Source organism: Trachemys scripta, chromosome 2 (assembly GCF_013100865.1).
Source record: "Trachemys scripta elegans isolate TJP31775 chromosome 2, CAS_Tse_1.0, whole genome shotgun sequence".
In the NCBI taxonomy this organism is placed as follows: Eukaryota; Metazoa; Chordata; order Testudines; family Emydidae; genus Trachemys; species Trachemys scripta.
Genome location: NC_048299.1, coordinates 18,923,528 through 18,995,616, shown reverse-complemented (window position 1 = coordinate 18,995,616; position 72,089 = coordinate 18,923,528). Strand labels below are relative to the sequence as shown.

The following is a 72,089-nucleotide window of genomic DNA, read 5'->3' as shown; positions in this document are numbered from 1 at the left end:
AAAAATTAAAGAAAATTTAGAGACAGGTTAAAGAACTGGACGGATGAAACTTGGAATAAAGCCTGTATGCAGATTAAATCTTCCATGAATACCAAACTGCTATAATCAACATATTTAACATTAAAGAAATTAGAGTAATACAAAATGAAGACTTACCACAACTAACTCTGTAATATTCATACTACCCAACTCAAGCCATATCTAGGACTGTTCTAAACTTGTAAATTATTGGATACATGTTTTTAAACGTATCTCCAGTATAATTCACATTAACATCACTTCCTAAAATCACTCTCTACTTCAAATTAGGAAGGATGTCATATTTAATTTATATAAAGATAGATTTCCGCAGATAGCATTATTGATGGTAAAGAGAAGAATCATAGCATGCACTGGAAATCAGGAACATTCCTGAAAAACATTACACTATTTCAAAAAGCATGCTATAAATTTCAACAATCATCAGATTAAATCATTTAATACAATATATTTAGTGATGGCAAATAGAATGTATTAGAGAGGAGACATCTAAACCTCTGGGAAGAGGAGATGGGGACTGAGATTCTGTTACATTTAAATTACATTTAATTTTCACAACAGATACAATGGCATTCATACTGCTTCTTTTTCTTTTGTCTTCTCAGCTTTTTTTAAAAGAAGTTGTTCAGTGAGTCTAAGGATTACGTTTGAAGTATTTAGAAACCTTTACAGCTTCAAATTCATATTTTAGGTAGGTCAACTCAGACCTTCCCTGTTTCAAGGTAGATAAACTGAGTTCCATGCAGTTTACTGCATTTTGGATAAGGTCCTGAAAGATTCATAGATTCTAGGACTGGAAGGGACTCGAGAGGTCATCAAGTCCAGTCCCCTGCCCGCATGGCAGGACCAAATACTGTCTAGACCATCCCTGATAGACATTTATCTAACCTACTCTTAAATATCTCCAGAGATGGAGATTCAACAACCTCCCTAGGCAATTTATTCCAGCGTTTAACCACCCTGACAGTTAGGAACTTTTTCGTAATGTCCAACCTAGACCTCCCTTGCTGCAGTTTAAGCCCATTGCTTCTTGTTCTATCCTTAGAGGCTAAGGTGAACAAGTTCTCTCCCTCCTCCTTATGACACCCTTTTAGATACCTGAAAACTGCTATCATGTCCCCTCTCAGTCTTCTCTTTTCCAAACTAAACAAACCCAATTCTTTCAGCCTTCCTTCGTAGGTCATGTTCTCAAGACCTTTAATCATTCTTGTTGCTCTTCTCTGGACCCTCTCCAATTTCTCCACATCTTTCTTGAAATGCGGTGCCCAGAACTGGACACAATACTCCAGCTGAGGCCTAACCAGAGCAGAGTAGAGCAGAAGAATGAGTTCTCGTGGCTTGCTCACAACACACCTGTTAATACATCCCAGAATCATGTTTGCTTTTTTTGCAACAGCATCACACTGTTGACTCATATTTAGCTTGTGGTCCATTATAACCCCTAGATCCCTTTCTGCCGTACTCCTTCCTAGACAGTCTCTTCCCATTCTGTATGTGTGAAACTGATTTTTCCTTCCTAAGCGGAGCACTTTGCATTTGTCTTTGTTAAACTTCATCCTGTTTAACTCAGACCATTTCTCCAATTTGTCCAGATCATTTTGAATTATGACCCTGTCCTCCAAAGCAGTTGCAATCCCTCCCAGTTTGGTATCATCCGCAAACTTAATAAGTGTACTTTCTATGCCAATATCTAAGTCGTTAATGAAGATATTGAACAGAGCCGGTCCCAAAACAGACCCCTGCGGAACCCCACTTGTTATGCCTTTCCAGCAGGATTGGGAACCATTAATAACAACTCTCTGAGTACGGTTATCCAGCCAGTTATGCACCCACCTTATAGTAGTCCCATCTAAATTGTATTTGCCTAGTTTATCAATAAGAATATCATGCAAGACCGTATCAAATGCCTTACTAAAGTCTAGGTATACCACATCCACAGCTTCTCCCTTATCCACAAGACTCGTTATCCTATCAAAGAAAGCTATCAGATTGGTTTGACACGATTTGTTCTTTACAAATCCATGCTGGCTATTCCCTATCAGCTTACCACCTTCCAAGTGTTTGCAGATGATTTCCTTAATTACTTGTTCCATTATCTTCCCTGGCACAGAAGTTAAATTAACTGGTCTGTAGTTTCCTGGGTTGTTTTTATTTCCCTTTTTATAGATGGGCACTATATTTGCCCTCTTCCAGCCTTCTGGAATCTCTCCCGTCTCCCATGATTTTCCAAAGATAATAGCTAGAGGCTCAGATACCTCCTCTATTAGCTCCTTGAGTATTCTAGGATGCATTTCATCAGGCCCTGTCTGAGTGATTGTTAATCTCACCAAGGAAAGCTGAGATCCTATCTGTTTTCTAAGAACAGGGTGTTTGCCCTCAAGATCTTGGATATAATTTCCACTGCCAGTTCTTTTGTGCAGTAGGCTGGCGACTGCAATACACACTAGATGGGACTACATTCAGGCTGAGACTGACCTTCAGGGCTCTAAGGAAATCTCCTAGGATGCCTCAGGACTCAGAGGCCTTCCAAGACCCATCCAAGCACCATCAGACTGAGCAGAGATCACATTGATCTGGTCCTGGCTGGCAGGTGATCCAGAGCCCAAGAAAATTATCTGAAATGGTTCCTTAAGCTATCAGGCCTTTTGTGCCCCCTGCTGGAGGGATCAGTGACCTGACTCACCCCTTCTCAGGCCAAGCTACCAAAGAGAGTTAGTCCTCCACAGCCTAAAAGGGCCAGGAGGAAAAGCTGACCAATCCGGAGCCAGCAGGTCAGTTAAGAAGGCTTGCCTGCTCCTCACTGCTGCAGAGCTGGTGAGACTGGGTTAGAGGAGGAGCAGCGTTTCATGGCTAGTTTAGAACCCCAGGGACTTGCTTTCAAGTGGTGTAGCTAAGTGCTTGCCTTTGAGGTTTTGTTCATTTCCTAGAACAGCTTTTGAGTTTTTTATTTAACTGTTTAGAGACTGACAGAAGGTTATGGCATGGACTGCCCTGCTCCAAGCAGGTAGCCACAACTTAGAGACTGGCAGGGGGTGCTATATGTAAGAGGGCTGTTGGCCCCTTACTGGTTGTCTCTCCCAATACCAGGAGAAGGGGGAAGATCCAAAGAGGAGTCACAATTCTGAGACTGAAAGGTCCTAGGTCCAATGGGGAGAAGGCAATACTCCAAATCAGCTGGATTGACAGGGATGGCAGGCCAATCAGGGAGTCGAGCCCAAGAGCCTATCCTCTGTGTGACCTGGAGCAGAGTAGACCAGAGTCCAGGGGAGTGCAGCAGGCCAGAGCTAATCTGGGGAGAGAGCAGCAGGCTAGAATCAGAGGGGCCAGAAAAGCAGCCCAAAGGCAGAGCTGAGCTGGGGGCAGAGCAGGAGCCGGGAGCAGGAACAGTGGAGATCAGCCATGCTGGCAATAAGCAAGGGCTGAACTGCAGTGGGTAGCTGTGAGGCTAGATCCGGGATAGCAGAAGGCTGGCCAAGCCATAAGTAATACTGGAGCTGAGAGTGGAGAGCGAGGAGGGAGCCCTGGGAAGAACGAGGAGGGGACCCTGAGCACAGAGAGACCTTGCCAGACAAGAGGGCCTTGGAAGCCAGATGCGGGGGTGAGGCGGAGGGGAGAGGGAGAGAGTGACCCCAATGGGAGGCCTCATAGTGGGGAAAAGGGTCCTGCCACCTAGAGCCTGAGGGTGTGTAGCCAACCCCAGAGCAGGTGTCTCACCTGCACTATCACCGCATCGCAGCCAGGTCCTGGGAAGAAGGCCTGGGATGTGTAAGGGATAAAATAAATGTTCTTGAGTCCCAGAGACCATTGTTTATGGCCTTCCCCAGGCCCATAGTGCAGGGTTCCTGGATCCTTTAACTTCTTCAATTTTCTCTTATTTGTTTACAGTTGCTGTTTAATAAATTGTATTTGTTTTAAACTAAATGTAGCGATCACTGGGTCAGGGAAGTGGCTGGTGAGGAGAGAGTATCCCAGAGTAGGGACCCCTAGCCCCTGTCTGAGTGATTGTTAATCTCACCAAGGATTCTGGGCCCAGCCTCATTGGGATTACAAGGACACTGCTGCACAGGGGAGTGGAAGAGGAGTCCTTGATGTTAGGCAGTCATCTGGGTAAAGGGCGTTGGGTTGGGGACCCAGATCCTTTTGTCATCCGATTCCACTGGGATACTACAGAAGCCAGGAAAGTTCTTTACAATAACAGGACCATTCCCATGCTTACATGTAATACGATGTTTGGCCCCGTAGGGTGGGATGCTACAGAGCACCTGGAACTGTGACAACTTGGTACCAGAGTAGGATAGATTCGGTAAAGGGGAATCATGGAGGAAACTGTATGGCTGGGGCTGTGAGGCTGTAAAATTGTGGTGTAGATGTTTGGGCTTCAACTGGACCCCAGAATATCTACATTGCAATTTTACAGCCCACAGTCCTGCAAGCCTGAGTCAGCTGACACAGGCCAGACACAGATATTTAACTGCTCTGTAGACATACCCAAAGCTTCCTTCTCAGAAAGATACTGAACACATCTCTAGTGTATAAGGTCCCTTTAATGTATTACCAGGTATGCCTGAGGTTAACTTAAAGAAGGTTTGTTACACACAATACCTCCTACTAGCTAAACAATCTAACACAGTTTAATATTCCACTACAACGGGCATCAACTATAGCCCTTTCTAAGCTGGGATGATCCTAAGGCAAACCTCATTACATTTCAGAAAGTAGCCCTTGCTGCTTAGTGGGAGAAGAGTATCTGGGCTGCACAACTAGCTCCTTTTATGTCTAAGGAAGCTCAGGCAGCTTACAAGGCCTTAGATGATGAAGCCACCAAGGAGTATGATAACCTGAAAGCCACCATCCTTGAGTGACTAGCACTGAACTTTTTCACCTGGGGCATGACCCTGGGCTGTTTCTCAGTGACTTAAGAACTGGGCTACCCTCTGGTTGCCGCCGGTGTTCCTCTCTTCAGCCAAAATTGTAGAGTCTATGTTGTTCAAACACTAGCGAGAGGTTTTGCCAGCTGCCATGGAGTATGATTTCACTAAGTGTGGTTTGTGGAGTGCTGGGGCCTCTCAGGCAGAACAGATGAGAACTTCTGCTGAGTATTTGTAGCTTCAGTAGCCCTAGGGGGCTGAACAGTGTTAGGGCTAATAGACTCAGGGTGCTCCCAAACATAGTCTGGGAGACCCTATTGGATCCTAGAGAGCTATTGGAAAATGGCCTGGTACATGTGACCTCTGTCCACCGGGACACTCATACCTCCCTCATGGCCTGAGTATATTTGAACACAGGGGACAAAGCTGGAATGCTTTGGCAGTGCAAACCCCACATTGCCATCAGAAGTAATAATTGGGGTGGCCTGGCAACACTTCTCCTGCTATTACCTTACCGCTCAGAGAGCCAGACATCACATCACATTGCCTGTCTGCCATCTTCCTGGTTGTGGATTCCAACCTCTGTAATGACCTCTCATGACCCAAGAATAGTCAAAGAGCTATGACTAGCTGGGAAGACTTGGTGGCAAACAGTCCTGGCAGCTGACAAGCTGGCTGGCTGCTCAACAGGACCGCTTTGCGATAACCCTCTTCCCGACATTGACACAGTGCTGTTAGCCAGGTCCTTTGATTTGGTCCAGGAATAACAAGGAGATTACATGCTTACACAGGTGTACACCTGGTTTTCAATGGTTAATGGAGTCATTGCCAGGAGGCTCAGGCCTCCCAATTTCCCCACTTTGAGTTCCAAAATGACTTACTCTATCAGGTGGAGACCACCATCCAGATGGGAGAGGTATGCCACCAGCTCCAGGTGCCCCAAAACATTTGGACACAAATGCTAGGGCTGCCACGCTCAGTCCCCCTTTCTGGGCAAAGCTAAAACCCTAAAGAGGATGCTGGCCCAGATTTTTTTGGCTAGAAGTCCACAAAGAAGTGATGAACTTTTGAGTGTCCTGCCCTGAATGGCAGCAGGTACCACCTAAAGGACACCTTCAGTCTCCCTTGGTCCCCTTACCACTTGTAAATACACCATTTGAACAGGTAGGGATGGACATAGTGGGACCACTGGAAAAAAGAGCATGGGGGCACCAGTATATCCTGGTTGTAGTTGATTACACAACCCTCTGCCTGAGGCAGTTCCCTTCCACTCAATAACTGCTGAAGCCATTGTTGGGGAGTTAGTCCTATTTTTCACCCAGGTGGACTTACCTACCAAAGTCCTCATGAATCAGAAGTCCAACTTCACCTCCTACCTACCACAGGAAGCATGGTAGCTCCTTAAAGTTTGACTGCTCCAAACTGGAAGCCGCTGATCCCAATTTCCTTTTTGCCTTATGAGAGATGTCTCAGGCCTCAATATGCTTCTTGGTCTTTGAGCTTTTATATGGCAGACAGCCTCAAGCAATCCTGGATCTCCATGTTACAGCATGTCCTGCAGCTGTGATAGCATCTTAAACTTGTGGGACAATTTGTAAAGGATAATCTCCTGTGGACCCAGCAAACCCAAGCCCAGAAGAGGGCCTTTCAGCAGGGGCCTATGTGCTACTGCTCCTCTCCAAGCTTCTGGTGAAATGGTAGGAGCTGGTATGAGGCTGTCTGATTTGGAGAAGCTGATTAAGAAATTCACTGTTTGGACAAAAAGAAGAAACACAAGATCTACCATGTATATAAGTTAAAACCTTGGTGGGCTCAGGAAGACTTTTTCAGAGATTCTAGGGACCTCCCTGAGAATCGGGGGCCTCAGATACAGGAAGTAGTGGGCTCTGAAAATGTGCTGATAGCTAAAAGTCTCACCCTTACGTAGTTGAGCCAGGAACTTGTTTACCCACTATGATACTGTGTTCTCAGCCCAGCCAAACTGAACACATCTCATGGTACACCGAATCCAGACCAATCCAGAGGTAAAACCAGAACATGCTATTTACTGCATTTATTGCATATATAGTGACTTTACGGCATCATAGAGCAGGAGATAGGGGCCATGTTAGACTCGGTGTCACTGAGGAGACCAGAAGACCTTAGTGTAGTCCAGTGGTGCTGACTCCCAAGTCTGATGGTACTACAGGTTTTTTTGCATGGACTTCAGGATGCTTTATGCAGTGTAACAATTTGTTGCCGAGCCAATGTCATGTGTCATTGAATTCCTTGGGAAGGCTATATAATATGACACTTGATTTAACAAAAGGGTCCTGACAAATATCTCTTGCTCCAGACTCCAAAGAAACAATGGCATTTGCCTCACTTCTAGGGCTTTTTCAGTTTATAGCCATGCCCTTCAAGTTGCTTGGGGCCTTGGCTACTTTCCAGAGGCTTGTGGATCAAGTCCTGCGCCACCACAGCCAGTTTTGGCAGCCTATCTGGATGATGTAGTTATTTTTAGCACAAATTGGCCATCATCCCTCAGTTCACATGGCCTCTGTGATGCAGTCATTAAAAAGCTGTACTTCAGGCAAATCCAAAAAAATGTAAGTTTGGGATACAGAAACCAGTACCTGAGGCATCCTGTAGGGTCTGGCCAGATTCAACCCCTGCAAGATCAGACAGAGGCCCTGAGGAGGACCCCAGTTCCCACGATCAAGAAATGGGTATGGGCTTTCCTGGGACTTGCTGGCTATATTGTAGGCTTGTGTCCCACTTTGTAACCTGTGAGGCACCCTTGAGGAACTAATGAACAGAAGCAGGAAATGGGAGTTTCGCAAGAGATTTTAGAGAGGAAGCATACGAGCCAGATACACCTACTAAACATTCTCTAAACTTAGGCCAATGAACACCCAAAAGGGGAGAAAATACACACAAAAAACAAACAAAAATCCTGCAAGAGTAAAATTAATGCAGGCAGAAGTCCAGCAGCAGAATGGGGACTATCCAGTTTATTGCACTGAATGCATCATGTATTCTTTACTAGGCTTGTGGGCAGGTGGCATATGTGTGCATTCAGTGCAAGCAACTCATTGCCCGTAGAGACTAAGCATGGACTCTTGAGACCAGAGTGGCTGAACTGAAGGAGCTAAAGGAGATAAAGAGGTACATAGACAATACTTTCCGGGACATAGCACAGAGGTCCAATCCCCAGTCTGACAGCTTCTGTCCTGGTGAGGAGGATAAAAGTCTCATGGAAAGAGAATATCAAGCTGGAGTGTAGGGAAATGGTCCTATAGTTGGGACCCTCTTTCCAGATGATGCCCTCTGGCCTAGGGAACTCCAAGTATTGGGAAGAGATAGGTAATATTAATAGGCAATTATATTATTAGAAATATAGGTAGGAGAGTTTGTGATGACTGGGAGAACTGCATGGTGAATTGCCTACCAGGTGCAAAGGTTGTGGACCCCTCGAGACATTTATGCAGTGCTGGAGAGGAGCAGGTGGTCATGGTACGTGTAGGTACCAATGACATAGGGAAAAGTGGGAGAGAGGACCCAGAGGCTAAATTTAGGCTGCCAGGAAAGAGGAACTCAAATATGAAATTGCAGAACTTTTAATTGTGGTATGTAACCTATTGATTAAATCAACCTCTGTACCAGATGACTAGCAGAAAGTTAATGTAACACTATTGTTTTAAAAGGGCTACAGAGGCGATTCTGGCAACTACAGGCTAGTAAGTCTAGTCAGTACCAGACCAATTACACCTCTACCTCGATATAACGCTGTCCTCGGGAGCCAAAAAATCTTACTGCGTCATAAGTGAAACCACGTTATATCGAACTTGCTTTGATCTGCCGCAGTGCGCAGCCCCCCCCCCCCGGAGCACTGCTTTACTGCGTTATATCAGAATTCGTGTTATATCGGGTTGTGTTATATCGAGGTAGAGGTGTAGTTGAAACTATAGTAAAGAACAGAATTGTCACACACATATATACACATATATGATATGTTGGGGAAGAGTCAACATGGCTTTTGTAAAGGGAAATCATGCCTCACCAATCTATTAGAATTCTTGGGAGTGGTCAATAAACAAGGGTTTTCCAGTGGTTATAGTGTACTTGGACTTTCAGAAAGCCTTTGACAAGGTCCCTCACCAAAGCCTCTTAAGCAAAGTAAGGAGTCATGGGATAAGAAGGAAGGTCCTCTCATGGATAAGTAGCTGGTTAAAATGTAGAAAACAAAGGGTAGAAATGAATGGTCAGTTTTCACAGAGGAGAGAGGTAAATAGTGGGGTCCTTCAGGGATATGTACTGCTGTTGAACATATTCACAAATGATCCAGAAAAAGGGATAAACAGTGAGGTGGGGAAATTTGTAGATGATATTCAATTACTGACGATAGTTAAGTCCAAAGCAAACTACAAGAAGTTACAAAGGGATCTCACAAAACTGGGTGACTCCTCCATGGATATAAATGTCTAATCTATCAATATCTGCAAGAGTTGATTGGGTGTAAAATGATGATACGAACACTTTAAAGCCTCTTAAGAGTAATGATGTTACAAATCTAGCTGTGAATCAGTGTTGCTGGGTGAAATGACCAAAGGGCAGTTTTGTCATCTATAATTTATAATGCCTTTTGGATTAATACTTTGTCTTGTAAATTGTAGATATATGTTACTATCTTCTAAATTGAGAAACACAGAAAACTGAACTCATTAGGTTACATGGATGTTTGCGAGACTCTGATTATTGTATGGGGAATACAAAACTATGCAGGAAACAACTGGAAAGGATGGTGCATAATCCTCTTTGCCTAGGCAAAATATATAGTTCAAGGTCTGAATTTTAAGCTGAAAACAAGACTCTGCTTTGTGCATGGTCCTGTTTCCAGTGTTAAAATGAAAATGAGAAAAGCTTTCAAAGAGAAAATTGTCACATTATTAGACTATATCTTCATGATGGGGGAAATAACTTGCATGTGGTCAGCATGGTCATTACAAGGTAAGAATTTGATCCTGCATCCTAATTTATGCATGAATACAAAAGGAACACAAGCATAAGCAAAACAATTTTTTTCAATTAAAGCAAATGCTTGTAGAAATTTGTGGTACTTGCCCCAGTTTAGTTAAAATTCACTAATTTTATTCAGTTTCTTAGACTCACTGATGATACTGCTGCTCTTTCACCTGCCTGAACTGTCATCCTATGCATCATGATTGGTTGAGTAGATATTAGTCTCTCTGGGACATACATATTTGTGTATATGTTGTGTAATGTACAATGGACCATTGCAATGCTATGTAATTTTCCCCAAACAAAAACTTCCTAAATTTAGATGTAAGGTTACTCAAGTGCAAATCTACCAACACAATCATTAAAAACCGAGACAGATCACTAGTTAAACCAACCTTCATTCACTTTCCTTAACACCTCAACATCATTCTACCCAAATGAACTCTCAGACTCCTCACCTCCACAACAAAGTCCTTGCCTGACATATAGCAATGCACTCACCCAGGTACTCAAAATTGTGTTCAAACACAGAACCTTAACTCTGACCACAGCAAGATTAAGGTATTTTTCTGAATGGTTACTGCAAAAATAAATTTAAAAAAGAGGCCAGAGTTAGTGGTGCAGATTCGCAGGACTGGCAAGGCTGTGTCTGGCACAAACTCAAGATGGTAGGGACAAAGGAGGCCATCTTTGTGGCCCCCAAAATCTGGGGCTTGGGGGAACCAGTGTGGTCCCTGCTACAAGACAGAACAGCTCGAAGGTTCCTCTAACTTACACCAACTATCCATATCCTCAAGAGGTCCCCTTTTCACTAGCTACATCCAGGGGCAGCTCTATGTTTTTTGCCACCCCAAGCACGGCAGGCAGGCGGCTTTTGGCAGTGCACCTGCGGGCAGTCCGCTGGTCACCGGCGGACCTCCCGCAGGCATGCCACTGAAAGCCGCCTGCCTGCCGCCCAGCGACCAGCAGGCCGCCCCCCGTGGCTTCCCGCCCCAGGCACACGCTTGGTGCGCTGGTGCCTGGAGCCGCCCCTAGCTACATCCCCTTGTGCCAGAAGGTGGTTTGGTGGAGTACGAGCTGCTACCATGGTACTGTACTACTTGAGGATTCTCCTAGGGAGATGGGAATCTTCCAAGGGACATTTAAGCAGGTGTTATGGGTGCTTTGCAGCACGGGAGTAATGCAAAGCAGCCAGAGGGCACTGGAAGATTGAACCCAAGGTGTAGCATTTGTGTGTAATTTAGAGTGCAAATGTTCAGCTCCTGCTCACTGTTAGTCCTGGACAGTGATACGTGTAAATATTTTTCTTGCAGCTCTAAGCAACATTGCCAATGTCACATTAGAAGTTGTGTAGGCCTGCAGTTTGTCCACTCGCCTGTGACAGACTTGGGTGACTGAAAATCTTTTGAGTAGCAAATCATTTCAGAAAGCATCAATTTATTAAACCTCATTTCCTCAACACGTCTGTGAATTTGTGAGAGTTGCCAATTATCAAAGAGCAGTCAAGAGAAAATGGGATCTCGTAATGGTGTGGTACAGGGCTCAGCCCAATGTGCGGGAGAGATGTTAAAGAGACACAGTAAAGCTACTGTGAGAAACACTGGGGATCAAACTAGTACACCACTGTTTGTTCACTCTCTCTTTACTTTTTCTTTCTCGATTTTTATTTGTTCCAGACTGATCACTATTCTCCCCTATTACCCTTCCCTTATTACTAGGCTTTAATGCTACCTACTGTCTCCTAAGAATCAAATCTGGAAACTCTCACTTGTTAGGAAGGAGAATCTCAGACTTCATCTTACATGAGATGCCCTAAGAAAAACTGAGGAAGGAGTCCTTGCTTGTTCCACTGAGGCACTCTTGCTAACGTTGCAAGGAATTGCAAGTGTCCCCCATTTCCACTGATGGGCCCCATAGATCATGGCTTCTCCCTTGGAACCACATCATTTTATAAATAAAGTCCTTTTGACTGGCATAGCTGGATGATCAAAATACTGGTCCAGACAAGTAAAATTTAGTTTTTTTCTCCCTGCTCGGCATGCTGCCAGCTTATACATAAAAATCCTGGGTGTATTGTAACTAGGAATGGCTGATTTGGAGTTCCCTATTCTGTTGTATCTGTAACCCCAAATTTCCCTACAACATTACATAAATTCTGTGATGGTCTTTAGTTAAACAGAGATACAAAATATGCTCACAACAACCTACTCCATTAATCAGGCAGAAGGAAGCATTTATAGGAACTGAAGCTTCTGTGTTGCAAATAGAATGTGTTGCAATTATCAAACCTAGTTGGGACAAAGATGTAATGGAATGTTAAACTGTGTTATAGTATTCAGCCAGAGGTGGCACTGTTTGTAAAATACCTTATTTAAGCTAACCTGAACCATACCTGGCAAAGCATTAAAGGATCTTATGATGAACACATGTGGTGTGTATAAACCTGTTTTGTAGCCAGTCCATATCTGGTAAAGAAGTACATAACATGATGTCAGAAGTAAACTAATAACAGAAACAGCAGGAAAATAGTTACGAAGAGTGGAAACAGAAGGAAAAACAGAACAAAGGTTGCAGGATCTCAACATGCCACTTTTCAATGCCCCAGAGAACTTCAGCTTTGACAAACTTTCACAATGCACAGACTAGAAGCAGTATTTTGCAAGATTTTGAATTGCAAACAAACTCCATAAAGAAACTAGTGATATACAGGTATCTTCTTTAATTTATGCTATAGGAAAGCAAGCAGAGCATATATTTAAATACTTCGATTTTACTGAAGAGAATCACAAAGATGACTATGAAAGGGTTCTGGCTATGTCTGATGCATATTTTATATCTTAGAGAAATGTGGTTTATGAAAGAACAAGTTTTTATCAGAGAATTCAAGAACCTGTGGAAAATGTTGAATGTTTTATAAGAGCTCTGAATACATTGGCTGAAAACTGATTTGGGGAATGCAAATATCAGAGACAGACAGGCTGTTTATTGGGTTGACAGATAAAAACCTTTCACAGCAGCTCCAATGAAAAAGAGATTTAACCCTAGCCACAGCTATTGAAATAGCAAAGTAGTCTGAGCTGGTGAGACAGCAAAACCAAGAGCAACTTGCCAAACTTGAAAGATACTAGCTTAAAAGCTGTTAACAGATGAAGCATAAGTGCCAAAAATCATCATAAAACCCCTGAGGCAAGGAGAGAGAACTACCAGACTAAAATGGACAGATTCCAGCCCACATACACAAGATGTGGAAAAAATCGTATCCTAAGAGATGTTGCATGTCCAACCAGAGGTGCATGGTGTAATGCACAAAATATGGACATTTTGCAGCTGTTTGCCACACCAAAGCAGTCAGGAAGTTGACTTTTATTATGGACAATCAAAAGCCATTGTCTCTAAGATCTATCACTTGTGATGACACAGAACCTGCTTGGAGAGTGAAACTGAATATTCATGGTAAGACTGTTGACTTTAAAATTGACTCAGGTACTGACATCACAGTCATCTCAGAAGGGACTTACAATCACCTTCAATCCAGTAGCGTAGCTAGCGGGGTGAAGGGGAAGCAGCCGCTTCCCCTCAGCACATTTTCTAAAAGGGGCGCCTTAGTTAGTAACGGCTTGTGCTTGCTGCAGGCTGCCTGTGGCTGCCTCCGTCCATCTCTCTTCCCAAGTCCAGGCTGGTGCAGGGAGATGAAGGGGTCACAGGGAACCCGCAGCCCTGAGGGGAGTGATCAGCTGCTGCCTGAAGTGCACTTGGGCAGGCCACTTCACCACCATGGGAACCCGCAGCCCTGAGGGGAGTGATCAGCTGATTCCTGAAGCGCACCCGGGCAGGCCACTTCACCACCATGGGCGGCCTCTACTGGCCCCGGGCTGCGCTGGCCGGGGGACGCCATTAGCCTCCCCATCCCCCGCCCTGGCTGTCGGGAAGTGGCACCGGCGGCCCCACGCTCTGAGCAGGATCTACGTGCTGGCCTTGCACCAAATCCATGTTAACCCCGCCGTGCCGCTGCCGGTAGCATGAGGGGGCGGGACGTGACATGGTGAGGGGCGTCTGGTCCGGCCCGGCCCGCGGCTCTCCCGGCAGCTCCCGCCCCGCTGGGCGCTAGGGGTTGCTGTGCCATGGCTGCGGGTCAGAGCGATTCCCTGGTGGCTCCTCCTCCTGCCCGGTGGCTTTCCAGGCTCCTGTCCGAGTAAACAGCGATGGCTGCCGAGGAAGGAGGCGGAGAGCCCGACAAACAACATGGGGAATCACCTGCAGCTCCTACCCAGTAGTGGCCGCTGCCACCGCCCCGGCCTGGCTCCCTGCGCGGGGGGAGAGCGAGGGATGGGCTGGGCGAGGGGGTGGAGAAGAGGAGCTCGGCTAGAGGGGGGTGCGAGGGGCAAGGGGCTGCTGCGGGGATGTCAGCCTAGGCGGGAGCCTCTGGCTCTTTGCTGCCTGGCCTGAGCCGGAGGAAGAGCCATGGGGGGGCATGGCCAGAGGAGGAGCCAAATGGGGGTGCCTTTTTAATGTTTGCTCCCCCTGCTCTTAGAACCTGGCTATACCACTGCTTCAATCCCTCCCAGAGCTGAAGTCACCTGACACAGCTCTGACTAGCCCTGGAGGTATTCTGAGCAGTATGGACCAGTTCACCACAGAAACAACTTACAATGACAAAAGCTATGTATGTGCATGTGATCAAAGATCAACAACCTTCTCAGGTGCAGTGTGGCAGCCATGATGGTCCTAGTGAGGAAGGTAGAAGAACTTGGAGGAGGATTTTATGGTATTTTGAAAGGAGATCCAATACAAATCAACTTAAGAGACAATGCTGAACCATATAGTGTACAAACACTCCTACCAGAGAGGCCTTGGAAGGTAGTAGCTGCAGATTTATGTGAATTCAGAGGACATCATTACCTGGTCATAGTGGACTGTTTTCCAGGTATGTAGAAATAATGTACTTGAAAGACGTAACATGTCACAGTGTTATCAAGAAACTCAAGTGCATTTTTGCTCACTTTGGTATTCCAGAACAACTAGTGATGTAAAGAGGAAATTTTGTTAATCCAGTAACATTCCTAAACTACTCCTGGAATACCAATTGTTAATGTTATTGCTGAAAGCAGCTAAAAGTAAGGGTTTCTGAAGCCTTAGCACAACTAACAGACCAGGATGGGATGGGATGGGGGAAGTCACTGACCACAAGGAGTAAATGTGACCCTCTGCCTTCCTGACTTGAGCTTTTTTCTGAAGGATGCGGTTTTGCAAGATGGAAAGTTAACTATTGCTATATGAAATAGCTGGTTAAAAGGTGGGAAATTACCCGCCTGATAGGGTGGAGAACTCCACACACAGCTTCTGCTCTGCAAGGTTTTTTTTTATGAACAAGCTATGTAATACTAACAAAATGAGTATAAAAAGAGGAAGAAATCTGGACACTTGAACACCTCTCATGTTCCCCTGCAGACAGAAAACCAACCACTGGACATCTACAGTTATCCAATTGAGACCTTCTCAAGACACTGGGTAAATGTGAATCTGGGGGTGATATGGGGTGCTCTACTAACCTGTTGCAGAAGTGTGTAAGTGCTGGAGAATAAATAAAGTAGAAGCTTTGAGTGAAAGCACTTTTGCAAGCAGACAAACATCAACTATCTATCGTCTGGACTGCCGTGTCCCCATTGATTTATTTCCTGCCATTGCCTCCCAAAGAATAAAATTACCAAGATCTTTGGGTTCAGCAAAACCCTGGGTAACAGTGATGGACAATGGACCACAGTTCACTGCAGCAGAATTTAAGTCATTACTAGCAGCCCACATTGCCCACAAGTGAATGGAGAGGGTGACATAGCTGCACAGACAGCCAAGAAAATCCTACAGCAGGAAGATCCATTCCTTGCTCTTTTAAGTTATAGATCAACACCAATAGCAGCTATGGGATGTAGTCCATCACACCTTCTGATGGGAAGATAACAGATTGTTTTCCAAAGTTGGAACAATAGTTCTACCTCCAAGGTGGCCAGACGTGAAGAGAGTAGCCAAATCAGATAAAAGAGCCTCCAAATGCTTTTACAATAGACAACACTCAGAGAAATACTGGGTCTAGAAACTGGTGATCATGTTCATATCAAATTGGATGGAGAAAAAGAATGGACAACTCCAGCTGTCATAGAGAAAAATAATTCACCACCCAGATCATATGTGATCAAGACCAGTAGTGGAGAGTTCAGCAGAAACCATCAACATTTACAGTTTGTTCTCAGAAAGAACAATTGACAGAGCAAACACTACAGATGGTGGATACAGAACACAGAAGACTCAAAGGTTCCAAACCGACCACACCAAATGGTTGCAACTAATAGACAGCCAGATGACCAAGCTGTTATGCATTTGGATTGTGTAATTAGAAACTCTGCATGATTCAGAAACACTTAACAGACTAGTATATTCTGAACTGCAAAGACAGTGTGATAGTGTAAATCAGTGGCTCTCAATCTTTCCTGACTACTGTACCCCTTTTGGGAATCTGATTTGTGTTGCGTAACCCCCCCCCCCAGTTTCATTTAACTTAAAAACTACTTGCTTACAAAATCAGACATAAAAATACAAAAGTGTCACAGCACACTATTACGGAAATATTGCTTACTTTCTCATTTTTACCATATAATTATAAAATAAATCAATTGGAATATAAATATTTCACTTACATTTCACTGTATAGCATATAGAGCAGTATAAACAAGTCGTATGAAATTTTAGTTTGTACTGACTTTGCTAGTGCTTTTTATGTAGTGTGTTGTAAAACTAGGCAAATATCTAGAAGAGTTGAGTACCCCCTGGAAGACCTCTGCGTAGCCCCAGGGGTATGAGAACCTCTGGTTGAGAACCACTAGTGTAAATATAAATGATAGGAACGTAGAACAATTGGGAAGATGGTATCAGAGGGGTAGCCGTGTTCATCTGGATCTGTAAAAAGCATCAGAGAGTCCTGTGGCACCTTTAAGACTAACAGATGTATTGGAGCATAAGCTTTCTTGGGTGAATACCCACTTCGGTCAGACGCGTTGGTGAGATGTAATACAAAGTTAAACTGTATTATATAGTTCAGCCACTAGGTGGCACTGTGTGTAAAATACTTTAAACCAGGGGTCTCAAACACCGCATGTGGCCTGCGAGGTTATTTTCTGCAGCCCGCGCGCTCCTCATGGCCCCCGCACCCTCCCCCAGTGTTTACCTAGAGCAGCTCCGGCCCGATGCGCACCGGGGGCAGGGCAGGCTCCCTGCCTGCCTGCCCTGCCCCCGCGTCGGGAAGCGGCCGGAACGTGGGGAAGGGGGGGCACATTGGTGTGTGTGTTGATGTTGTTTCAGGCACTGCCCCTAGCAGCTCCCATTGGCCGCGGTTCCCCATTCCCGGCCAATGGGAAATGCTGGGGGCGGTGCCTGAAGCAACAGCAATACACACATCCCGGAGCGGCGCGGGGGCGGGGCAGGGCAGACAGGCAGGCAGGGAGCCTGCCCTGCCCTGCCCCCGGTGCGCGCCGGGCCAGAGCCCGCCCCCCCCAATTCCCTCCTGCAGCCGAACCCCCTGCTGCACCCTGAACCCCGACCCCCTGCCACACCCCCCCTGCACCCCAAGCCACTGCCCTGAGCCCCCTGCCACACCCTGCACCCCTCCTACACCCCAACCCTCTGCCCTGAGCCCCCTGCTGCACCCCTCCTGCACCCCAATCCCCTGCCCTGACCCCCTGCTGCACCCCTCCTGCACCCCACACCTCAACCCACTGCCCTGAGCCCGCTCCTGCACCCTTTACCCCTGCCCTGACCCCCTGCTGCACCCCTCACCCCTCCTGCATCCCACACCCCAACTCCCTGCCCTGAGCCCCTGCCACACCCCATACCCCTTCTGCACCCTCTGGGGCAGGGAGGGGACGGACTTGGGGTGGGGATTTCGGGGAAGGGGTTGGAATGGGGGCAGGAAACAGGTGGGAAGAGGCAGGGCAGGGGCGGGGCCTCATGGAAGGGGTGGAGTGTGGGTGGGGCCGAGGGGAGGTGTCAGTAATGCGGCCCTCGGGCCAATGTACTAGTCCTCATGTGGCCCTCGTGGTCATTTGAGTTTGAGACCCCTGCTTTAAGCTAACCTGAGCCATGTCTGGCAGAGCATTAAAAGATCTTATGAGGAACACATGTAGTGTGTATATGCAAGCTCTGTACCTAGTTCATATCTGGTACTGAAGTACATGAAGAACTGGATGGCTGTGGCAAAGATTAAATGATTGATAGACCCAACAGCTCTGATGACTTTCATCCTCTGTGGATCCATCTTGCAGGTTATAGTCTGCAGCATATTCAGGTCCTCAGTATACAGAATGAGGTGAAACTCCAACCAGTGAAGAATATATTTTCCAGTAAAAAGAACAGGAGTACTTGTGGCACCTTAGAGACTAACAAATTTATTAGATCATAAGCTTTCATGGGCTACAGCCCACCTCTTCGGATGCATATAGAATGGAACATATATTGAGGAGATATATATACACACATACAGAGAGCATGAACAGGTAGGAGTTGTCTTACCAACTCGGAGAGGCCAATTAAGTAAGAGAAAAAAAACTTTTGAAATGATAATCAAGATAGCCCAGTACAGACAGTTTGATAAGAAGTGTGAGAATACTTACAAGGGGAGATAGATTCAATGTTTGTAATGGCTCAGCCATTCCCAGTCCTTATTCAATCCTGAGTTGATTGTGTCTAGTTTGCATATCAATTCCAGCTCAGCAGTCTCTCGTTGGAGTCTGTTTTTGAAGTTTTTCTGTTGTAATATAGCCACCCGCAGGTCTGTCACTGAATGACCAGACAGGTTAAAGTGGGAGAACACTAGACACAATCAACTCTGGATTGAATAAGGACTGGGAATGGCTGAGCCATTACAAACATTGAATCTATCTCCCCTTGTAAGTATTCTCACACTTCTTATCAAATTGTCTGTACTGGGCTATCTTGATTATCACTTCAAAAGTTTTTTTTCTCTTACTTAATTGCCTCTCAGAGTTGGTAAGACAACTCCTACCTGTTCATGCTCTCTGTATGTGTGTATATATATCTCCTCAATATATGTTCCATTCTATATGCATCCGAAGAAGTGGGCTGTAGCCCACGAAAGCTTATGCTTTAATAAATTTGTTAGTCTCTAAGGTGCCACAAGTACTCCTGTTCTTTTTGCGGATACAGTCTAACATGGCTGCTACTCTGAAACCTGTCATATTTTCCAGTACTACTCTCCTGAAAGCTACCAGATCTGTAGGGATCTGACAGTGAGTTTTTATTATAACATTTGCACTTAGGGGCCACCAAATGAAATTAATGGGCAGCAGGTTTAGAACAAATAAAAGGAAGTTCTTCACACAGCGCACAGTCAACCTGTGGAACTCCTTGCCTGAGGAGGTTGTGAAGGCTAGGACTATAACAGGGTTTAAAAGAGAACTAGATAAATTCATGGCGGTTAAGTCCATTAATGGCTGTTAGCCAGGATGGGTAAGGAATGATGTCCCTAGCTTCTGTTTGTCAGAGGGTGGAGATGGATGGCAGGAGAGAGATCACTTGATCATTACCTGTTAGTGCACTGCCTCTGGGGCACTTGGCATTGGCCACTGTTGGTAGACAGGATACTGGGCTGGATGGACCTTTGGTCTGACCCAGTATGGCCATTCTTATGTTCTTATGTTCATTAGTTAACAGTAGTTAGGGATGAATTTTTACATGTAAATAGCAATGAGGGAATAACTCAGGGCTCACCTATTTTTCAGAGCCTGCTCTTTTTAACATGTTTGTTGTTCTCACGTTATCTTGTAGGTCTTTCCCTTGGAATTTGATACCAATCCTTGAAAGGGGGCTAAGCAAGGGGGTTCGGTTTTCAGCAAATAGAAAACTGGCAACCCTACATGTGAAGGGGCAATGTGGCCAGCATCACATCCAATTGCTTTTGACTGCCCTAACCTGATGGATCAGATACCTTTTTGCAGCAGGGTACATGGGTGCCAACTTCTCCTGGCGCAGTGGGTGCTTGCGCCCCCCTGACTCCACCCCTGCCCCGCCCCCATTCCAACCCCTTCCCCAAATCCCCACCCCGCCTTCTCCCCCGCCCTCCTACCGCTTGTTACGCCGCAAAACAGCTGTTTGTCAGTGGCAAGGGCTGGGAGAAGCGGGGAAGGCATGCTCAAGGGAGGAGGCGGAGGTGAGCTAGGGAAGGGGGGTGGGGCCACAGGGAGCTGCTGGTGGGTACAGAGCACCCACCAATTTTTCCCCATGGGTGCTCCAGCCCCGGAGCACCCACGGAGTCGGTGCCTATGGCAGGGTAAATTGGAGGTGGCATTTCAGTGAGACTCAAAGTCACAACCTTCAGGTTTGTAATCAAGCGTCTTAACCACTGAGCCACGTCCTTTACATTACATAAAAACAACGGGGAGGCTTTGTGTCACCTTAGAGACTAACACATTTATTTGGACATAAGCTTTAGTGGGCTAGAACCCACTTCATCAGCTACAACCGTGGCAATCAGGGACTAGACCCTGAGCCACGCCTCCCCACTGCTCCCTTCCCTCGCCCCCATAACTGTCGCCGCTCGCGCCTGCGCCCAGCTTTTATAGTTTAGCTCCGCCTTTCCCCACCCCTCTGTTCCGAATGGGCGCAGCCTCCTCACCTAGCCCCGCCCCCGGGGGCCGTTTGGGCCCCGCTCCGCTTTTGGGTCAGTGCTGACCCCGCCCCCTGTCCTGCCCCCTCATCTCGGGGTAGTGTTAGCCACGCCTTCCTCTTAGCCCCGCCCCCTGCGCTCGTACTAGCTCCGCCTTCCTCCCTGGCCTCGGCGCTTGGGGACATTCAGGTCCCGCCTCTCGTTGTCTCGCGCCCTCGGGGCTGTTCTGACCACGCCCCCTGAGCCCCGGCTAGCCTCGCCCTTCTCCCTCCCCCGGCCGGGGGCTGGGCTAATGGTGGCGCAGCGGACGCTTCTGCCGCGCTGTGACGCAGCCAGAGAGGCTGGGCCTTCCCCTCCTCCGCCGCCGGACGGTGACAGCCCCCGGAGATAGCGAGCGCCGCTGGGGTTGTCGGTGGCGCCTGTCGCCTCGCTCGCCGCCAGGGACCCGGGGAGCAGTTGGCGTTGCGGCTGGCCATGGTCTCCCGCCCGCCGCTGGAGGGGCAGGAGCAGAAGCGGCGGCCGCAGCCGCCATTGCGAGCCGGGGCTGCGGGAGTATGAAGGATGGAAGCGGACGAGGTGACAATTCGTGAGCAGAACTTCCACAGCCAAGTGCGGGAGTACACGGTGCGTACGGGGGTGACCCGCCCCGGAACCCCCACCCCCCCCGCTGCCCGCCCTGTAACCCCCCTTCATCCTGCCCCTCATGCCGCCCGCCCTGTCACACCGTCCCCCCATCCGGCCCTGGAAACTCGCCTCGTTCCGACCCCCATCCTGTCCCCCCCAATGCCCCTCATGCCACTTCCCCTCATCCCGCTTGCCCCGAACCCCTCCCATCCCACCTGCCCTGGAACCCTCTTATTCTGACCCCCATATTGTCTCCTCTAGAACCCTCCTTCATACCACCCCCACATCCTTCCCCCCCCGGAATCCCTCTTCATACCACCCCCACATCCCCCCCAACCTCCTTCATACCGACCCCTTTCCTGCCCTCCTCTTTGATCCCATCCACGCCTCATCCTGCCTGCCCTGGAACCCTCCCCCCATCCTGCTGTCAAACCCCCTGCCTGCCCCAAATCACCCCCATACCTACCCCTATCCTGTCCCAGAACCTCCCCCTCATACCAACCCCCCGATCCTGACCACTCCAGAACCCCCTTTTATATTGTTCCTTTGCATCCCACCCCTGCTCCTCTGCCCACAGTGGAAACCCCCTGTGCTCCCCATCCTATCTGCCCTGGAGCACCCCTCATACCATTCCTCTCTATCCTGCCTGCTCTGGAATCCCCATCCTTATCCTGCCTATCCAGCCCTCTCTGTGACACTTCCTCAACCCCATCCTGCCTGCCCGTGAACTCCCTAACACTGCCCCACACCATCCTGCCTGCCTTGTAACCTACCACCATCCTACCTCCCCATTAATCTACTCATAGTGCCCCTCATTGTTCCACTCTATAACCTCCTCATAGTGCCCTCACTATCCTGCCTGCCCTATATATCCCATCTTCACACTGCCGTCTCTGTATCCTCCTATTTTACCACACTACATCCCCTCATACTATTCCTCCCTCCCTTCATACTGCCCCGTATCACACTTTGTCACCTCATACTGCCCTCCATTTATAATACTACCTATTTATTTACCCATAGTGCCACTCCAACTTACCCTATGAGCCACCCTGTATTTCCTCTGATACTGCTTCATGACTCTTATCCATTATAGCCAGGTGCAGGTGTATATGGTGTGCCTGGGGAGGCTTATCTGTGCCCCCATAACACCCTCTCTGCTGTTGCATCTCTTAACCTTAACTCTTAACTCCACAGATAATGCTTCTGTACTCCACCCGCACCCTCATGCTGCTGCATCATGCCTCCTACCAGTCAAGTATAGGAATACACAGTATTTACATGTGTCCTGTCACCCGTCTACCATGCTGTCCTACAACTGCCCTCATTTCTCTCCTCAGCCAAGTGTAGGAGTACACAGTGTGTACAGAGAGCATACATTCCTTTCGTACCTCCTTAAAATTCCCCTTCATGCCATCCCCAGTACTGTCCCATGCTCCTCTCTCTCCCCCATAGTCAAACACAGAAATACACTGAGCATATGGGTGGTATCAACTGCCCCAAGCACCTCTGGAAACAACCAGATGCCACAATACACATAGATAGAGAGTTCTGGTAGGGATCTCACTCTGTACTGTCTCATTCTCCCCCAGCCACATGTGGGAGTATATGGTGCATACATAAGTACTGTGAAGTGGGGGCAGACTGTTACAGTCAAAGGTACATGCAATGAACTGACCCATACCACTCTTATAAAGTTTGCAAACATATATGCAAAGGTATATACATTACTAGATTATATTTGAAAATTGATCCCTTGAATAAGAATATGATTTCATAATCTAGTAACTTGTGATGGCATATTTGTCAATTTTATTAGACAGCGATATTAAGTTTGGGTGGGCTGTGTAAATCAGGTGGGATGACGGTGAATGGATTATTTGGCAGTGGATCCCTTAAGTACTCATTTCCATAGTTTCTAAAAAGGTGTAAACTTTTTGTTAAAGTTTAATATATTGTGGGTGGTGTTTGGACTCTACTGAAGCTGGTTCAAGTTACATATTTTCTCCTGTTTTTCTTAAGTGAGCGCTAAAAGTTTAACCAAGTTTGGTGCAAAAGGTCTATTGGAGGGGGTCCCTACTGCAACAGATCCTGAGGCCCACAAAACACGGCTCCTCTATTCGACATATTAACGAATCTGTAGGAGATGTATGTGATAGTGAGACTTCCATCAGTGTGGGGTATAGAAATAGCAAATAGTGGCGGGGAAATGAGGATACAGGGGAGGAGGATTTTTTCAGTATAGAGGAAGGCTTGAAGTTTCCTGGGCACCCACCTTCCTTGCCCTCTCTTCCTTGCTCCATTCATGACCCCTCTATGTTTCCTTTAATCTGCACTCCTAGGGTATGTCTACACTGCCCTCTTCTTTTGGCGGCATATAGTGTACCTCTACCCATGTAGTACCCCTATCACGGGTATAAATAGCAGCGTAGCCAAAGAGGCATGACTTAGGCAAGTAAAGACATGCGTGAAGAGTATTGGTCAGTATGTGAGTACATATCCTATGGTGACTCTACTCGTCCAAGCTGTGCTGCCCTATCTAGGCTGCTGTTTTTAGCAATGTACTGTCTTGCTGCCAGTGCCTTTCCCCACTAGAGGGAAAGACTCCAGAAGTGGGGAAAGGCTCTGGTTGGGGAGAAGCAGCAGGAAAAAGCTTGGGGAGCTCTCTGCTGCTGGAGCCTTTGCCTGCCACGGGGAGGTTCCCAGCTTCCTCACCCCTGCCAGAGCCTTTCCTCCCCTCACTGAAAGGCTCTCAGCAGAACCTTTCCCGGTGCCTCCCTGTTGCTGGAGTCTTTCATTGACATATGTAGCCACACACTGCACTGTGGAAGCAGCTTGCTTTTTGCTGCAGCATATAGCTACATGTACACTACATGCCACTGACACTGGTGTGTAGTGTAGACGTAGTCCTTGGGCTCCTGTGTACCTCCTTATCCACCAGTGCCCTGTGTTTTGCTCCCACATGTGTTGCTTCCTCTTGTGCCTTGTCAAGGTGCCCCCGTTCTGAGACTGGAACCATGACTCCATGTTACCTTTCCCTGTACAGCCCAGTGTGACAGTATACAGTGCCTGTAGATGCCCAAAGCCTGCCAAAAACTAAGCAAAGATTAACTCACCTGTAGGCGTAAATGTCCCTGAAGCAGTAGCTTAGATCTTGTACTAGGTCTTACTTTGGTGTAACTTACGTTTCTCAGGGGCAGGAGCGTGCACAGAAATAAAAAACTGGCCACTTTTGGAGGGGCACTTTCTGTGCCGCTCGAGGAGCTGGCTCTCCCTCCTTCGGCCTCGGGGTCGGAGGAGCTGGCTCTCTTCCCCTCCCCGTGTCCTGGTGGAGCTCGCTCTCCCGCCCAGCCTGGAGGAGCTGGATCTCCTGCCTTGGCCTGGTGTCAGCGGAGCTCACTTTCCCCACCCTGGAAGCATTCTGTGCCCCGCTGACTGGTGGCCCCCATACCCTGCTTGTCCCCCGTTGTGCACACCCCTGCTTAGGGGGGTGGTTTATTCATACCCCTGAGCGACATAAATTTTGCTGACATAAGCCACAGTGTAGACATAGCCTAAGTTTATTTGATGATCTTGCTAGGGGTACCTATATTTAGATAACTGAGGCAAAGTATTCTCAGTGAAGGACTTTCTATTCTTGAGCCATTCTTGAGGTGTTAATTGCCCACTTCATTTTATGTGGTTTCTTGCAGTGTTTGTTAACTCCATATGCTTGACAGTCTGTTCCACCTTGTATTTAGCTGTTTACCTTTTCCATACCTCAAGAAGAGCTGTGTAAAGCTCAAAAGCTTGTCTCCTCCACCAATTGAAGTTGGTCAAATAAAAAAGCATTACCTCATCCACCTTGTCTTTCATATTCTTGAGCCAGTTTATTGATCTTTAGTATTATGCAAGAACATCTGTTTTCTCAGGGTTTTGATAGAAGGGATAATGTAGAGGTAGTTCATGTGTATTTTGTTAAATTCATGTACAGTGTGGCCAGAGCGTCTCATAAATGCATTTTAGAAGTATAGAAATAAAAGTAGTCCCTATCTATAGCTAAGTGAGAGTGTATCCCCCATGCAGCTTACCTGCAGCCTCCTATACCTCTTAACAGTTACGAAGTATATGGTGAGTATCATTTTAGCCCAATTTCTTTTTATCTCCCCAATGCTTCCTGAAGCAAAATGAAGTACACAGTAACACTCTTGTGCACCCTCCTGTTACCCTGAGTCTTGTCCCCTGCTAATCAAGGCAATACACACAACATCCACATCAGGAACTGTACTGTAACCTAAATACCACCACTTTCCAGAATTTTAACAGTGAGTTGTGCATAGTTATCTCCACAACTGAGATAATATGCTCCACCTTCTGATGTGTGCATATAATATCAATTTAAACCAGGATAGGAGGCAGTGATATAACTAAGGGAAGAGTTTGGCGTTAGTTACATAGTGTTATAATGGAGTGAATTTCTGATGGATTATGGGACAGTATACAAGTGAGTGAACTTTACCAAATCTGCTAGTATTTTAGCAGTTTTAAAGATTGTGTGATATAAATAAAAATAGTCTTTGTTTTGTGTCAGGAAAGCGTAGTTCTTGTTTCTCCCAATAGCATGCTTTAGGAAGGGAAACAACAAACTTCCTGTAGATGAAAGAAATGAAATAATTTCTGATGCTCTTTTTTAAAAACAGCTGCATGAAATTCCTAGATTACAGTTCTGTGGTTTGATAAAACTCCTAAATAAATCCTTAATCTAATAATTTCTCTATTATAATGGGCCTGTTCTAAATGTTTCATTTTTGAAAACAGGTAAGATAAAACTGACATATGATCAAAATTTTCTTTAGTAAAGGAGTTCTCTCTTCCCCTGGATTGGTGTACTCACTGCATGGAAGAAGGCAAGCACATGTGGTATGGGTTTTAACCATGCCACAAATTTATTAGTCAAATTACCTCCAAGGTACCCCTCTGGGGACAGTCCACTGCAGTCACTCGCACCTCATTGATCATTTGCCAATTTTTGTGGGCTCCCACCATCGGGGGAGCCAATCATCACACTAGGAGAGTCTAAGGGCACTTCCATTTGTCTGCTAGCATCCCTCCTCCTTCCAGGGCTTGAGGCGACAGGGGACTTCGACCCCCAGAGAGCACTGTCATCAAGCACATTGGTGGGGCAGTCCCACAGGTAGTGCTCCTGCCTGAGTTTGTTTGCTGCAGGGCTTAGATATGATACTCCCATCTCATAAAGAGATGCCCTTGGGATGCCCACTATGTTACCTTTTTGGATCTGGAGCCTAAATCAATGGTGTTCCTGCATGGGGCACCTGCCACGAGGCATCAGCATCAGTTGGGCTGCTTCCATCCCACCCTGCATGGGCTACTAGAAGTTTGGCCAGCGCAATACCGAGATCATCTAGGAACATATTGCACTTATATCAGAGAGATGCACTCCTTCCTTTACATAAAGCTCAGTCATATTCTGAGCTTCGTGACCATGTCTGATAATAGAGCTACCTCGGGACTGCAGCCATGTTTCTACTTTCTATGGTCCTTCCTGTAGGCCATCTTTTTGTGGGTGTACTGCAGTCGGCCAAACCTTGCGGGCCAACATCTCCAACAGTACTATCCCCACACTGGGAAATGTGTTCACCAGCAGTCCAATATCCTGCTTAACCTTCAAAATCAGTTTGAGGTTGGAGCACATTCCCAGGTTGTTCTTCCCTAGGCGGATAATGATGATGTCAGGCGTATCCTCCCAGGGTGCCAGCCCATGCAAGAAGGGCATGAGCTGATCCCAGGATATGCCCTGTCTGCCATGCCAGTACAGAATCACATCCCTTCCAATGTCCACCTGTGAGCCTCTCTCCAAATTACGTGCTCTCTTGTAAGCCCAGTGCACAATGCTGTGCTCTCAAATCCCTATTCTCGACTGTGTGTGCTGCAATATATTCTTTATGATCGACATGGGGGAGGAAGCAGACATGATTAAAACCTGTGGTACTTACAGCCCACTGCCTGCATTACCTTCCCCTCAGACACCTGCCGTAGGAATTACAGACCCTGGATTGCCAGTGTCCTATAGCCTGGACCTCTGACTCACCCATGCCCAACTGGGTAGCCACTGTTGAGGCCCCTGTACAGAGAGTGTGGGAGACATGCTCTCCTGGTGGCAAGCTTAAGAGTCAGAGCTGTTTCTGAAAGACTCCCACAAACTGGAATTGGTTAGGAAGGAATGGTCACTGTGTAGAAACAGGGGACCCCCCCTCGCTGGGTTGGCATCAAGCCACATATGTGTGCAGTTCCTGTACAGATGCAGGTTCATCTTACTGGAACGTTGCAGAGCAACAGCCTCACTGAACCGCCTTTGATCTGTTTTTGACCTGTGGACTTTGAGCTATAGAGAATCACCTTCCCACTGCACATCATGTAGTTTGGGAGCCCGCCCTGAAGAGTCTCTGGCCGAAGGCTGGGCCCAGCTCACTGACCTGAAAGGCCCCAAAGAAAGCCAACAGAAAGGCTTCCTTGAAGAGTACAACTTCACACCTGACCACCCGTGAATGGCAGATGCGAGGAAGAACCTAAACTGATTGCTTTAGTACCTGCAAAGTCACTGGTTTCCTGACATTGCTCCGTGTCCCAGCAGCCTGTGCCCAATCTTCCAGCATCCTATAGGCCACGAATCCCCTACAGGGGTCCAGATGACTTACAGACCCGCAGTCAAAGGACATCACAGCTAACTGGTTAGCTGTTGTCGGTGGTGCCAGCCATTGCCTATGTAGTGAGATCATGAACTGCCAGGTTTTGGAGATATGGGCCCTGGGGAGACTCTCAGCCTGCTGAATGCTTGGAATGCCTCAAACACCATCATATAGGCCAAACAGATGCATGGTGCAATGATCCCTTGGCTGTGGGTATTGTTTCTAGCAACCAAGATTTCATAGGGCTGCCAGCATCTGGTTTGGTACCTCTGTGACGTCTGATGTTAGTACTCTGAATCTGTCAACTGGCTGTTGAGAGAGAGCATCAGTTATGCCTTTGGTAAGCCCAGGTACGTGCTTTGTCAGTGAAAGGACTGTTGCATTGGCGAAAATGGAGAACAAAAGTCCTCACAAACCTCATTATCCTGGCAGATTTAGCGGACTGAAAGTTCACCAAGTAACTAACCGCTTGATTGTTGCGCCAAAACCTCATCCTCTTGTCCTTGAACTCCCCATCCTGAATAGTGACCAGAATGGGGAAGAAATCCAGGAACGTGATATCCTTCAAAACTCGACTCCCTCCATTCTTGGGGCCACTCGTGGGCACACCAGTGCTCCCTGAAATACAAGCCAAAATCTGTCCTGCTTGCTGCATCTGAGTGGACTTGCAGGTCAGCCTTGATCATGTAAACATCCCTACATACAGACACCCTGTTACAGTGAGTGAGGAATCAGTGCCAAGTCTTTCTTCATCTCTGTAGTGACCTTCATAAAGGGGTGTGGGCCCATATCTCAATAGTAGCAGTAGCAAACAAAAGGCATGCCCGGAGGCTATGACTTTCCATATAATGTTCAAGTTGTCCAACAGGCATTGGAGATCCCTTAGACAAATGTTTTTGGTCCTGCTGACTCTAACAACCATATGTATTTTTAGTGCCATGAATTTGTCCCAACTTAGGTGGGATTGCCCTTGGACTGTGTTGTGCTCCGTACCTAGGTACATAAATGTGTTCTCGGGTCCCTCATTTTTTTCATCAGCTAGGGGAATACCCAATTTGCCCATCAGCTCCTGAAAATCCCAAAGGAGACCCTTACACTCATCCTGCCTGAAAACAGAAAATTGTCCAGATAGTGTGTCACCTGTTGGCATCCTGCACACCACCTGACTGCTCAGTCTAGCCTTGTGCTGAATTTTTTCAAAGATTGCCCATGAAATAGCACAGCCCATGGGCATTGTTCTGACCACATAAAGCTGATCATGAAAGAGGTCGCAGTCATCTGGGTGGCCTGGGAAAAGGCAGAAGGCTGACTTAATGTCGTTCTTTGCAAGCAAGGCAAAAAGGCAGTATAAGGTGCCATGTGCCTAATGTTGAATAATGCGTAGCACATGGTGAACAGCCTGGGGTTGATTGCATTGTTCACCGATTTCTTTCTTTTGGGTATAAGAGATGATACTCACCAGGAACTTTTAGGGACAAGGCCCACAGGGGAGATATGGAGATCAGGCAACAGCATTTGCTGGACAGACTCTGCCCAAACCAACTTACTTTTGAATCTTAACCTCGCATCTGTTAAAGGGACATTTGCCATTTTGTGCACCCTCTCCCCTTCTATGGGATAGTGAACAAAACCCTCCTACAAATATATAGAATCCTCTTCCTTGGAATAATCCCTTAAAAGGTGGCTAAAACACCCAAGTTAATTGGAGATATCGCCTTTTTCAGCCATTCTGGCCCTGCCCCTGCTCTGCGCTGTCTTAGGTTGCTCCCCCCATCCTCTGGGGAAGGTGTGCTTAAAACATGGGCAGCTTGAATATTTGTGCCTGCATTCATGCCCAAACCTACAGGATGCATGAAAACACTTCCCTGTCTCAGTGTACGCCCAGCATGAAAGCCTGGGCTGGCCAGGTGTGGGTGCCTTGATCCTCGCCCTGTCCCCCATTTTCACACCCTGACTTTACCAGTATATAGCCACTATTGATGTAAGGGCCTGTAACAGGCACCCCCAAGCCGGACACTACAGCCATAGTTCCTGATTGGTTTCATTCCAGCACAAGAAGTGGTTCAGGGTTCCCTCATTCTAAATTGCTCATCCTACCAGAGCCCTGAGGTGCCTCAAAAAGTATTATACAGCCTGCATAACATATCTAGTACTTCAGCATGGGCCTATGCATTGCTGGTTATAGCTGTCCCATCATTCCCATGTAGGTGATTTAGGCTATAAGCTTGTTGTCCCAATTCATCTCTGTCTTTGGGCGCCTTATACTATCTTTTTCTCTCCTCTCCACTTTATTCCTTTTCTCCAATATAGGTTCTCCCTGAATTGCAGGGAGAATACGTCCATGTAATCTGCTCGCCATATCTTCTCCTGTGTTAACTGAAGGATGGGCCCCCAACTGATCTGAAGCAGCTGCATACGAGACTACATTCAAATCCACATTAGTGGACCTCCTGGATTGCTGCATTAAAGGCTATGGGGCCAGCAGCTGTGATACTGGAATCTGTAAGGCTACCATCTGAGGAACCGGTGGCTGGAGGGTTGTCCACTGGGGGCTCTGGGCATTGTGGTCCCCTGTACCTGCAGTCAAAATCCGGGCTTTGGAGCGGAGCCTGGAGCTGGAGCGCGGAGCAGCTCCGGAGTAGTGGAGCTGCAGGTTTTTGCCTGGAGCTGGAGCAGAGCCAGAGCACAGCTCCAAAGCCCTGGCAGCCATGGGGCATGTTTTGTGACCTCTCCTCTGTTCATGTCCCACTTGTGTGCCCCTGCAGGCCTGACTCTGAAGCTACCCGGAGCCCACCCTGTTGCTCCCACCAGAACTGTGTGTCTGAGTGTAGTAGTTCCGGGGTGGGGCTCGTCCCTTCCTGGGGCGCCTGAAAGCCAGGCCGCCCCGCTACAAAGCGAATAACAGTTCTGAGCTCAGGCCCTTTGTGCAGGGGCTGAGCACACAGTTCTGGGCTCAGGCCCTTTGTGCAGGGGCTGAGCAGACAATTACCAGTTCTGGGCTCAGGCCCTTTGTGCAGGGGCTGAGCAGACAATTAACAGTTCTGCGCTCAGGCCCTTGGTGCAGGGGCTGAGCACACAGTTAACAGTTCTGAGCTCAGGCCCTTGGTGCAGGGGCTGAGCAGACAATTACCAGTTCTGGGCTCAGGCCCTTGGTGCAGGGGCTGAGCAGACAATTAATAGTTCTGCGCTCAGGCCCTTGGTGCAGGGGCTGAGCAGACAATTAGCAGTTCTGAGCTCAGGCCCTTGGTGCAGGGGCTGAGCAGACAATTAGCAGTTCTGAGCTCAGNAGCAGACAATTAATAGTTCTGCGCTCAGGCCCTTGGTGCAGGGGCTGAGCAGACAATTAGCAGTTCTGAGCTCAGGCCCTTATGCAGGGGCTGAGCAGACAATTAACAGCTCCGGCCCTGGGTTAGGGCAGGGCTGCACACCAATAGTCAGTCAGTGGCCCAGGCCTTGTAGCAGGGGCTGGGTCAGTTTGGGTTAGCCCAGGCCCTAGGTCAGGGCGGGGCAGCAAATCAATAGTCAGTCAGGGGCCCAGGCCCCCTTGGACAAGGAGGAGGAGAGACTGCCACCCGGCGCGGGGTGGCAGGGGGGAACACAGGCCCACCCACTCCACTGTGTTCCAGCCCGGGGCCCTATCCGCAGCAGTCCGTCTGCCGCGCAGTCAGTGGGGATCCTGACCGCAACACACTGACATGGGTTCGGGGTCTGCTATCCCCGGGCCACTTCCCATCTCCTCCTCCATGGGTACCTGCTCCTCCTGGGGTCCGTCTGCTGGGTCACAGATCATGGGCTCCTCCGGGCCCCGAGCACCAGGTAGGTGTGTCGCTCCCTCTGGGCCCTCGGCGGGGGGAAGCTCAAACCGCTCCTCAGGATACCGGGCTCTCGGCAGGCTCGGCCAGTCCTCCTCAGGGTACCGGGCTCTCGGCAGGCTCAGGTCCGCGGGAGCTCGGGCACCAGCGTCTGTCCTCTCCCGCTGCCGGCCAGCTACTGAGCGCTGGGGCCTGGCCTTTATACTTCCTGTCCCGCCCCTTGACTTCCGGGGGGCGGGGACAGGCCGCAGTGGCTCCGCCCACTCTGGCGGCTTTTCTGGCTCATCACTTCCTGGGGCGCCTGGAAGCCAGGCCGCCCCGCTACACTGAGACAGCAGGAGTTGGGAGTGTGCTAAACCCCAAACACATGCATTTGGGGGCAGGGCTAAACAACCATGGCCAACTGCCTGCTCTCCCTCTCTCTTGCCTGTTTGTGAACTCACTCTACTGCAGGAACCGGGGTGTCCCATGCTGTGCCTGACTGTTTTCCTGAGCTGCAGTCCATTTTGGATCAGACTGAATCACCTCCATGAATTGCCCTATTCCTGCATACTTAGTATGTAGTTCCCTTCCCGACATCATGCTTTTTTCTTTCCCCTTCCTGACCTTTCTGTTTGCCTCCTGCTCCAGGATAGGCAACACACGTCCTCCTGCATCTGGCGGCTGCAATGGGTCTGTTAGCCCCTCCTGCTGCCCTACTGTGTCTTGGTCCCAGCCCTGCAGCTGGCCAACCATGTGCCCTGCACAGTCAACCAGAGTTTGATCATTGCCAGACTGCTGCCTATGTCCATGTGCACTGCATGCTTTGTTCCTATTTGGCTGCTGGAAACCAGCAAACGGGAAGTGGCCTTGTGCACTGGGCTCTTATAATGGCTCCAAATCTTGAGCCATATCCCACAAGACCTCAAGCCTACCCCAGAATTCCTGTGGGGGCTGGTGTCAAGTATCGGGGGGTAGCCGTATTAGTCTGTATCTACAAAAACAACAAGGAGTCTGGTGGCACCTTAAAGACTAACAGATTTATTTGGGCATATAAGGTGCCACCAGACTCCTTGTTGTTTTTGTGGGGGCTGGAAATCTCATGGGATCTGACATATCCTGTCTTTTTGACCTCTCTGTCGCGGGAGCCATCGAACCACAACCCTTGCTAGGCTTGTGGACTTCAAATCATTTCAAATGCCAGATGAAAGGCTCTCAGCCCTTTGTAATGAATGGTGTGCGTCTTCCCCTCCACCCCCTCATAGGTCCCAGAGATATGTCATGCCAGCTCTTGGTAATCTCATGTTTGTGAAAGTTGTTGCATTGACCAAATGGAGATAATAAAATAATTTATTTAGTGAATAGGGAATAATAATGCAAACCTTTCTATGCTGTCAACATACCATTTTGTCTTAGAGGGATCGCTTCTCTGGTGATTGAGTAGTAGAGTCTACACCAGTGATTCTCAAACGTTTGTACTGATGACCCCTTTCATGTAGCAAGCCTCTGAGTGCGACCCCCCCCCCTTATAAATTAAAAACACTTTTAAATATGTTTAACACCACTATAAATGCTGGAGGGAAAGCGGGGTTTGGGGTAGAGGCTGACAGCTTGCGACCCCTCATGTAATAATCTCGCGACCCCCTCAGGGATCCCAACCCCCAGTTTGAGAACCACTGGTCTACACCCATTTCTTGATCTCTCTCTTAGACTGTCATCAAGGATGCCAGTTGTTGTGTGATACTTGTTCAGTATAGTTTCAATCAATTTGACTGGTACTGAAGTTAGGCTTATTGGCCTATAATTGCCAGAATTGCCTGTGGAGCGCTGCAAGCTCTGTTCCTTTTGGCTGCTGGAAACCAGCAACCAGGAAGTGGCCTTCTGTACAAAGCTGACTCTTTTCACCATGACTCTTTGATGACTGTAATGCAAATTAATTTGCTGTTCTGGCATAATGACCTGTTGTCCAGAAAAGCTGTTGGAGCAGTCTAAACTATTCCCTAGTTCAGCATTTCTCAGATGCGGCCACCAGGGGTTTTTAATGTGGCCATGACAGCCTTCGTGCAGTGATTGGGGGTGGGTGGGGGGGGGTGGGGAGGGGTGACAAAGCACCAGTCATTCCCCCTCCGTCCCTGTTGCTCCTGGATGTTCCGCCTTGCACCACCTCTGCATGGCTTTGGTGCTAAGCCCTGGCTCTGGCTGCGCGGCAGTGGGTGCTGAGCCCCAGCTCTGGCCGCGCTGCTCCAGTCATGGGGTTTGGGGCTCTGACCCCTGGCTTTGGCCACACAGCCCCGGCCCCTGGCGCTGATTCCCGGCCCCTGGTGCTGATCCCCAGCCGCACTGCAGCAGGCGCCGACCCTCGGCTCTGGTCCCAGGCTCCAGCCGTGTGGTGATGGGAGCCGACCCTGGATGCTGATCCCTGGCCATGCAGCAGCGAGTGCCAGGCGCTGACCCCTGCCTTCGGCCACGTGGCCCGGGGCTTCGGCACTCAGCTCCTGGCTCTGGCCATGTGGCACTGGGCACTGGCCCTGGGCAGCAACCCACAGCTCTGGCCATGCAGCAGCAAGCTCCATTCCCCAGCTCTGGCCATGCAGCTCCAGCTGTGTAGTTCCTGCTCTGGGCTCTGGCCATAGAGGGTGCCGACTTCTAGTGCTGGCCATGCTGTGGTAGGGCTCATTACCTCGCCTGGCTCCCGCTGCCTTCCTGGCCTCGCATTCATCCCCAACATCACTCTGGGTCCCCCACTGCCTCCCCCGGCCCCATATTCATTCAAATATTGCTCCTGGCACCTGCTGCCTCCCTCTCCAACCTCCCTATCCAGGGCTTAATTTGTCTTGAGGCTTGCTGAGAAAATGATATTCACAAACATGCAAGTATCACTTTTTCACAGCAGACTCACTAGCTAGTTGGGAGGCTGTGAAAAAAGATATGTGTATGTTTGTTAATATCACTTACCACTTTTCACAGCCTCCCATGTAACTACTAAGTGTACTGTGAAAAGTGATATTAACATTTATTAACAAATATCACTTTTCAAAGCATTAATTTTATTACTTAGTCTGCAAAAAAAAAAAAGGGGGGGGGGGAATAAAGCCCTAATTTACGATTTGGATGTGTACATGTGCATATTTATTTTTCCTAAAGTTAATTACGTATTTTAGGAAAAAAGTGTCAGTGCAGCCACCAGCAAGAGTTGGTGGCTGCACTTTGAGGCCACCAAAATTTTTGTTGTGAGAACCCCTGCCCTAACTAATGTGGTCTTACAACACAGGTACATAACTTTTTAAAGGGAAAGGCTGAGACATGACTAACCTGATTCAGTAAACAGGAAGTTTAGAAGCCAAGAGTGAAATCTGTTAAAGTCAATATGTATTTTGTTGACTTCAGTGGGGCCTGGATTTTACCCTTAAATAAACATTGGATGTCTTTTTGAAAAAAATGCTCTCGCTCATCTGCGAGATATGGGTGAGTCTGTAATTTCTTCTTCACGTAGATGTTGTTTGAAGTATTATAGTGGATTGTGCAGGTTAGGCAGTGCTCCACTCTAGTTTGATACTAATGGTTAGTTTAGTATGCTTATTGCTGAAGTCTGTGCTATTTCCTGTCCTTACTTAAGGGAATAGAACATGGTGTGATTATACACAGCTTTGTAAAATTTGATCAAGTTCCTGCTGAGTTTTTGGCTTGTCCGAACAATTACGTTTTTTTTCCATCCTAGTAGATTTGTTTATACAACAAAATGTATTGTTCCAGTTTCCTCTGGTGCTGTTCACTGTTCATTCTAAGCCAAAACTGTTAGCTTGGTGCCGTGAGCTATTTTAGTCTCTTTGATTTTCTTAGCATTTACTTTCTAAGCAAATACTCTTTGATCCCCAAGATTTTTTTGTAAGAATCCTTTTTTCTCTGACGCTTGGCAGATCATGGGTGTCTCCCTGAATGTTGTGGTTAGAATTGTGACACAGTATTCCAAGGACATGCAAGGTGACATTCCTGATTAGCTATGAAGTTCCACTTCTATACAGTGTTTATTTTAATCAAAATTCCTTTGTAATTCCATGTGGAAAAGCAAAATAGATTTTGAATTTTTAATGGTTTAACTCAGTCTTATACCTGAAGTTTTCTTGGCAACATAAAAACAATGTTTCATGTGTATTTTGCAGGGAAAAACCTGTGGAAGAAGATGATTTTGTAGCCATAGAAGTAATGGTCAGAAACCAAATAGCAATACTGGTGCTAATTTAACATTTTGTGGAAACTAGTAAGTTCCATAAAGTGTATTATGTGTGAATAATCAGTTGTCAGAGTAAGTTTAAACAAAAGCTGTGATAATTGTTATAGCTTTATGCAAATTGAGGCAAACTTTGAAACAGTATTGGGCTATAGTTTAGTATTTAGTATTCATATGAAAGACGGGGGGTCTTTGGAAAGAGGCACTTGAAAAAGTTAGTTCAAAAGTGCCTTATGGCAATGCGTATGCAGCAGGGGCTAGTTAATTGGCGTGAAGAACATTCATTTTGCTATTTTTTTACTTCCCTCCATCTTAATGGAATATTTTTCTGTCAAAGATGGTAGAAAGAGACTCTCAAAAAAAAAAAAAAAAACCCTCTCCAAATGTAGGCATTCCCAGCAGTATGCAGTATTTATTTTTGGCTACAACAGAAGTATGATTAAATTTTGATAACAAGTGCCATTATGGTCAGAAAATTCAGTGTTTTTACTCTTCATGCCTCTTTCTTTGGCATCTCTTTTTTTCCCCCCCTCCTCACTAGATTACTGTGTCTCAGGATGGTCAGACGCTCAGGATACTTCTGCTGTATGAATTATGCTGTGCAATGTTTTCTCCTGGCATTTGCGCTCTATGGGCAGCAGAAGTTGGTAGTTGTAGAATGAGAGATTGTAGTGAAGCACCATAGGCCTGCTGATAGGGCACTGCTGGTGCTACCCACTCCAGCTCTCCAAAGATCAGGTCCAGGACAACTGCCCCGCTTCTCTCCCTGGTGGTATTCTTGTTTAAAACCATAATGGAATTTTCATGGCAGGCAGAGACAAAAGGAAGCAAGATGATAATTAGAATGATGTTTTCAAACATGGTCATCACAAAACTTTTTACAAAATACTTCAGTGTGTGTTACTGAATGTTAAAATTTGTAAAAACTCTTGAATTCCATTAAACTTAACTACCTCAGCTGTCCTCCCTTTCCCTGCAGATTTGAAAGGGTGTCTGAGTCCTATGTTGCTTTTGACAACATAAGCAATTCTTGTTTCCACATTCATGAGGAGCTGCTACTTAATTCATTCTTGTAATGCTTCTGGAACATAGAAATGGCAACAGCATGGGGCTCTGGGAACAGTTTTTCAGAGAGGGGGGAAACCACAATAGAGGTATGAATATAAACTTTAAGTTTTGTGGAATTATTGTGAAATTTTACAAATTTAACATTTAGTAACAAATATTTACATTTAAAGTGCCACCCACATTTTATGATTGCCTGCATTTTTGACCATTACAAATACATCTGCAATTTCTAAACTTCTCTAAGTATTGGTCTTGGATAAGTAATTAGGGAGAGATGTTTAGTCCCTGAAAACTTGGGGCAGTTTCAGCTTATTTTGGATGGTTGTGCTTTTTCCATGTAGGCACAGGCTGCAGAACCTAGGAGGCCACCTGGGCCGTGACCTGACCACTTTTAAGCAGTTAGGATTGCTACCTGGCTGTCTGTTTTTTTTTACTGCCTTCTCGGTTGTAATGTGCCATTGTTTTCATTTTTATAAGTGAAAAAAACCTCTGGCAAATAGCAACTGTAAGTTGTGGTGTGCTGGTGGCCACACATCAATCCTGTAGCTATGATGCACAGGTCCAATGGCTGGGAGCACTGCTGGTGTGGCACCCAGGTCCCACAATGTGTGCCGGGCCCTTAACAGGCCAAAACTGCAGTAGCGGAGGCTTCTGCTCCTCTCTGCACAGGGGACTGGAAAACAGGGTGGACGGACTCACGGCTTGCCAGCGGGGAAGGGTAGGGAGTCAGGAATTGCGTGTAGAAGGCTGGGGCTTTCTCAAGGGTTGGGGCTCCTGGGAGGGGGTGAGCCATGGCCCCTCCTGACTTTAAATGGCACTCCACAACCCCTGCATGGAGGTAGCTGTTTTCCTGCAAACAAGCTAGAGAGTAGGAGGTAAACTGTAATGGACAGACATTCACTGCCAATAATTTCAGTTCAAAATAATCGGTTTTGAAAACTATTTGACTTAAAAAAACTGTTTGAAATGGATAATCTATGTTAAGGCCTTAACTTATAATAGTTATTAAAATAACAAATAAAATACAAAAAAAATTTAAGCAGTATGTGTTATGCTGCAAAATTTTAAAGAAAGTCAAGCTACTAGTGATTGGTGGAAGTGACTGGTTAAGTGCTTGGACCCAGAGTGTGTTGAAGTGCTTTTGGTGGCAGCAGTCTTTCTGCACCTGCACCTGCAGAAGAGCCTATCTTCTTCATTTCAGTTGATAAAACAGAAACACTTATTTTCCTTCCTCCAATCTATGAATGAAGCGAGACGTAAAAGGATGAGATCTACTATTCTAAGATCTTGAAGGATATAGGGACCAGAAATAATCAATTCAATTCACTGTTAGGGATACTTTCTTTGTTTAATAAATTATTTAGTTTTAAATGCATAACATGTTTGGCTAAGAAAAAGTTTATCAGCAAGTTTTATTTAATCCATAAAAACATTATAAAAATGCTGGTTTTCTGCATTTTAAGGAAATTAACTTATGGTATGAAAAGCTATCAAATAGGGATGTGGTTTTAGAATGTACTAATATTTTGTACAGAATATATCAGCAGTGTGGGAGAACTTATGTACAAAGGGAATGGACTGATACGTGGGGTACTACCATGGTCATAAAAAGGGTTTTTGGGGACAAGAGTATCAATTTTTAAAGAATGAAGGAGAAATACAGGGTGGGGGAGAGAATGGAGAAATTGAGGGAAGAAATAAGGAAACAAAAATGGGGTTTTTATATTAACTTATTTACATGTTGTATGGCTACTAAATAACTTATTTTTGAAAATGAGATGCCTCAGGTTCAGTGGTCTTGAGCTCTATCAATAGATTGAAGTAAGGCACTGCTACAGGCAAGTTTAAAACTCAAGCAATTGTTTAGTTTTGTAGTGGATGACTCCTGAAACCTGTCTTCTGATGGGTTCTGGAGGCCTGGTAGGAACTGACAAGGGCACTAGTCCAGGGATTGAGCAGTGTTTCCAGCAGCTGGAAGGTAGAGCAAGTATGGATTTCTGCCTGGAATCCTGGCTTTCCCTATGTCTCTGGTGCTGGAAACCATTCCTAGTGAACACTTCTATGCATCTAGCTTCTCAAGTACCTGTTCGGAACCTAGGAACTGACAAGAGAAAATGGGTCAATCCAATGTATGTCCTCAGGGGCCGAAGAGGGAACCTGAAGGGAGATTGATGGAACAGGTGGAGGTATTTTCTTGGGCTTACAGGAAGGTCATGGAGCTGGGAGAAAGGGGAATCAGCCACTTAGAGGGGATAGGTCAGCTGTTAGAGTGGATGTGGTATGATGAAAAGCTGAATTAATATTCCTCAGTAATCTAAGTAAGGATACTGTGATGGGACCACTGACCTCTCATGAACACGGCTTGTCAGTTGGGTGCGAACCTGCACACACTCTCTGCTCCCCTTGTTGGCTGTTAACCTTATCACATCGGTCTTCAGTGGCTCAGCCCTATGGCCAAGTCACACAGTCAATATGCGCTAACAAACTTCTTCCGGGGTAAAAAGTCCAACAGGGCCTGTCCCCTTGTCCTTGTTAATGTCTTTAGTCCTGTCTCTGAGCTCGGTTCTTAGACCCTTCTGGGCTAGCTTTAAGTCCAAGTCTGCTCTGGTATAGAGCAGTGTCCCCAGGGCTTTCTCCCTGGAGACTCTTTGCCTTATTGGTTCTAATTGCCCCAGCTCTCCAGCTAGATCACTCTTCCAAGTCCAGTTCCCTTGTCAGGGTAACAAAGTCCACCAAATGGTGGGCACTCTGCAGGATCTTCAGCTCTGTCCCATAGCCCTTTACATTCCAGCCCCAAATTTGTCCCCTTCTCGGGGCTTTGAACACTCTGCCAGGAGGGGGGGACTCTGTCTGCCCCTACTCCAGGTCCCAACATAGGGATCCTACAAACAGCAGCCACATGTTGTTGCGTTTAATAGTTGCTGCTGCTAATCCTGGGCTGCTTCTCATGTAGCCCCTTCTTCTTCAGCCTAACCTCAGGACTGAAGTTCTCAACTCCTCTTCTTCCTCATCGAATGCCAATGCCACCAGAACCCATCTTCTGGTTCTCTATTGAGTTCCAGCCAGGAGCACCCTTACTCCTGTGGTCCCAGCCAGGAACTGATCTACTCGCCCCTGCAGCTGCTTTTAACTGAGACTGCTATGCTCTGATTGGCTGCTTCCCTGCAATCTTTCAACGCAGACCTGGAGGACCGATATTCACAGCTCCTTTTCTGGAGTGGGGTGTGGTAGGACTTGTACTATTGATGCTAACCTCTTTTGTATGTAATACATTCAGAGAGTACCACTAACTCTCTGAAATGTTCTACACTACACAGTACTGTCATGTAGACTAACTTTTGCCTCACTTCTCTCATTGCTATTTTTCTTACTTAAAAGGAAAGACACTTGTGTATTCTATATAATAGCTGCAATTTTCTATTCCAAGTGGCTACAGTAGAAGTGTTCTTCAATCTTTGTTCGGTCTTTCCTTTTCTTACTGTCCCACTAACAGGAGTTCTTGTGGTAACATCTGGATATGAGAGTATATATGTGTAAACCACTAAAAGGAAACTTGTATACTAGGAAGACTATTAAGAAGTCAGTATTTTTGGAAAAGTGTTTCCTTTCTTCGTAGTTCTTCAGGTTCTTTTTGAGCTTTAGTTTCCTGCATTGCAGTGTAACATGCTGCTGCTTTCTTTGGGAGAGAGTATGGTTTTTGTTCTAGGCTGCTTTACTCATCTGTGTTTGTCCTCTATTCTAATCTCTCCCTTGTTATCTATTTTTTGTTGACTTCCATTTACCTTCATGATCTGTGTAATTTGACAGTGTTCAGGTGAGCAGTTGTAGTGATGTGTCAGTGACTTTCCTTGGCAAATTATTTAAAATGACCCTCACTGTTTGAAAACTATAGTCATTTTGCTCAACACAGCAATTTAAATATTCAAAATGTAAATAGCATATCAATAGGAATAAACTATGGGGGAGAGGGAATATAGATTAGAAGTACTGTATAGCATCTTTTATTTGAGAATTGCTGTTTTACAAACATGATTGAGCCGTATAATATATAGTTTTGAGTTTCCAATTGGTGGTCATCTTGCAGACAAGTGATATTTATTTGATACTGGCCATTAATATTAATCTTTTTCCTACTTTTAGTTATTGGTTGGGGTGTGTGTGGTGGGGGTAGGGAGGGAAGGGACACTGCATATGAGAGAAGGAAAAGTCTATAGTAAAGAAACCTTGTGAGCATGTTGTGCCCTGCCCTGGCTTCTGAAAAGTCTTGGCATCGCACTTGGGGAGTAAAGAGGTATGTTGACAACTGAGGTTCTGATCAGGGCTGTCCTTAGGCATACGCAGCTGCTTGGGGCACCAAATTGCCCCAAATTTCATGGTGCCCTAGGCAGCTGCGTGCTGCATACATGGCAGCACCAGCCCCGGCGACCAACCCTATCCCTTCGGCCGGCCCCCCCACGGGCTGAGCCCACTGCAAGGGGCAGGGCTGTCCCTAGGGGGTTTGAGGCCCTGGACAACTCCCTCTGCCCTGCCTCTTACCCTTCCCCCTGTTCCACCCCTGCCCCGCCCCCATTCCACCTCTTCCCCCAGCGACCTCGCGCTCACTGGCAATGGCAGGAAGTGGAGCCACGTGGCCCCAGCCCGCTCCACTCCGCCAGCTCCTAGTGAGTGCGGGGAGGTTGGGGAAAGACGCCTCCCGCACTCGCCTGCGGCGGGAAGCGGAACGCTGCGTCTGGGAGCAGGCGGAGTAGAGCAGGGCTGGGGCCGGGCTGCTCTGCCTTCCACTGCTGCTGGTGAGTGTGGGGTGGGGGATCCCTTCCCCCAAATCCCCTCCCCCGAGCGACTCGGCTGGGGCCAGGGCGAGGGAAGCAGAGCGGGCTGCTCCTGGCCCCCTGCTAATTCCCTGGGCCACTCTGGGCCTGCAGAACCCCCAAAAGTGGCACCCCCCAGCTCCTGCCTCCCAGACCTTGGGGGAGAGGGGGAGGAGGCGGCGGCCTGAGACCCCACACAGACCCCTTCTCCCCCGCAGGGGGGCTGCGTAGGGCAACCAGATGGCCAGGGGTGGCCCTGGCTCTGATCCTGCAATAAACTCCTTGCCGTGGACCCTTACGTTCATGTTGAATCATACTTACTCCCATGGGAATAAAGGTCTGTCTGCACAGATCTGTGCAAGTTTGGGGCTCATCTGTTGATACCTTATAGTGTTAAGAGACTGAAGTGTCGTCCTTCCTCTTTTTATACCAGTTTAACATTCCATATACCTTGATTATATTTAAATCAAATATTTTAATTGAAAAGAATAAATATTTTAATTGTTGAATTAATATTGGAGTAATTTTTGAATTTGTTAGTTATATTGGGCTTTTGTGAACACTGTCATAATACAAGGGCAGTATTACTTTTTTTTGGTTTCCAGTTAGAACTTTGTTTAAATTTTCCTTGAGGGTGAGAAGTTTTTTTTTTTTTTTTTTTTTAAATTGTCAAACTTTTGAACTGAGCAAAGTGGTTTGATTTTTTTTGTACCTTTAAATTATTGCAGATAAAGGACTAGTGAAAAAATTGAGAGAAACAAGGTTGGTGAGGTAATATCCTTTATTGGACCAACTTCTGTTGGTGAAAAAGACAAGCTTTCGAGCTCCATAGAGCTCTTCTTCAGGTCTTCAGAACAAAAGCTTTCCCTTTTCTGGGAAAAGGTAGGGTAAATGGGAGCCCAGGCTCTCACCTTACCACAGCTGACCCTCTCATGGTAATTACATTCATAGACCCCCTTCATTGGAGGACTGTTCAAGAAGGTGATACATATGTAACTCCACTGAACACCTGAGGGACAATTGCCCTAAGCAAAGGGAAAGTAAGCCTACACACTGTGCAGTTCAGGTTAATGTGGCTGTCACAAACACAGAACTCCCCTCTCCCAAGATGTCTGGAGAGATCCTGATGAATTTTGATCCATTGAAGGTTGTTACGGAATTTATTAAAAATTGCCACGGTGAATGACAAGGAATACTAAGGTTGAAGAGATGCTGTAGCCCACATTTCTCTGGTCTGAGAAGGCATGGTAAGGAAATCTGACATGCTCACTACAGGAAGTGTTGAACTACTGGCACTTGGAAAATTTAAAACGGCATTGTGACTTGGCTAAAGTTCCCTTGGAGTGGGAAGTTCTAAAAGGCATCTTAAAAGTTGCTGTGTTGGATTTCATTCCAGCAGGAGTGCTTGTGGGTAATGATTTATTGACTATGTGCTAAGTAGTTATTATATCAACTTGCAGCAAAAAGGACTATTACTTTGTGGTCCCATAAGGGAGTTGTGAAGACAGAGGAACAGCTGAAGGGGAAGGGTTATGCCCAGACCTGGTTTAGTGGAGGAAGGTAGTGGGCCTCCAGGAATTAAGAAGGGAGGAGCCAATCCCAGTGGTTGGGGCAGCCATCAGCGGTAGCAGCAGGCAAGCATTTGCAATGGAATAAAGAGCAGACTCAACCCTAGAGACCCTAAGGGTTTGCATTCTCAGGGAAATCCTGGATAGGGGAAACAGGGAAAGTTGTGGGTGTGGTTTTTTTTTTGTTTGTTTTTTCTTTTTAGGAGGAAAGATTGTATAGGGAAGTTCCTATATAAGAAAAATAGAAGTTCTGGGAAACCTTACAAGCAGTTGATTGTGCCTGCTAAATACTGTGGGGAGTTAATACTTTTAGTCCCCAGGGCTGTCCTTGTGATGGTCACTCGGGGTCACAGAGGACATACAAGCAATTAAAAGGGAGTGAGAGGTCTATAGAAAAGTTACAGGCACCTAGATCCCACAGTGGTGAACCTGGTATAAATTCCTAGTAGCCCATTTCTCCTATGAAGGGTCTGTAACCAGACATAGGCTGAGTTTCTCTTTCTGTTACATTTTTATTAATGTTTCCTGTCATGATTTTATTTGATTGTGCATCCTTTCTGATAAAACAGTTATCCTCCTTTCCCTTTTGAACTGGATTAGGTCAAATAACTTAAATTTCATCCCAACATGATTTCTGTGCCCTTTTTTTGTTCTCCCATCTCTAATAGCTTTCTTCATTCTAGATTTAAGATGATAGTACTCTTAAAGGCAGCAAGTGTTAAACTGATTATCTGTAGAAACGGTTAGGATTTGTCTGTCTTTGCAGGACAGATTTGTTTCCCAGACCTCAGTCGGTGAATAGTGCAGGTTAAAGCTCAGCTCTAAGCAAGACGGATTCCTTGTGCTAATATTAAATATCATAGACACAGGTAGATCCATTTCAAAAACTATTTTATGGGTTCGGGAGCAAAGTGGACTTTGTATGAGTCAATTTACATTTAATAGCATATTTCTTTTAATATTCATTTGGATAACTGTCTCTGCTATGATTTAGCTAGGTGTTTATTAATACATATTCACAAAAATAAATAGTAACAGCCCTAGAATGTCTGAAGGGATATGTGCCTTGAAGTTTATGGATCTTCAAATTCACTTTCATGACACTTTCAAACTCACTTTTAATACACATTGCCAGTTGGTTTAAGGAGCTATTATAATATGTCAGTACATATGAAGAACAGTATTGCAGTCACTGACAAAGTACATTAAGCCATTAAGTTTAAATAGCATTTATATTTTTTTATTGTCACAGGCAAACCGATACAAAGAACACAATAAGTAACATTTATAGAACATAGGAGTACTACATTGGGGGAGGGATAGCTCAGTGATTTGAGCATTGGTCTGCTAAACCCTGGGTTGTGAGTTCAGTCCTTGAGGGGGCCACTTAGGGATCTGGGGCAAAATCAGTACTTGGTTCTGCTAGTGAAGGCAGGGGGCTGGACTTGATGACCTTTCAGGGTCCCTTCCAGTTCTATGAGATAGGTATATCTCCATATATGATTATTATTATTACATTTTTTTAGCAAAAGTGTGTTTTAACATTTGTGCTCTACAAATAATGCTTAACTTTCAAAATTGACTTCCATTTTTGGAACAGCGGCAGGAACTCAGATTCTGTTTGTCCAATTCTGGGTTAATTTGGTTGCTCATGAAGGTGATGAGGATAACCAATGAGTAGGATCAAGCGTTGTGTGCAGAGATCTCATATAAGCTTCCCAATACAGTTCTGCCAGTGAAATGTAATCTGGATTTACAGCATTCTGCTAAATTGATCATGGGCTTTTCTGGTGCATGGTACCAGTGATCTTGATGAACTTTTTCAAATTCTCTGGAGGCTTTGTGATGCTGACTGATACCTGCTGAGGAATAGAAAGACATCAGACTTTTTCACCTGCAATAGTTTCATGCATTAAAGTTGGATTTTTGGAAATGAATTGATGTACTAACCCTTTAAAATTTGACCCCAGCATTTGAATTTATTTGGAGTTTAATTAGCATTTATTGAAAAATGTAGCAAATTGATATAATCAACAAAGTAAACTGAGTTGCATTTATTAATTGAGCTCTAAACCACCTGGAGAAATCTTAAGTATAGCACTTACTTGCTGTTTGATCAGAATTTAATTTCAGTTTTGGGGAGCTGATAAATGCATAATATAATCCAGACTTTTCATTAACCTAATTAAATGAAACTTCTTTTTTTCAGATCTGTTTTCTCCTATTTGCTGTTCTCTACATAGTTTCCTATTTCGTAATCACAAGATACAAAAGGAAAGCAGGTAAGTAGTTTTAAATATTCAAATTTTGATGTTTATTTCCATTTAAAAAATGAGTGGGTATAACTTTTTTCCGAAAGAGCATTGCTGTAGAGCAGTGATGCCCAGTCTTGTCACCTCGCTGACCAAATATATTATTTTTAAATGTCACTTGACCAAATTTGGGAGGGGAGAGAAGGGATAGTTCAAAGCTGTCACCTTCTCCTCCTGCCTTCAGCTCCCTTCTGCTTTCTTCTCACCTGAGTTCTTATGAATCTGAATTGGAAGCCTACAAGCAGCCCCCAGCTTGGGTTCCTAACCCCACATTTTGAACTTTAAGATGCTCAACTGCATTTTCACGTGTAGCCTGATCTATAGATTATGAATAAAAATCCCCAGTTATCACTTTAAGACAAAATAGGTTCTTGTCCCAAGATCAGGCCCCATATTATTAAAATTATTATATAGTTAGGAACCCCAATGTGCACAGGTGCAACACTCAAACTATAGGAACTCTTCTATATTTACAAACAAATAATTTATAATACATTTAGCAAAGTCACACACATTCTAACTCAGTAAAGTAGATAGAGATAATACAAAAGTACATCTGAACAGCCATACTCACACCATCCCTTGCAGAACAACCTAAAATGTTAATCATTATCTTCCTCATCATTGTCACCTTCCTCATCTTCATCAGTGGCCATCATCCTGGCCCCTCCCAAGGGCTACATCGCTCCCTCTCCTACTGCTCTGGGATGCCACTTTTATAATATGTTACGCTGATGTTACCATATCTAATGCCTATTCAGTAGGGCTTTCTCCCCGCTTCCTTATTTGTATTTCCTCCCCTTACCAATGTTAAGGTGTCCTTCTTCTATAGGTTAGTGTATTTATGATTTCACCCCATTATCTTATACATCAATTCATTGCTATGATACTCTTGCGGTCGGATGTTCCATCCAAAACCTTCCAGAAACTGATGTTAGTTCATGTTTCTGTTGTTGGCTGATGTCATTATGGACAGAATTCCCCCTTACATTCTACTTCCAGTTCCCCAAAACTTATGGCTTACCTAAATTTATCTATGCCAAAGTTCATAGGCCTCAAGCCTCCTCCTAATTGCTGAAGCCATTGTCTTACACGATACAAGTCTGTAGATTCCTTGAAGAGGGGTGCTGATGTCAGGGTGTCCCCCTCCCCCTGCTCCTGTACCCCATCTCCACAGAGCGGGATCGGGGACACGACAGGGCTCAGGATGGAGGGAGCAGCTCATGAGGTTGAAACATCCTATTCACTACTTCCCCTATCTCAAAGGCAGTTGAGAAAACTGTATCCCTCAGGATGGTGCCAGCTACATGCACGCCTCTCTTAACAGTTGAGGTAGCCAGGGCAAGAGGACAAACATGGCCAATTACTTAGCACTGCTCTACAGCCCTGAATTTTCTTGTTAGGATTCATTCAGAAGAAGGGTTTACTCGTCTGTGACTGCAGCACTTTGTATCATGGATACCAGGCTTGGCCAAAGGGCAGCTTGAGTATTGGAAGATGGCTTCCACTCTGGCTGAATCTCTTCACTAGGATCCCTGTAGATCTCTTTCAGTTTCAAGTCTTTACAGTGTAGTAATTTCTTTCCTTTATTGTTTTTACAAGCTACTGTATCTCTCTCAAAGTGGATTCTGTGAAAGCACAAAAAGGCTGATAGGCTTGCCCTCCTTTTCTGCTTAATTTAGTTAGCCAGAGACCACTATCTAGTGCTCCACTGAGTTGATTGTGTCTGTGTACTTGCTATACCGCTTTTAAGGACAGTAACAACATACTGACTGGATTCATGTAGCTGAGCAAACAAATGACTATTCCATGTGCTGCAAAAGCATAAAATAGATCCCTACAACTTCCTGCAAATTTTTCCTTCATGTGTCCTTTTAAAAAAATCCTTTCATTTAAGAGATGCTGCATAGGAAACAGTTTGTGGACAGTTGTTTTAGGTCAGATTTTTTGTTGAAATTTAAGAATATGCTATACAGTTCTAAATACTTAATTGTTTATTAATTTACATGCAAGTAGAAGTCAACTTTAGCATTTCTGCCATTACACAAAGGACTCTTTAACTCAAAACACTTTCCTGCAACAATCAAAAGAACCTACCAAATGTCCACAAGCTGAATTATTTTTATATTAATTCCATGGGAAGATATACATTTATAGAAAATTAAAGTTGCCTGAATAAGCAATCAAAATTGGAAACTCCACTCATGATTTCACAGTGGTACCAAGGAGCTGTTTGATAATTGTAATAGTTTCATCTCAGACAGAAGAACTCAGTTTTTTCCTTTATTAACTTGCTTGCCACTTCTACCACAAGCTGTTGAGGATTGGGCCATGGCTTTCTTTTAAGCATAAATAACTGTTTGTTTAATTTTGGGAGACCAGGTCCTGATGTAATGATTGCCCTGGCAAGAGCACAGAGGCTATACCTGCTACTTGCATGGAATTCTTTTGTAGCAGTGTGAAGCAAGCCTGTTACTAGACACATCCAAATTTGGAAATGTATTCAGGTCTGCTGTGGACCGGTTTTGTGCATTCTTTTGCCTGGAAAATAACTGACAATGCAGGATGGGCAACATGGAAAACTTGAAGGGGATAGGAAAAAAACTAACTTGAAAGTGGAATTTCAGTTCTGGAGGCCACATCATAAAAAGGGAGCTCTGGCTGTGGCTGTCCATAAGCTTATAGAGGAGAACAAGAAAGAAGTAAAGATTCCAAGCTGGGTGGTAGCCCTTCATAAATAGGAGGAATACCTAAGGCAAAAGAGAAGGAAAATTCCCTAAAATGCCAGAAGAGAAACCCAGAGGCTCATGGAGGAATTAAGACTAGGTGAGAGGTGATGGTATCACTTCTGGTTGTCAAGGACAGGTTATTACTATTGTTCTGATGTATTTTTCTTTGTTGTATGTGTGTGTGTACTGTTTTTTACTGCATATAAAATTCACAACTATTCTTCCAGTACTGGGTGTTTCTTGTATATCTTTAGCCTGTATTCTTATGATGTATTCAAACCCATTTTTCCCTCAACTTATTTGAAGGCTGTTTGTAATTTTAAGGAAGAGTAGTGATGTAGAAAGGAATTTCCTGCCATGACTATCCTCCAAATGCACTAATCTAATCTTAGAGGCCATCAAAGAGGTAACCCTTTGGGCTTGTCTATACCATGCAGCTTTTAGCGACAAGTCAGTGTGTATAAACACTCTTTGTCGGCATTTTTGCCGACTAAATACTTCCAGCCATACGAGTGGCGTTAGCTTTGTCGGCAGGAGAGTGCTCCTGCTGTCAAAGCCGTGTTCATGCTGCCACTTGGGTCTGCAAAACTTTTTTCCTTCGCGGGGGGGGCTTTTTTAAGTACCCGTGAAAGACAAAAGTTTTGTCGACAACTTCACAGTGTAGACATACCTTTAGTCCTGAGCAAAATAATGCTCTTTAATTGTCTTGATTGAAGAGATTAAGAAACCAGCAAAGGCACTGTAAAGGTAGAGGGAAAGCAGCATTAATTTTTATTAAGAAAAATATTCTTTCAAGAAAACTAATGGAAATGGGTAACATTAATTTACAAAATGGATGTCTACTACAGAATACAAAAATAATGGTTTTGGATTTAGTAATACAAAATTTTTGATCTGACCTATAGTTTTTCTATTTTAGTAACTTATTTTCATCTTTTCTTTATATAGGTAGCTGTATAAACTAAATCTGCTATAAATTATTTTTCAGATGAGCAGGAGGATGAAGATGCCATTGTCAACAGAATTTCGTATGTACATTTCTTAGTTCCTTGATACAGTTAAATTTGCCATAATGTAAAGTGTAAATAGGCAAAATTGTCTGCATAGTGTTTACTGCACATGTGCAGAAAAACACTAGTTTTTTTTTTAAACAGTTATTTTAGAGCATTGCCTTATGTGGGGGAAAACCCCTGCTTCTAGGAGCACCCATTTAGTTTTTCACCTGTAGTTTAGAACATAGGTCGTAATGGACGCATGCAGAATGGCAGACTGAGGCAGGTTATGAACACAATTATCTAATTCGCCATTTGCATAAACTCTTTATTCACTTTCCTTATTAGTTTTAGGCCATGTCTACACTACCGAGTTAAGTCAATGTAAGTTATGTTGACTGTCATAAGTCACTAATAACATCGGTTGAGCATGTCCACACAACGCTCTTTGTCGGCTGAGCTCATCCACAGTCATTGTTCTTGCATTGACAGAGAGAGTGTTGCATTGTGGATAGTTATCCCACTGTGCAACTTGACACCCTGTGTCCACCTCTGCTGCTGGGAGTTCTGGAAACAGGTCGTGGTGCATCATGGGGACATGATGTACACCTCTACCCCGATATAACGCTGCCCTCAGGAGCCAAAAAATTTTACTGCGTTATAGGTGAAATCGCATTATATCGAACTTGCTTTGATCCGCCAGAGTGCGCAGCCCCGCTCCCCCGGAGCGCTGCTTTACCGCTTTATATCCGAATTCACATTATATCGGTTCACGTTATATCGGGGTAGAGGTGTAGTTCTTTCCATCCCATCATTCCGTGGGCTTCCTACTTCGTTTCGTACCGTTTTTCAACAGCTCTTGTAAACTGTGCACTCGCCATCCCTGCCTGACAGCATGGATCCTGAGCTGCTGATCATTCTGGTGATGAGTATTATGGACACTACATGGCTGGTCCTGCAGTATTTCATGAACTGTGAAACGGAATGAATCGGGACATGCCTGTCCTGCTTTCTGCCATGGAAACAAATAATTGAAGATTGCTGCTGGCATTCACGGAACAGCTTGCCATGGTGGTACTGGGCTCGGAAAACAAGCACTGAGTGGTGGGATTGCATAGTGATGCATGTATGGGATGATGAGCAGTGGCTGCAGAACTTTTGGATGCGCAAGATCACCTTCCTTGAACAGTATGCAGAGCTTGCCCCAGCTCTGCGGCGCAAGGACACTAGAATGAGAGCTGCCCTCACTGTGGAAAAGTGAGTGGCAGTCACTGTGTGGAAGCTGGCAACTCCAGATTGCTACTGGTCAGTCATGAATCACTCTGGAGTTCAAAAGTCTACTGTGGGGGTGTGCGGTGATGCAAGAGTGCAGGGCCAATAATCACCTCCTGCTACAAAGGACTGTATCTCTTGGTCATGTGCAGGAAATAATTGATGGCTTTGAGACAATGGGATTCCCTAACTGCAGTAAGGTGATAAATGGAACGCATATCCCAATTTTGGCCCCCGACCATCTTGTGACGGTGTACATCAGCTGAAAGGGCCACTTCTCCATGGTCTTGCATGCGCTGGTGGAGCACCGGAGCTGTTTCACTGACATAAATGCGGGGTGGTCGGGGAAGGTGCATGATATTTTGGAGCACTGGACTGTATAGAAATCTGAATGCTGGGACTTTCTTTCCAGAACAGAAGATGCCAATGGGGAAAGTGGAAATATACTCATAGTGATCCTTGGAGACCCCGCCTACCCTTTGCTCCCATGACTCATGGAGGCTTACACCAGGAACTTGGACAGCAGCAAGGAGTGCTTTGGGCTCAGTTGGTGCCAAATGACCGTTGAATGTGCCTTTGGCTGATTTGGCCTAGAGCTGTCTCTTTGTCTGGATAGACCTCGATGAGGAAAATATTCTGGTGATCATTGCAGTCTGCTGTACTCTACCTAATATTTGCAAATCAAAGGGGGATAAGTTTCCCTAGGGGTAGACTGCTGAGACTGATGTATCTGGCTGCTCAAAATCGGCAGCCAGCCTAAGGGCAGTTAGAGGGGCACAGGAGGAGGCTGTTTGAATCAGGGAGGCTTTGAAGGCACATTTTGATGATGATTCCCAGTAATGTGTCTTTATGTGATGCGTTTGGCCAGGCAATGCTTAGTTGCCACCTTGAATTACTCCTGTAGTGCTTGCTTCCTGAGCATTAATTGCAAGGGGCAAATATTCCTACTTATAGCCATTGTGTTTGATTGTTAGCATTGAGTAATGTATATATGCATGTCATAAATAAAGACTCATTTTATTTCAAAGACTCAAGTTTAATAACAGGATAAAACCCAAACTTTTGGTCAAATGGGACATGCAAAGAGGAACAGTTTCACGGTGAGGGCCCTCACAGCTGGGTGTAACGACAGCTTTTGTTGGGAAACCAGTCCCTAGGCGTGGAGTGCATGGGGTACTGTGAGGGACCAGGAGTGTGTGAGGAATGCAATGGGAGCGTTTGGGGACGGCATGGACTGGAGTTCTGTAGTGGTTGGAGGGGGAGTTGGGCATGGATGTGCTCAGGTTGCAGGCTCATGAGGAAATTAATTTCTGTCTGGCCCTTCAGGAGCTTTATCATCCGCTCCTGCCCCTGTGTCCTTTCCTGGCTGTCCAGCCTGAGTCTTTCGTTGATTGTCTCCCTCCATGCTCTTGTTTCGCTGTGTGCTGCATCTGTTGACTGCAGCACTTCACGAAACATATCCTCCTTACTCCGCCTGGGTTGGCACCTTATCCGACAGAGGTGCTCTACCAGTGTGGAGGAGTGGTTCCTGAAGGGCACATCTGCAGAAGCCAAAGAAACAATGAATAGAGACAGTATTGTGAGTGTGCTCACAGCCATGAAACACAAAAGTGTTACACACACCTCTTTCTCACTATCCTTTGTCTAGCACACAGGCCAGCACAAGTCCCGAATACGGTGAGTTTTGGAGGAGATTTGGGTGGGCAAGGGGGATTGGGCAAGAAGGGACAAAGGGTGGTTTGCAAAGGGGGTTACTATAAGTAGTTAGGGAGCCTATTCTGAATATGGTACCCTTTTCCACAGGCTAGGGCAGGCCTGCACAACTCGTAAAGCGGCGAGGGCCATATTACTCCAAAGAAATCAACTGAGGGCCGAAACCCCCCAAGCGCCACCAACCCCCCCCCCCCCGGACCCCCCCGGCCCCCCCCCAACCCCACCCCCCCCCCCCAGCACCGCCCACCCCACGGAAACAACCTCCCCAGCGCTGCCGAACCCCCCTCACCCGCCGCTTGTCTACTCACCCCCCCCTCCGCCCGCGGGCTGCACAGTGAGCCCATCTACTCAACCCCCACGGGCCGCACAATGAGCCCACGCGGGACGCATGTGGCCCCCGGGCCGCATGTTGTGCAGGCCTGGGCTAGGGTATCTCACTCCTAAGGGTAACCCAGGATGCAAGGGTTCATCTCCTGCATGCATGTGGCTTCAGTCTGACTCCGTATGCTGCTTGCCTGTGTGCTGCTCTGGTTCCTGCAGAAATAATTGTCAGGTGGCTCAGCAAAGTTTCCTACAGCTGGGGGAGAAACAAGGCAGCTCTCCCAAGGAACCTTCAGCAGAGGATTGCAGAATACCTAACAGGAAAGTTTCCTAGAGATCACTATGGAGAATTCCGGGGACATCTCTGTGTACTTTAACAAACTTTTCCACCGTGGCCCCACTGCATAGATGGACAGGATCTGTTGCTAATTTCTGGTCCTTATCCCTCCTGTACCATATAACAAAGTATGTCAGAGCTCAATCTCTCACGGTGCAGTATCAAAGCAAAATGAGCACTTACTGGAGCTCCCCTCTCCTGCATCCTGTGCGCCAGAGTTGGAGTGCTGGGACTGGCTAGATCCCTTCGGAGTGGAAAAGATATCCTGATTCGCTGCACCTCTGGATGACCCTGCCATGTGCTCCACATCATCCTCCAGCTTCACTTCCTCGTCTGGATTGAGTCCACTGGATGCTGCTGTCAGTCCCCCTGAACTGTCCATGGGGCTCTTGGTGGTGGAGGTGGGGTCGCCACCAAGGTTGGCGTGCAACTCCTTATAGAAGCAGCATGTCTTCGACACCGCACCTGAACGACGGTTGGCCTCCCTTGCCTTCTGGTACACCTTGGTTTTAGCCCGACACTTCTGTGTGTCCCTCTCGTGCCTCTTTTCATGCATGCCTCTAGCAATCAGCCTGTAGGTATTGAAATTCCTACAGCTGGTGCAAAGCTGCAACTGCACAGCCTCTTCTCTGCATATACACAGCAGATCCAACAGCTCTGGTGTGCTCTAAAAGGGAGAGCGTCTGCTGCAGGAAGCCGGCATGATCAGCTAGGAAGATGCTGTGTAAACTGTGCACGCCAAGCAAATAGGAAGAGGAATTTCAAAACTTCCCGGGCCCGGGGAGGGGCGCCGACCTGTGCATCTTCTGGGCAGCAGAGTTCAAACTGCGGTTGTGATGGGCATTGTGGGATACCTGGAGGCCAATTAGGGTGATGTAATCAAGTGAGTTGTCTACACTGACACTCCGTTGCTGTAACTATGTTTCAAAAAGCTCTATGCTACTCGACGAGGTGATTTTATTATGTTGGCATCAGCAGGAGGAGCATTTCAGTGTGTACACCTCCACTGGTTTGTCAACGAAAGCTGTCTTTTGTCGACAAAACTGAATAGTCTAGACAAGGCCTTAGTTAACTCTGACTCTCACCTAAATTAAGTCCAACTGTCCTCATTATTTTCCCTCTCTTTATTCACTATTCCCCCCGCCTCATTTATTCCTTCTCCTTCCTCCTCTGTCCAGATCCCTCTCTTCCTTCTCCCTCTTCCCTTATTCACTTTATCCCTCTCTTCCCATTCCTAATATTGCTAACCCCACTCATTCAAAAATCATGTGATTAGCTTAAATACCATGAGATTTTTAAAAAAATAGCAAATTGAGGATTCTCTTTGTTCGTCTTCTGGTGTTCGTCTTTTAGAGTTTCATGTTTTCAAGCTTTTCTCTACAGCTGTGAAAGCTAGAAACTATGTATAAATGAAAGCTGAGATTCCCATGTAACAAGACTCCAGGAGCTGCAGCTTTAGGAAAAAAACATTTACTACTGTGGTATTTGCAGTAAAATCACAATAGTTAGCAGCACTCCATTCTCTCTTGCCCTCTTCTATGTCATTCACACACTGTTTCCCCCCCACTTACATATGAATAGCACAAGGACTGAACCCACTAACCTAGGTGAAAAATGCATAGCTAGGCATGCCCCTAAATGACCATGCCTTTGCAATTTAAAAGTGTAACTTTACTGTATTCTGTTGTTGTTGTTACACCTTCTTTCCCATGTCTGGCTTTACACCACTTTTCCTTCTTTCAGTGTTTTGAAAGTGGTGTTTCTTCTTTTTCTTCTCTTGCCACCCTCCTCCTTTTATAGATTTTTCCTTTTCCCCCTATATTGTCTCCTGTTCTATCTTCTTTCTCTCCCCATTTCTCTCCAAATACCTCTTTACCTCCTTTTCTTGTACTTCTTTTTAGTTTCTTGTTTTATTCTCTTCTTCAGGGCCACTGCATGCCCACTTTCACACACACCTTCAAGCAGATGTACTGATCCACTCACAGGCGCTGGGGAAGTCACTGGGGCTCCATGCACACATAGGGGTGATCAGCTGGGTAGAGCTCCTTGCATTACTGGGGACTGAGTTGTAGTTATTTTGTTGTGGACAATGTAGAGGATTAACTTTAGAATGTTCTAAATAAGCTGTCTAAATAACTGAAACAAGAGACCACATTTGTCATAACAAAGTAATTTAAAGTTTAGATGTAGACAGGTTATTCTCACCTTCAGTTTTTGATGTTAAATGGATGCTCAAGTGTTTGTAGATATAGCATTTGACTTATGGTTTCGCTTTCTGATCTGACAAGTATTATGGGAGTTTTTTGACAACTAATCATTGTTAGGCTTTAATGGTGTTCTGTAGTGTGACTTTTTTTTTTTTTTTTTTTTATTTAACCCACTTGGATACCAGAAGGAATTTTGCTCAAGTCAAGACCAGGGCTATCTGCTGTAAGGACCAAAAACATTAGACAAAGTTACTCCTCCTGTCTGATCTAAGATCAGATCACCCATACAAATGACTCAAGACTGAGGATGAGAAGGCTTTATACATTTAATTTAAGCATAACATTATTTATGCATTTATCCTATTTTCATGTAACACTTATTAATATTCCTTCTTGAGGCAAAATCTTCTCTGTTGCTGCCAAAAATATATATTATGAATATATATATTAATGGTAAAAATTACCCAAATTATTCCCTTCCAAATATCTTTTAACCATTGCTTCCACTTAAGGACAACTAAATGTAGCTTTTTCAGTTGTTTGTTCTGCTGTTTGGAGAAATCCCATGAGGCCTCTGTTGCAAGTCAAATCAGGATAATAATCATACCAAACTTCAACTAAAAATAAATTAATTTTACTGTCCATTTAAACTTTCATATGATCTGCTTTATACTTAAACATTTCACTGAATAATTAGCATCAAAGGGATTGTCTTGTTCAATATTGTAAAAACATAATATGTAACACTTGTGACCGTTACATCAAGCACACAAATGCACTCACAAAAACACACCTACATAATCACTGTGGGATTTGATAATATTGATGAATTTAAATGTTCATCTCCTTAAAAGAAGTACTTTTCAAAAAAGATCTTAAATAGCAAGTCTTGTTCATAGAGTCCCTTGACTTTGCACTGTACCCTTTTCTGATTTATTGGCTTATTATAATCAATTTCTTCAATTATCTCTGAAGATTGCCACTGTATGGAGTCATGTCTTAGCTTCCCGATTCTGTGCTCTCTTTGCCACTAGACCCTCCCCTGCCCCAAATAAAAAGTCAAATCATGTTTGGGAAAGGTTCCTGAGGTGTGACTTTCTGCTGTTTGGCTTTACTTTATTTCCATTGTTAGGCTTCAGGAACTAAGTTCTTAGCTGAGTTCAGGATGTATTCCTGCAATTTAGCATTTTTTGCTATTGAATTTTTCTTTAAATTGATTAACAGGTGTCAGTGTCACTTTAGTTTCCTTCCTCTTAAATAGAAAACATTTGTAAAAGATAAAATCTTTTGTTGCTGATGGTCTATGAGCAGCCAACAATTTTTTTTTACTTCCACCCTATTTCTTTACAAACTTGAAATAGTTTTTTTGCAATTTGTTGTGGGCTTGAAGATATTATGAAACAGTTTCGAAATTGCTCAGCACTCTCCCTTATCCTGGTGGTAGAGTGCTATTTGTTATGCAGTGGCACTTCTGCAGCAGTACAGGCATGCTGTGAGAGAGGGACATGTTGCTTATTTCACAGTGCAAGTATGAAGATACTGCTGCATTTTTTTAGAAACCACACTTCCCCTACCAGTAGTGGATGACACCAGCTTTGAATCCAAAAAAATCACTTAAATATAACTGAAAAACATATCTGAGAAACAATGTGAAATATTAAATAAGTATAACTAAGAATTTCAAACTCTGTTGTCTAGTTTTGAGAGATTGTGGGTAATTAGTGAAAGGACTTTCTGGGAGAGGAAAGACTTAATTGCAGACTTTAGGCGTAGACTATTTTATTTTGCCTTGTTGACTGTGGTCTATTCCAGCCCCCTTACTTTTCAGGGGGTTACACTATGGGTTTATGAGGAACTCGTTCTGTAAATTACAGATTAACTAGACAGACAAGGTGGGTGAAGTATATATTTTTGTGTTTCTCACCAACCGAAGTTGGCTTAGTAAAAGATAATACCTCCCCCACCTTGTCTCTATAATATCCTGGGACCAACACTGCTACAATTCTCCATGCAACATAGATTAACTAGATTGCATCTGTGAGAAAATATACATCTTTTAGCCAGGCTGTCTGTTTTGTACCTGCAGTACCTCAGTTTCAGATTTGGAATCTTCAAGTGATATTGTTTTTTGTAAAATTAATAAGGTAAGAAGTAACTGTGTACAAGATAATATTTTTTATACTAGTTAAATTTTAATGTTAACTTTTTTCATTAAATTTGAAGCCATAAGAATTGCTCATTGTATGTAGACATGTAATATAAGCTGCCTTCTATTCTAATGATCTTAAACTCTCTTGTTCATCAGCTTTGAATGCTTTTTATCTTTTTAATTAAACTTTAACTTCACAAACACACATGTTGATACTGCTTCACATATAGTAATCATCAGTGTTAGTTTTCTTTAACCAAAATCCTATAGGATTCTGGATGGCTATACCTCCATTTAGGACCACTTTGTGGTACAACAAATTTTGGCCCTAAATTATTTAATCATCTTTTAAGCACTTACTACATACTGGCCTGATCCTACAACCCTGCATCATAAAAATTGTCAAATTCACTGTAGTGGAAGTATTTGTAAACAATAACTGTGGGAATGAGTAAGGGTTGGTAGAAATGGACTCTCTTTGTGAGAGGGTGGGGGTAGGAGAAATAATTCTACAGTCAAACAATATCATTATTGACACTTTCCTTGTAAGCATCTTAGTCCAATATATATCTTAATTTTCAGTTATGCAGTTTAGAAAATTATTATAGAGTTCCATTTTAGTATCAAACTTACACTTTAATAAACTTTTTGGTTGGCGGCGTGTTCCTGAAAAGGGTATAATTCTGTTAAAAGCCAAAAAATGGTATTTATTGTAAATTGTTCTTGGAGTATTTCAGCTCAGTATACTTTTCCCTTCAAAATTTTAAACGCTTATTTTATTTTTAGTNACTAACAAATTTATTAGAGCATAAGCTTTCGTGGACTACAGCCCACTTCGGACTATGCATCCGAAGAAGTGGGCTGTAGTCCACGAAAGCTTATGCTCTAATAAATTTGTTAGTCTCTAAGGTGCCACAAGTACTCCTGTTCTTCTTTTTGCGGATACAGACTAACACGGCTGTTACTCTGAAACTTGTTATTTTGATCTTGCCACATTTATTATGGTATTTTGTTAAAGTGAAATTGGTCAAGGTAGATTCTGGTCTCCCTGTGTGTTGACAGTGTCTAGCACTTTGGGCGCTGCCAGAATTCAAATAATAGTAAGCGTGCTTAGTGCTCTACAGATATATCGTTAATATAGTTCCGAGCAGCTAACATACTGCAGTTTGAAGATGCATCTTGGTGAGGAATTGGTGATTGTCATTGGATGTAGATGTTTTAATGGAGGAAAAAACATACCTTGTGATGTCAGGGGCCAAATTGCTAATAGAAAAGATAGCTATTTGCTGAGTTATCAAAAAGCAGAGGTACCCAGTTCTACTTTAGACAGTGTGCTGGACAGTGAACATAAGAACAGCCGTACTGGGTCAGACCAAAGGTGCATCTAGCCCAGTATCCTGTCTACCGACAGTGGCCAATGCCAGGTGCCCCAGAGGGAGTGAACCTAACAGGTAATGATCAAGTGATCTCTCTCCTGCTATCCATCTCCACCCTCTGATAAACAGAGTCTAGGGACACCATTCCTTACCCATCCTGGCTAATAGCCATTAATGGACTTAACCTCCATGAATTTATCCAGTTCTCTTTTAAATGCTGTTATAGTCCTAGCCTTCAGAACCTCCTCAGGTAAGGAGTTCCACAAGTTGACTGTGCGCTGCGTGAAGAAGAACTTCCTTTTATTTGTTTTAAACCTGCTGCCTATTAATTTCATTTGGTGACCCCTAGTTCTTGTATTATGGGAATAAGTAAATTACTTTTCCTTATCTACTTTCTCCACATCAGTCACGATTTTATATACCGCTATCCTATCCCCCCTTAGTCTCCTCTTTTCCAAGCTGAAAAGTCCTAGCGTCTTTAATCTCTCCTCATATAGGATCCGTTCCAAACCCCTAATCATTTTAGTTGCCCTTCTCTGAACCTTTTCTAGTGCCAATATATCTTTTTTGAGATGAGACCACATCTGTACGCAGTATTCAAGATGTGGGCGTACCATCGATTTATATAAGGGCAATAATATATTCTCCGTCTTATTCTCTATCCCCTTTTTAATGATTCCTAACATCCTGTTTGCTTTTTTGACCGACTCTGCACACTGCGTGGACATTTTCAGAGAACTATCCACGATGACTCCAAGATCTTTTTCCTGATTTGTTGTAGCTAAATTAGCCCCCATCATATTGTATGTATAGTTGCGGTTATTTTTTCCAATGTGCATTACTTTACATTTATCCACATTAAATTTCATTTGCCATTTTGTTGCCCAATCACTTAGTTTTGCGAGATCTTTTTGAAGTTCTTCACAGTCTGCTTTGGTCTTAACTATTTTGAGCAGTTTAGTATCATCTGCAAACTTTGCCACCTCACTTTTTACCCTTTTCTCCAGATCATTTATGAATAAGTTGAATAGGATTGGTCCTAGGACTGACCCTTGGGGAACACCACTAGTTACCCCTCTCCATTCTGAGAATTTACCATTAATTCCTATCCTTTGTTCCCTGTCTTTTAACCAGTTCTCAATCAATGAAAGGACCTTCCCTTTTATCCCATGACAACTTAATTTACGTAAGAGCCTTTGGTGAGGGACCTTGTCAAAGGCTTTCTGGAAATCTAAGTACACTATGTCCACTGGATTCCCCTTGTCCACATGTTTGTTTGACCCCTTCAAAGAACTCTAATTAGTAAGTAAGGCCCGGTCTGCACTGGGGGGAGGTGTTGATGTAAGATACGCAACTTCAGCTATGGGAATACCATAGCTGAAGTCGACATATCTTATTCTGACTTACCTCCCGTCCTCACGGCGCGGGATCGATGGCCGCGGCTCCCCCGTCGACTCCACTACCGCTGCTCGCTCCAGTGGAGTTCCGGAGTTGACGGGGAGCGCGTTCGGGGATCGATATATCGCGTCTTAATGAGACGCAATATATCGATTCCCGATAAATTGATCGCTACCCGCTGATACGGCGGGTAATCTGGACGTACCCTTAGATTAGTAAAACACGGTTTCCCTTTACAGAAACCATGTTGATTTTTGCCCAACAATTTATGTTCTTCTATGTGTCTGACAATTTTATTCTTTACTATTGTTTCGACTAATTTGCCTGGTACCGACGTTAGACTTACCGGTCTGTAATTGCTGGGATCACCTCTAGAGCCCTTTTTAAATATGGGCGTTACATTAGCTATCTTCCAGTCGTTGGGTACAGAAGCTGATTTAAAGGACAGGTTACAAACCCTAGTTAATAGTTCCGCAATTTCACATTTGAGTTCTTTCAGAACTCTTGGGTAAATGCCATCTGGTCCCGGTGACTTGTTAATGTTAAGTTTATCAATTAATTCCAAAATCTCCTCTAATGACACTTCGATCTGTGACAGTTCCTCAGATTTGTCCCCTACAAAAGCTGGCTCAGGTTTGGGAATCTCCCTAAAATCCTCAGCCGTGAAGATGCAATGATGAGGCTTAAAATTGATATGTGGTTCTGAAGCGTCCCAATATTTCAAAAGGTAAACTTTCTAGTTGGTTAAGCCTAGGGTGTAGGCTTAACAACAAAGGCTTCCCGGCTCTTTGAGCTGTGGTCAAGTGAAAAATTCTCTAAGTTATATCTCTTAAGTGAATTTGAGACAAGCTGTTCTTTCCTGCTATTGAGAATTTCCATATGTTCCACTAACCTGAGTCACTTATGCCGCTTTTTTCTGCTCCATGTTGAAAGCCATTGTCTCTGAACATGTACCCCAAGCTCTGCATCTAACTAAGGCAGTTGCATTTTCCCTGCAGTATCTCTATCCTCTGCATGTGACAGGCAGTGATATAGTATGGTCAGGTAATGGGACCTGATTAGGTTTGGAATTTAGAAATCCCAGAACTAAGCCCCATGCATCCAGTATAGAGGGGTTCTTGCTTTGTGCTCCTCTTAGCTGCACCAAGCCACCCAATCTGAGGCAATACAGCTGGCTCACAAATATGATGCTTTTGGTTGCCAGGCATTGCCTAGGCTCTGTGACCTCCTGCAGTGAGACTTGGTGTAGAAGATTAGCTATGCTGGCCTGAAGTTTTACTTGGCTGTGTTTGCCTACATGTTGGTTCCATTTCCTCCTGATCATCATCTTGTGCCTTGCTTTAAACCCCCTTCTTAATTCTTGAGTCCTTCACCCACTTATTACTGTGCCTTTTCACCTCTACATCAGGAATGGTTTCCCTCTTCTTCTATGCCAAGCATCCCACCCTTTCCCTTCTTCAAATCCCTCCTCTAAGCTCTGTACTCTGACTTAGACTTTGTTCACCTATCTCTCTGGCACCATCTATCTTGCTTTTGTATGTTAATTGTATGGTAACTTTAAAAAAACAACTCCCCCTTCCCCACCAACAACAAACAAACACAAAACAGAACCTCTAAGAAATTTGCAGCAAACTAAATACTCTGTCTCTTGGAATATATTAAGGCAGCATTCCCTTTCTCTTTGTTTCCTTCATTTCTTCTCTCCCCACTTTTCCAAAACTAGTTGAAATTCTTCCTTATGATACCTAGATTTGGTTAATTTTGTCTCTACTGACACGTGATACCTTACAGATTTAAGACAGTCATTCCTTGTCACCCTATTCTTAAAAAAAAAAAAAAAAAAAAAAAGGATTTTAATTCCCAAGGGAAACAGGAATATACCATGTAAAGCAGCTCTTGCCTTCACTACCTCTTTTGTGTGACCAGTCAGCCACATATTTAGTAAAACTTTAAAAAACTACTAAATGAAAATAATAATCCTGTCAGAGAGCAAATACTTCCTGCTCTGGCTGAAGGTGAAATGTTGTGAAAAATTTGAGCAAAAGTCATTCTGTCACTTTTGTATCGGAGAACAGGGGAAAAATACTTCCTCATATAATTAAAAATTATAATTTAAAAATTCTTTTAGAGGACCTGTAGCACCAAAATGGCTGAGGTTGAAAAATTGAAATTTGGCAAGAAATAGCTCTCCTTTAGGAGAAGAGCCTTTTAATATTCCAGTGAATATTTTGTTTTGATTTGATTAAGGCCATGTCTACACTACCGGCTAAATCGGCACTACTGCAATCGATGCAGAGGTGTTGATTTAGCGGGTCTGGTGACGACACGCTAAATCAGTGGAAGAGTGCTCTCCCATCAATTTGTGTTCTTCACCTCCTCGAGAAGCGTAAGAGACGTTGGCTGGAGAGCGTCTCCCGTCAACACAGCACAGTGTAGACACTGCAGTAAGTGGATCTAGTTACCGTCTACTTCAGTTACGCCATTCACGTAACTGAAGTAGCATAACTTGGATCAATTTACTGCAGTAGTGTAGACCAGCCCTAAGCAATGAGTTTTGAAAATCTCACTTTGTGCTTAAAATATACTAAGTGGACTATGTGTGTATAGTTTAACAATGATTGATGTGAAAGTAGTAAATGCACTCGTGTAGAACCTAAGCTAGCTGTATATTGCAAAATTTAGTGAAAGTACCTAGTGAGGCCTAATCCAAACGCCTCTGAAGTCAATGGAAAGACTTGTGTATTTCAGTGTAATTTGGATCAAGCCATGGGAGAGTATATCTTATTTATTACACAGCTGGCAAAGTAAATGCTTCACAGTTTATAATGCTTGCTGGAGATGGGCTCCCTCATGCGGACTTTATTAGGTGTATGAGATGCCTAGTCACATTATGAAATTTTTCTGTTTTCTTTCAAAAGTAATTAGGAAGCTGTTATTTAAAAAAAAAATAACTACGAGAACATTAAGATTGCACTCTAAAGTGCTGAAGTCAGGAAATGATCGCCTGAACTTCCATAATTCTGTCCCCTTGTGTACGCAATGTAAGAATCTTTAGATACAGGATCACTCCCTATTTCTCAAATATAGTATAATATATCATTTTCCTGCAACCTGTCATACAATTTTTGATATCTAATACTGTTTCATTGTTGTAAATTTATACTATTTTAAGTATTGTAATGAAACAAAGATATAGCAGACTAACAAATTCTCTTGACTAAATTGTTGAAATACATATTTAACAGCCAAGTACTGTTCAGTTTTTGAAACAATAGCACTGAGTTCCTCAGGTGTTATATAGAGGATGAGGCAGTCAACTACAAAACAAATTGAGCTTCAGACTGTACTTTCCAGTAATTTTTCCACTATTACTCTTCAAATTGTTCTGTAGTGTGTTATGTTTGATTTATTATCCACTTCATAGAAAAGTCTCTAGTGGACTTCACCTGGTGCACACAATAATATACAGTACTCCAAGTTGCTACTGTGCATTTGATAAATACTATTTTGTCTTATAATTGAAGACTTCATTGTAATCTCTTCACACAGGAACAGAGTTAAGGCTGCATTTTTTAACTTTTGCCTTTATAAATCAGAACCTAAATGTTGTCATTGATGCACTGTAGTTTCTTGTATTGATATGTTAATTATCCACTTCTATGATTTTTATTAACAGTGGGTACATTTTTTTTAACCTATTGTGAGCTCCTCCCTGTTTTGCTGGATTCTTGCCTTGGTATATGATTGTAATTATTTAATATTAGTGGTGACTTTTAAAAAGACTCCTCTTAGTATATATATAACTAGGCAGAGAGTTCATAATATTCAAGATGAGTAATTTTGTGTAATGAAAGTGGAACTGTCAACAGTTCCTGAAAATGTACTTAAAAATGGTAAAATTTTCATTTATGCTATTTTAAATGTGTCCAGCAGATGGCGGTAGAACTTAATGAAACTTGCACATAAACAGGAAGCAAAGTGCTGGGATATCTAAGCTGTTTGCCAAATGTGCAAGATTGAATTGTTTCTTTCAGAATTGTTAAAACTTGTTTTATGGAAAATTTCCTTTTAAATCAATAGAAAGAAATACAAAAAAGCATCTGAGTGGGCTGATTAGGAAAGCCTTGTACGTTGAGATTTCACTGAGTCTGTACAATATTCAACTAAAGTTAACTCTGCCAATAGATGAAGGCCTGCAAAGTATCTTGTATACAACTTTAGCACCCAGTCAGTACAGTGGGATCATAACTATTTACTTTTCAGTTTATATTGTACTGCTGTATTCTCAAGTTAGTCCACCAGATTGGAATGTGGGTTGGGAAAACAAAACTGAAGTGATAATGAAGAGAAGGGGGGAGCGGGACAGGACTTGTTGATGGCCACTTGACTATACCAATGTAATTTTACTTTCTTCAGGTTTTGCCCCACAATAAATCTTATGTATAATATAAATGTAATATATTTATTGAATGGGGGGAGATGTATGTGTATAAATATTAATATGCCAGTAATATCCCAGAAGGGAAGGATGTCGTTCCCATCAACCCTGCTAGTGTACAAATATTTAAATCTCAACTTCTTAAAAATCATCATCTTGCTTAACCTCAAGTCACCATTCTAGAATCCACTTAAACAAAATGACACAAAAGAACATACTTCTGAAATTTACCTGGCGTTTAGTGTATGTTTTTATGTTGCAAATGCTTGTTCTGTAAGTCAGTTGTTTACTTTTCTTGTGCATAGTAAGTACACATCTATCATAATTCTTGAAACTTTGACAGCTGACTAACAAAACCAACCAAATTCAACTTTTCTATCTGATTTCTAGGTAACTAAAATAAGGCCACGTAAAGTGCACACAGTGAAAGGAAACCAAATAAAAACAACCTCACAAACTGGCATAATACTTCCACTTTTGTATAAATATGGGAAACAGGAGAAATAATACTTCATGCTCACTGGTTTACTTACGGGGAAAGGGACTATGCAAACCTGCTTCCTCTCACCCAGTACTTGCAGTTAAGAGTGGCTGAGAGGCTCTTGCTGCTGTTTCCCAAATGCTGTTAGACTCCTGGGGAACGAAGAAAAGCAAATTCCAAAGGCAAGGGCCCCTCAACAGAGACAATCCTGCCACCAGTCATGGAGCATTCACTCTTGGGAATGTGGTGCACACACACATTCTTTAGCATTTGACTGTCTGCCTCCGTTATGTTGTTTCATGTGTGTTTGGGGTTTTGTGTAATTCTGTTTTCTGTAGCTGCAAGTTAGGGCTACATTTAATTTTTTGTGCAAGTCCATTGACTTTACCAGCAATCAACTTGTACAATAGGATTTAAATCAGTCCATTCCAGCCAAAGGAAGGGAGTAAGGCAGGAGCGGGCAAACTTTTTGGCCTGACGTCCGCATCGCATTTTGGAAATTGTATGGAGGGCTGGTTAGGGGAGGCTGTGCCTCTCCAAACAGCCAGGCGTGGCCCGGCCCGCGCCTCCTATGCCCCCCACCCGCTCCTTGCCCCCTGACGCCCCCCCAGGACTCCTGCCTCAGCCACCCCCCCTCCGCTCCCTGTCCCCTGACTGCCCCTGGAACCCCCACCCTACCCCTCCTCTCATTCCTAAATGCCCCCCCCCAGACCCCTGTCCCATCCAACCACCCCTTTTCCCTGATGGTCCCTGAAACCCCTGCTCCTGACTGCCCCCCGCTGCCCCATCCAACCCCTTCTCCTTCCTGAGGGCCCCCCGAGACCCCTGCACCCATTCAACCGCCCCGACCCCTATCCACACCCCCGGCCCGCCACCCCAAACTCCCCTGCCCTCTATCCAACCCCCCCTACTTCCTGCCTCCTGCCCCCTTACTGTGCTCCCTGGAGCACCGGTGGCTGGCGGCGCGGCTGTGGTTGGAGCCAGCCACACCACAGCACAGCACAGAGCACTGGCGCGCTGAGTCTGCGGGGGAGGGGGACCAGCAGCGGAGGGGCCGGGGGCTAGTCTCCTGGGCCAGGAGCTCCGGGGCCGGGCAGGAGGGTCCCGTGTGCCAGATGTGGCCCGCGGGCCATAGTTTGCTCATCTCTGGAGTAAGGTGTGTGTTTGGGGCGGGGAGGGAGGGAAGTGGTTTGAAAATTATTAAAAAAAAAAAATTATTACAGTGGTGGAAAAAGATGATCATAGAATCATAGAATATCAGGGTTGGAAGGAACCTCAGGAGGTCATCTAGTCCAACCCCTGATCAAAGCAGGACCAATCCCCAACTAAATCATCCCAGCCAGGGCTTTGTCAAGCCTGACCTTAAAAACCTCTAAGGAAGGAGATTCCACCAGCCCTGGCTGGGATGATTTAGTTGGGAATTGGTCCTGCTTTGAGCAGGGGGTTGGACTAGATGACCTCTTGAGGTCCCTTCCAACCCTGATATTCTATGATTCTATGACCTCCCTAGGTAACCCATTCCAGTGTTTCACCACCCTCCTAGTGAAAAAGTTTTTCCTAATATCCAATCTAAACCTCCCACACTGCAACTTGAGATCATTACTCCTTGTTCTGTCATCTGCTACCACTGAGAACAGTCTAGATCCATCCTCTTTGGAACCTCCTTTCAGGTAGTTGAAAGTAGCTATCAAATCCCCCCTCATTCTTCTCTTCTGCAGACGAAACAATCCCAGTTCCCTCAGCCTTTCCTCATAAGTCATGTGCGCCAGCCCCCTAATAATTTTTATTGCCCTCCGCTGGACTCTTTCCAATTTTTCCACATCCTTCTTGTAGTGTGGGGCCCAAAACTGGACACAGTACTCCAGATGAGGCCTCACCAATGTTGAATAGAGGGGAATGATCACGTCCCTCGATCTGCTGGCAATGCCCCTACTTATACAGCCCAAGATGAAGTTAGCCTTCTTGGCAACAAGGGCATACTGTTGACTCATATCCAGCTTCTCGTTCATGGTAACCCCTAGGTCCTTTTCTGCAGAACTGCTGCCTAGCCATTCGGTCCCTAGTCTGTAGCAGTGCATGGGATTCTTCCATCCTAAGTGCAGGACTTTGTCCTTGTTGAATTTCATCAGATTTCTTTTGGCTCAATCCTCTAATTCAGGGGTTGGCAACCTTTCAGAAGTGGTGTGCCGAGTCTTCATTTATTCACTCTAACTTAAGGTTTCGCATGCCAGTAATACATTTTAACGTTTTTAGAAGGTCTCTTTCTATAAGTCTACAATATATAACTAAACCATTGTTTTATGTAAAGTAAATAAGGTTTTTAAAATGTTTAAGAAGCTTCATTTAAAATTAAATTAAAATGCAGAGTCCCCTGGACCTGTGGCCAGGACCCGGGCAGTGTGAGTGCCGCTGAAAATCAGCTTGCGTGCCGCAGGTTGCTTATCCCTGCTCTAATTTGTCTAGGTCCCTCTGTATCATATCCCTACCCTCCAACATATCTACCACTACTCCCCATTTAGTGTCATCTGCAAACTTTCTGAGGGTGCAGTCCATGCCATCCTCCAGATCATTAATGAAGATATTGTACAAAACTGGCCCCAGGACTGACCCTTGGGGCACTCCGCTTGATACTGGCTGCTAACTAGACATCGAGCCATTGATGACTACCCATTGAGCCTGTCGATCTAGCCAGCTTTCTGTCCACCTTATAGTCCATTCATCCAGCACATACTTCTTTAACTTGCCTGCAAGAATATTGTGGGAGACCGTATCAAAAGCTTTGCTAAAGTCAAGAAATAACATGTCCACTGCTTTCCCCTCATCGACAGAGCCAGTTATCTCATCATAGAAGGCAATTAGGTTAGTCAGGCATGACTTGCCCTTGGTGAATCCATGCTGACTGTTCCTGATCACTTTCTTCTCCTCTAAGTGCTTCAGAATTGATTCCTCGAGGACCTGCTCCATGATTTTTCTAGGGACTGAGGTGAGGCTGACTGGCCTGTAGTTTCCCTGATCCTCCTCCTTCCCTTTTTTAAAGATGGGCACTACATTAGTCTTTTTCCAGTCATCGGGGACCTCCCCCAATCGCCATGAGTTTTCACTTACCTTGATCAGAACTAAATGCAAATCTCACCTCTTTCATAGATTGATAGATTCTAAGGTCAGAAGCAACCATTGTGATCTTGTAGTCTGATCTCCTGTATAACACAGGCCATAGAACTTCTGCTCTATAAATTATTTTGGAAATCTCTTAGAAAAAATCCAATCTTGATTTAAAAATTGTCAACAATGGAAAATCCACCACAACCGTTGATAAATTGTTCCAATGGTTAATTACCCTCATTGTCGGACATTTACACCTTGTTTCCAGTCTGAATTTTTCTAGCTTCAATTTCCAGCTTTTGGATCATGTTATACCTTTCTTTGATAGACTGAAAAGCCTAATAATTATTTGTTCCCCATGTAGATACTTTTAGACTATAATCCAGTCACCCCTTAACAATCCGTTTGTTCAGATAGACTCAAAGTGCTCAATTGATCTGTCACTATAAGGCTTGTTTTCTAATCCTTTAATCATTCTTGTAGTTCTTCTCTGAACCCACTCTAATTTATTGGCGGCCTTCTAGAATTGTTGGCACCAGAACTGGACACAGTATTCCAGCAACGGTCACACCAATTCCAGATACAGCAGTAAAATAACCTCTCTACTCCTACTTGAGATTCCCCTTTTCATGCATCCCATGATCTCATTGGCTCTATTGGCCACAAACCGGGAACTGGTCTGATGACTTTCCATCAGATATATAAGCCTCATTGGAGGAACAGCAGCTCTCTGCTTAATGTCACTCCAGAGCTTGGAATTCTCTCCTGCCTGATAGTGACAACAGACTCCCTAGGCCTTAGCCTGCTCCAACCCTGCTTCTAGTCCTGCTCTAGCTTTGTTCTCACTCCAATGCCACTCTAGATTCCTGATTCTGGCTCTGGCCTCCTAGCTCCTGAGTGCCATGGCTCCCATCACTAGGACTGACCATCCCCATCACGGTTTATGACCCGTATTAAAATGCATATTGTTTGTGCCCAATTTACCCTGCAATCAGATCATTCTGAATCTTTGATCTGTCCTCTTCATTATTTACCATTCCCCATTTTTTTTGTCATTTGCAGACTTTATCAGTGTTGATTTTATGACGTCTTCTTCCATTGATAACAATTTTTATAGCTGCCTTCACTTCCCCTCTAAACCATTTCTTTTTTTTAACCATCACAGCCTTCTTTCATAGAATCATAGAAGAGTAGGGTTGGAAGAGACCTCATAAATCATCTAAAAAGAGAGGGAAGTCCCCACAGTGAACCCTGAGATAACTGTAAGAAATCACCATCTCGGTATCATCGGCACCGCGAGCACCGCGACCATCTCAGTCCAGCACCCATGACAGCAAATGACACCGCTCACAGGCCCATGGACCTGATGGGCATGGGCATCGAGTCATTGGCAACGAAGGATAGGAGTAAGCACTTGTCTAAAAAGATGCTCCCAGTGCACAAGTCCACATCGCCAGTGATGGCTTGCTCATTACAGGAGCGATCGGTGCAGGTAACATGCCAGAAGCTATTGTGACCAATTTAAGGCCATTATTCAGGAGGGCCAATTAGTGGCAAAAACATCACTGCAATCTGCCACTGATGCAGCAAACATGGTGGCTAGGTCCATCTCCATGGTTGTGGTGATGCGATGAGCATCATGGCTCCATTTGTCAAGCTTCCTGAAAGAGGTACAGTCCACTGTTGAGGATGTTCCTTTTGAGGGCACAAAGTTCTTTGCTTGCAAGACTGATGCCTCCCTTCACACCCTGAAGGACTCCAGCGCTACCATCCGGTCACTGGGTATCTATTTACTTGGACAAAAATGATGATTTAATCCCCAATCCCAGTATAGACTACATGCGTCTCAGTACCAACCTCAACATTACTACGAGCCACAAAGAAAGAAAGGGAAATTCCCTAAACACAAACCACCTGGTCCACAATCTTTGTCCCAGCCCTCTCTGTTTAAGCACCACTTTTGACAGGTAGGTTGAGGTGCCATTAGACCACTCCTCTTGACCAACACAGCCAACTATCGTTCCAGACCCATTTTGTCATGATTGGCAGCATTCCGCAGTACCTGAGAATGCATAATATCAGACCAGTGAGTCCTCAGGATTGTTCAAACTGGTTACTCCATTCATTTTACTTCCCTACCCACTCTACATCCCCCTTCCCTGTTCCTTTTCAGGGCCCTTTGTCACGTGATTTTACTATGACAAGATGTAGAGCATCACCTACAGTTAGGAGCCATAGAACCAGTACCTAAACATCTACGAGTTAAGGGGTTCTACTCTTATTATTTGCTAACACCCCAAAAGAAGGGAGGTTGGAGACCCATATTTGACCTCCGACCTCTCAACAAGTTTGTGAAGGCTCAAAAATTCAAGATGGTCACCTTATCAACTATCATTCCAACTTTGGAACAGGGAGACTTGTTTTTGGCCCTTGACCTTTAGGACGTCTATTTTCATATCTCAGTCCTACTGGCTCACGGATGATTTGTCAGGTTCACTCTGGGACATGACCACTACCAATACAGAGTGCTCCCCTTTGGGCTATCATCAGCTCTCCGAGAGTATTTTCCAAGTAGTAGCCACTTACTTACGTTCCCAAGGGATAATGGTCTACCCCTACCTGGATGATTATTTCCTCAGAGCCCGATCTCTCAGAAAGGCTCACCAAGTCATCGAAGGGACGATGAACTTGTTTACAGAACTGGGTCTACAGATCAACATCCAGAAGTCAGCCCTCCCCCCCCAGTGTATTCATGGAGCCAACCTCCACTCGTTACAGGCCAAAGTCCTCTTGCATCCACACAGGTTCCTATCCTTAATCACACTTGTAGACACCTTTCAAAGTAGCCTTTAGATACTAACCGGGCTTTGCCTCCAACTCTCGGGGCATACTGCAGTGGACACGGTGGTGATACTGCATGCCAGGCTTCACTTGCAATGCCGCCAAATGTGGTTGAACTTGGTTTACCGACCAAACAAGGACAGGCTGGATAAATCTCTATCACCACCTACCGGAATCAAAAACTCCCTAGACCTGAGGAAGGACCCAGACAACATTTGTAAGGGGATCCCCTTCTCGCAGACTCTACTGTCATTGCTCCTCACCACCAACGCATCATTCATAGAGTGAGTCATACATCTAAACGGCCTCACAACACAAGGCAAATGGTCGCCCATGGAGATATCCCTTCACATCAATCTCCTTGAGCTAAGAGTGATCAGGAACGCCTGCGCCCATTTCTTCCTGTTGATCACAGGATCACACACAAAGATCCTAATAGACAACATAGCCTGTATGTACTACATCAATTGACAAGGGGGAGCCAGGTCACCCTCTCTATGTATAGAAGTGATGAGGCTATGGAATTGGTGCATTTCCCACAATATTACACTGTCCGCGGCTTACCTCATGGGTGCACAAAACTTGATAGCAGACAATCTTAGTTGCAAATTCCCACGAGTGGGAGATACACCCGACAGTACTTCACGACCTGTTCAGACGACGGTGGACACCGTTCACAGACCTGTTTGCCACTCACCAGAACCAGAAATGTCCACACTACTGCTCCAGGGTGGGGACAGTATAACACTCCTTGGGCAATGCTTTCCTCTTCCCTGGGACAGGGACCTTCTCTGTGTCTTTTCCCCATTTTCCCTAGTGTTGAAGGTCCTGCTGAAAATAAACAGGGATGGAGCTCCCTGATTGCTCCTAATTTCCTGAGACAGACCTGGTACCGTCACAGCTTGTGATGTGTCTGCCAATCCTTTCCCGGCCATTCCACACCTCTCGCAGGACAGAAGATGTACCCTACATCCCATGTTGGGGATTCTCCGCCTCAGGGCATGGCTTCTGTTTGGTTCCAACACCTAGAAAGCTCCTGTTCAAGAGCGGTAAAAGAGGTTCTATTACACA

The 72,089-nt window shown here is 45.0% G+C and overlaps 1 protein-coding gene across 2 annotated transcripts; it reads left to right on the top strand.

Moving 5' to 3' along the window:
* The first annotated feature begins 20,844 nt into the window (after positions 1-20,844).
* Positions 20,845-51,726, top strand: LOC117872038 (limb region 1 protein homolog). Of its 2 annotated transcripts, none has more exons than XM_034760006.1 (4): positions 20,845-21,201; positions 45,560-45,632; positions 49,380-49,419; positions 51,073-51,726. In XM_034760006.1, the coding sequence occupies exons 1-4, from the start codon at positions 21,139-21,141 to the stop codon at positions 51,221-51,223; spliced, it is 327 nt and encodes a 108-aa protein (XP_034615897.1). In that variant the 5' UTR covers positions 20,845-21,138; the 3' UTR covers positions 51,224-51,726. The 2 variants fall into 2 exon arrangements, with proteins under 2 accessions (XP_034615897.1, XP_034615898.1); XM_034760007.1 differs by having other exon boundaries at positions 51,068-51,223.
* Positions 51,727-72,089: the final 20,363 nt, after the last annotated feature.

What these genes read in the sequence shown, in the direction of transcription:
- LOC117872038 (XM_034760006.1), top strand. Translation starts at nt 21,139, where the DNA reads ATGGAAGCGGACGAGGTGACAATTCGTGAGCAGAACTTCCACAGCCAA. An exon ending in GCCAAGTGCGGGAGTACACG is followed by an intron (nt 21,202 to 45,559) that starts GTGCGTACGGGG and finishes TCTTTTTTTCAG; the next exon opens with ATCTGTTTTCTCCTATTTGC. An exon ending in AAGATACAAAAGGAAAGCAG is followed by an intron (nt 45,633 to 49,379) that starts GTAAGTAGTTTT and finishes ATTATTTTTCAG; the next exon opens with ATGAGCAGGAGGATGAAGAT.